Below are 63,933 nucleotides of genomic sequence, written 5' to 3' on the forward strand. Positions count from 1 at the left end.
CCATCAGGCTAACCGTGGGAGGTTTTTGTGGTCGTCCTCTCCATGTAACGCTAATGCGGGTCAGTTCCATCGGAAAGTCCTTCACGAAGGCAAATTTCTCCCAATACTCTATCCAGGAGTCCCCTTGTCCTCTTGATTGGGTTCAAAATTACAAGGCAATGGAGTTGAACATTAGTAGTCGTAAACCCGAAAAATTGAGCCTGCTGTTCAACGACGGTTATAAAATAAAAATAAAGCACAGAAGAAACACATAGAACACAGAGATTAAGAGAAAGTTACATCCATACCTACCGTGGGATTCGAACTCACAACCACTGGCCCCGTAGTCAGGGCCCGACTTAGCCCGATTGGGGCCCGGGGCAAAAACTTCTTTGGGGGTCCCCCTCTGCTTCACTCATTACTTCAGAAATAAAGAATTGAACTTTACGGAGGTATTTAAAATTTTCACCTCGTTACACATTTATAACGAGAACTTCGACTAGAACCTAAAATAGGTAAAAAGTCCCCTCCCCTCCAATGGTCAGAACGTTCCATCCATTTTTATTGATTTTCTGACAATTCAAATACTTACTGACATTAGGGCGGAATTCAGCTCAATTTTCGCAATTACGATGGCTCGATTAAGCCAATCAGAATCCTGTATTTTTGTAAACATAACGCATTTTGCGATGTGTAAAAATACAGGCTTTTGATTGGCCAAATTTGTCCACCGTAATTGCGAAATTTTAGCTGAGTTCTGCCCTAGAAAGTCATGGATTTACGAAACATAGATTGTGTTCATACGATAGATTAATGAAGAAGCCAACATAAAACTGACGGATTTTACACCTCACTCATATTTTGTTTTAAAAAAAAGCTCATTAAAAAAAAGAAACTTAAAATAAACTTTCGATTGGATTTGGGAAGGGGGCCTCGGGCAACTGCCCCGTATGTCTTTGTCTTAGTCAGGCTCTGGGTAACCACTAGACCAGTGATCGGCAGAAAAATAACATAACGTCATTTATTTACTTTTCAATGTCTAACGAATCGACTCAATAAATATAGTCAACATATTAGTTGATGGAGGTAAAGAATCAAACTTTTTAACTGTTATTGCGGTCCCGCAGTGGACTGATCGTTAAGACACGGTTCCCAGCAGATCACCGAAGTCAAGCATCACTGGCTACGGTCAGTGTGCGGGTGGGTGACCACTTGGATCAGCCTGCGTAGGGACCGAGGGTGTGCGGTATGGGTCCTCGTTAAACGGCTCTACCGTAAAGTGCTCGACTTCGCGTGCAGGTCGTCGGGCTACCGAAGCGGGGGTTCCATCCCCTCTGCAGAGGATCAAAATTGTGATGGTATGTCTTCGGATCATCCTCAGGGATGCTTCCGAGACCGTCGCCAATAGCCCATTGTGCAGCTCTAGTGTGACGTAAATGAACAACAACAACTGTTATTGCGCACATTATTAACATAAATTGTGTAGAACTCTTGATTCCGCACTTTAAGGGATTATTCTAGTTAATGTGCGGATTAACAAAAAATCGTATTTAATAATAAAAGATATATAATTTTTTGAAATCGAAACATTTGTTCAAAAATAACATTTGCAATAAAATCATCGATTAATCACTTAATCATCAGGTGATACTATGCAGTTTTATTGTTTTTACGTGACTGAAACCGGTTTGCACTTGTTTACGTTCGTGTATCAATCGGTTAAATGAGACGATATATAATATAAATTAGACTATTGGATAAATTAGACGATTTATTATATAAATATAGAATATTTATTATATCAAGCATTATATTAGTATATTATAATAATTAGATCAAATTATTAGATGCGCTGTAGTTTTTTTAATAATGACATGATTTGCAAGAGTTTATAGGCAATACTTTTATATTTAAACATACATGTCATGGGTATATTTTCTATTTGTATTTATTTTTAATGTATTGCATTGTACTGTTAACCATTGGATGCAGGAGGGCAAACAAATGAAAACCGGTTTAAATCGAGTACAAACAATAAAGCTGTATAATATATCACCTGATAATTAAGATTTTACATAGAATCTTATAGTGCGTCTGATAATATGTCCAGAGACTTTAAAAACTTCGCATTTTGCTGGAATTTCTTAAACTACCTAAGAATAAAAATATGTAATATTTAGAAACCGAAGCATTTGCTCAAAAGTAAAATTTGTAATGATTAACGCGTAAACGAATTAAAAACTTTGCTTTTCATGTTAATGATAAAAATATTCGGTGACATAAAATAATAAAATAAAACACTGTCAGCTTCCTTAATTTCTGTCGCTTATAAGAAAATGAAAAAGAAAATTGTCAGAGAATATTGAAACGTCAAGATTGAAATTTCTAATTATCTTTTTTTTTTAAAAGGAAGGAATTTTAATTTAATTGTAGAATACGGGCTTTTAAATAAGTATTATTGAAGTCATCTTTTTATATCACTCCCTTCCCCCCTCTCCACCGAATGGGCTGTCACTCGATGTCAAGTTCTTTCGATATTACGATCGTCACTTCTTGAACTAAACATTCGATCGGGATTCTTTGAATTCTCTGATAATTCTATTTTTTTTATTAACGATTGAAAATTTGAACACGATATAGGGAGAGTGTGAATTAATAGTAAGAATTGAAAAAAAGTACACCAATTTGAACAAAAAAAAGTAATAATAATAGCAAATCTATTTTGCTCAGTTGAAAAATTTATCCAAAATACACTGGTTATCATAAATTAAGGAAAATTCACAAAAATCGCGATAACTCAAGAAATTACACATGGAATTTTATGAAACTTACCCACAATATACAACACATAGTAAGGTATTAAACAACATAAAAAGAAATTATCAGACATTAATAGTAGTATAGAAATTAGCACATGTATAAAATAAACAAATTGGAAGTATCGGTTTGCAATAGAAAAAGTACCTTTAATATGGAATATGATTGCCTCTAGAAGCAATACAGCACAAACAGCGATGTGTGATGCTTTCAATTATGCGGTCTATCAGTTCAATAGGAAGTGAGAGCCATTGCTCTTGTAAAGCAGTTGCAAGCGTGGCAAGGGTCTGAGGGGGCGGATTGATGGCAGATACACGCCTCCCTAGAGCATCCCAAACGTGCTCGATAGGATTCAAGTCCGGGGATCGAGCTGGCCACTCCATGCGAGTAATTGTTTCCTGTTGAAGATAATCATCAACAATGCGAGCTCTGTGTGGTCTTGCATTATCGTCCTGTAACAGGAAGCAATCACCAATTGCCCCGGCATATGGGCGCACATAAGCATCAAGGATGTTGTCTCGATAAACCTGAGCATTCACGGTTCCCCTTGGAAAGACATGGAGGTATGTGCGCCCTCCTAAGGATATGCCTCCCCAAACACAGACACTGCCTCTTCCGTATGCATCTCTTTCACGGATGTTTGATGGATGATAACGGGTCCCAGGTTCTCTCCATATCAAATAACGTCTACTGTCACTTTCTAGACTAAACCTGGACTCATCCGTAAAGAGAACAGGCCTCCATTGATCTGACGTCCAGTGGACATGTTGTCGGGCCCACTGCAAACGGTCTCTCCTATGGCGTGATGTGAGCGGCACGCAAATGGCTGGTCGTCTCGCATACAGACCACCTTCGTGGAGCCTTCTGCGCACAGTTGACGTTGACACCAACCTTCCGGTGGCTGCAGCAAGAGAGGATCTAAGATGTGTCGGAGTAGCGGTTCTATTCCTGCGTGCACTTAATGTCAAATATCGGTCATCGGCACTGGTCGTAACAGTTGGCCGTCCTTGACTGAACCTCCTAGATGCCGAATCTGTGGTTTGAAATTGCCTCCAAAGTCTATGAACCACAGATGGACTCACATTTAGCCATCTGGCCACTTCTGATTGACTCTGCCCTGCCTCTAGTCTCCCGATGGCTCTCCATCGTAGTTCTTCAGGCAAATGATGCCTAGAGGTCATTATTACGAATTGGCTATCTCAGATTTTCAATGTCGCAATCACAGTAAAATTTGTGTGCTTTCTCTCAAACTTGGACTTTTATGCTCCAGGCAGATGACGTAAGCCGAGTGCAGCGCCACTAATTTGCATATTGCAATTTTACTCAGCTACTCTTAGTGGACAACATATGCAAATTTTGCACGGTTTGGCTTACTTTTGAAAGAGTTATCGCTATTTTTGTGATTTTTCCTTAATTTATGATAACCAGTGTATATGCAAATGAATTCGAAGTATATCATATTTATAATAGTTTTATAGTTCCAGTTCAGAGTCTTCCAAGTCACACGATGTTCATAAATGTGCAAAATTGATTGAAGGGATATTGATAGCTAAAAATCGTTTCTTTTCTTATTCTTTTCTAACAATTGTATTACATAGTTTCAATACTTTGGACAAATAAATATAATTTTTTTTTTTATCATTATCTATTCTTACAACTACAGAGGTGTAAGAAATTAAGAGTAATTTGCAGACTGGGTCGATTATCTCTAGAAAAACTGAACCTGTTTTAATGAAATTTGATACGTACACGCTGTTGTTGACGTATGCCTGTTTCAGGCTGAGGGGTGCGATTGTTCTTGTTTTCCAGTGGCGCCATCTATGGCCAAGAATTCGACTTCTGCCGTCACGCCTGTTTATAGGTCGGACTCATTCATACATCCACAGATCGTAATTTTTGACCTGAATCAGAGAACAATCAATCTCCAATCCAGTACCCCAAGAGGTATTGATTTGTTATGGGAACATGGAGGACCTTGCGACCCGACAGATTTAAAGTGCATCAGTCACCATTTACAACGCGGGGGAGTCTTCGACCGGCGGGGTTCAAACCCACGAACTCTTGGCCATGGGCCCAGTGCCCAGGCTATCCCGGCCCTGATCTATACATACATTGATACGATGCAAAACAAATAACCATTCAACAATTGTAATACACACTCGTGATCATGCGTAAGACTCGTTGGAGTCGGAAGGTATGAAACAGTGGTTGCAGAATAAACAACAAAAATGGGTTAATAGGGGGTAGTGTCCCCTCTTACAGGTATACAGGCCTTGCAGCTTGATTTCATGCTTGAAATAAGGCAGTTTATCATTTCCTGTGGAAAATTGGCCTGAATTGTCTCGTGGCAATTTCATACCTTCCTACTCCGACGAGTGTTACGAATGATCATGCGTGTTCATTACAATTGTTGAATGGTTATTTGTTTTGTATTGTATCAATGCATGCACACATCAAATTTCATTTAAAATCGGTCCAGTAGTTCTAGAGATAATCGACCCAGTCTGCAAATTCTCTTAATTTCTTACTCCAGTGTATTATGCTCCAATATGAAAAAGTAATTTTAAATAAAAAACGCCTTTAACTCAAATCGTACACACACACGCACGAAAACATACCATTTGAAATAGTTAGAACTCAAAGAGTTGGTAATTAGCAAATTATCTAGATAATTTTATTTCATTTTATATGTGTCATCGAACAGCCGATTCAATTTTGAGCCTACGACTACTAATGTTCAACTCCGTAGCCTTGTAATTTTAAACCAATCCAGTAGACAACAGTTCCCCCAGACGTATGATTTGTTATAAGAACATGGAGGACTTTGAGACGCGACTGATTTAGCGTGCATATGTCGCAATTTACTACTTCAGCCGGTGGTGATCGAACTCTTGGACATGAGCTCAGTGCCCTACCAACCAGGATATCCCGGCCCTATCTAGATAATTTGGAGAAATTTTCAGAAATGAAACAAGTTTTGGCAGATCACTCTAGTTATTCGACATATTAGTTAGATAATCAGTATCCTGCGCAGCGATGGCTCAGGGGATAGAGCGCTGCCTTCCAATGAGGTGAACCGAGTGCGAATCCCAGCGATGGCTGGTCGATATGAATTCCGCATCCGTCTTGCACCGACCACAGTGCTGACGTGAAATATCCTCAGCGGTAGACGGATCATGGGTTAGAGTCCCCTTGCCGTCAGGCTAACCGTGGAAGGTCTCGTAGTCTTCCTCGCCTGGCAACGCAAATGCGGGTTAGTTCCATCAGAAAAGTCCTCCATGAGGGCAAAATTTCTCCCAATACTTGATCCAGGAGTTCCCTTGTCTTCTGGATTGGGTTTAAAAAATTAAAAGGCTACGGAGTTGAACATTAGTAACCGCGAACGCAAAAATTGGGTCGGCTGTTCAACGACGGTTGTAAAATATTAAACAAAAATTATAAATAATAAAATAAAACTTGTATTCTGATTTCTACACCTTCATGGTAACATATATACTTTTTTCTCATCATTTTCGGGCATTCATTTCGGCATTCATTCAGGGCATTCATTACGGAGCACTTTGTTTATTATTGGTCAAATATGTTTAATCTATTTTTAAATTTAAAAAAAAAAAATTTGGATAAAAACTAAATTGCGCTTACTTTTCGTCGGCGTGAAGAAAATGTTGATTTGTTGGGGATGCTTCCTCAATCTAATATTTCGATTTATTGTAGTAAGAGAGTAAGAGGCATTATTTTTATAGACACATTTATTCCTCAAAAAGAGGCAATAAACGCTGTGGGGAGTCGCTTTTATCGATCTCTGTGTATTATAGCACCATTCTCCGTTTTCATATTTATAAAAGAGATATTGCTCTCTGTTGTGCACTTTATATATCACATTTCTAAAAAGGTTAAAATTACGATTTTTACGATGATAATGTTGCAAATTCGAAACAATTCTCTTCTTGCAGCTCAAAATAATGGCATTGTTGCCATCTCGCAAACAAATTTATCCAATTGCTGTAAAATTTTTAACGCTATATTTTACAGAATGACTAAAAAATATAAACAAAGCTAAAAAGCTTTGATTTAATGATCGGATTTATCATGAACTGGGATTCAATGTTATTGGTTCTAATCTAAAATATTCTACTTCATAGATGCAGACGATATTTTAAATTGTGAAATCAGGTATGAAAATATAATTTTTCAGAATAAAACATGCCAGACAGATTTGGATTCTAGATCCTCAAAATAAAAGGATATGGCTTCTGTACTCAAAATTTCAATCCAAAAGAAACGAACTGTTTTTTTTTTTTTTTTTTTTTTTTTGTATGGTTAACATCATTCAAATTTTTGTCAATTCAAATCACTGCAATGATCGGCAAAAAATGATGGGGCAATGAATTGTGTGTATGGTGGGAGTGGTAATACTTCCCTTATCAATTCTTTACTTTTTCCAAGTCCTGTCTAAACTTCCCGACTGATCAATATGCAAAGTCGGGAAGATCAAAATTACCGGATTGAAATTAAGAAAATCACCCGTGACATTTACAAACATTCAGACATACATTTACTTAGACAAACATTGCGAATGTTTTTGGGATTAACTGCTGTTTGACTCTTGTAAAACATGGAAAACATACAAGCACATATACCTCTATACATATACATATATGTAGCTGTTTTGCAGCAGGTTGACCATATGTTGTTTGGAAAAAAAAGAAGAAGAAAAAGCAGACTTCTTTATTTAGAGTCTGATTAAAAATGGAAAAGTTATAAAGAAAACCACTTCGTTTAAATTCTCTATTAATCGAGGTTGATCAACAAGACATTGCTCAAGCCTCAAAATAATAGGAGTAAAACATTTTAATCTTTTTTTTTTCATTTTATCTAAGTAAAAAAAATGATATTATCATTAAAGTTTTGAAACAGTATTTCTTAATTCACTTTTGAATTTGAAAACAGAAACCTTCGACCGAAATTATTATCTCTAAATGAAATACTAAACCTCAAATTTTTAAATTACTTTCACGAAAATGACTTTATATTTGACTAATTTCTTTTACGACAAATGAATTTGATAGTTGATAAAATACTTTCATGACAAAAGCTATATAACTGCAATGAGACACTTTCATAGCTCTATTTTCGTAATTCATATGAATATCAACTGAAGTTATAAACGTATATGATACGGAAGAAACCAGAAAATTGGTAAATCCTACATTTTTCTATTATTATATCTACGTTTACTATACCTACGTTTTACTATAACTAATATTTATAAACTAATATTATCTAGCGTTCGCCGTAATACTATTTTGCATTAGCTTTGATGCTGTACAATATTAGATTTAGTATTTCCTGATATTATTTTGCATTGCTTTTTATTTTTTGGAGTAAGCAAGAGGAAGGACTTTGATGGTAGTAGAATAATTCGGCGATATAATTTTATTTAATTTTCTGTGCTGCTGTGAAGCAGTAAAACATAGAACAATAGTTTTATAATGTCATTCCATGCATTATTTACTTATCAATACAGAAATGCTAAATAAAATTATATTTTCGGATTCTGCTACAATCCATTTTCCTCCCTCTTACTCCAAAGTATATCTTATGTTCAGCTGATATTTTTTTTTAATATTTCAAATTTATTTAAGAATTATAATATTTCACAACTTTTATTGATATTTTTTTTTCTTCATACAATGGGTTTTCTGTCGAATTTTATGTCATTAATAATTTTCAAGTCTGTAATTTTAAAATATATTCATATTTTTTTTTTTTTTTTTTTTTTTTTTTNTTTTTTTTTTTTTTTTTTAGAAATGAGCCTATTTTATCAAAATCTCAATTAAATTTGTTAGTTTGTAAAACATGCTTTAAAAGAGTCGTAGCTCAAGCAATTTGTGATTTCAGAATTATTTATATTCTGAAATTATGTAATAAACACCACACTACATAATTACAAAGTTAAATTCGCATTTGAATCGAGTTGAAATTTTACCTTTAAAAAGCATTTTCCCACTTAAAATGTAACTAGATGTCATTCACTTCCAAAAAGATTAAAATAAAATTACATCTGGAATTTTTAAATTTTTATTATTTGTAATAATTGAGATAATAAAGAAAATTTCAAAATATTCAAATTACTCACTTGCATAAATTTTTACACTTTTTTTTTCAGTGAAATTAAATGGAAGAATACTTACGTAAATTTATCCTTTAAGAATTTGAAATTTTACTTATAAAACATTTTAAACAAAACCCAAAGGCACCTGCTGAAATATTTTCAGAGAGTGAAACCAGCGAAGTCTTTATGAACTTTAATTAAAAAAATTGCCAATAATTTTTTGTAATGCAAAAATAATTTTGCATCGGCACATCAGAAACTTTTAACGATTCAATAATTAGTTAAAGGTACTATGTACTAACCAACAATTTTAGCAGAAAAATTTAGATAACATTCAAATTTCGAAACCAAAAAAAGAGTGGAAAATATTTTATTTTATCAAAATCAAATTTCCACAAACATTTAATTACACACAAGAATTAGACGAAAAAATATAAATTCTTTTATTACTAAAAGTTGCCTTTAGTATTAATGATCCAAATTTGACTACCATCAGTTATTTTTTGAGAATGCTTCTATCACAAAATATTTGTTTAAAATCAATCAATTCTATTACCTGTATTCCGCTGATAAGAGATAATGCATTACGAACATAGTAAAAACAAACATGACATTATGGGGTAAGCGTCTTGAAAGGGACTTTTTAAAAAAAGAAGATGCAATCGCACAACATGTTTTCTCAAAGAATATACAAGACCTTTTAGATGAAAGCTTAAACAATATTCTTTTCTACTTTGATTGGGAATTTTTATCATTATGTAAATGCTATTCAGCTTAAAGTCAAAGAAATTTTTACAATTATAATTATTCTGCAAAACTTTTAATTCATTGTCTTACACTATTTTGAACCTGACATTTTAATACGGTATCAATATTGTTGGTATTAAACTTTAAACGATGCAATGGTTTTAACTATGTAAAGGTTTTATCTACAATGTAATGGTTTTAACTGAGCTAAAAGTAGCAGATTATTAATTTTTTGAATTGTTTTAACGTGGCAAATTTGTGAACAGACAAATTTTTTTTGTCTTTTTCATTGTTGCAGAAAAATTCTGTCACAGGTGAATCGAACGTTGTTTTACAAGCACATACTGAGCTAATTAAAGTACTTGTTATTTATAGTTAGACAATACGTTTTAACAGAGAAGTCAACTACTACACGCGAACTACTCATTGTCAATAATGATCACAATTCATAATATTTACTGACTTTATTAGATATATGGTCATTAAATTAATTGTTAAATGTTTTGATTAAGCGGTCAAGATTATAAGTATACTGAATGTTTCTACAACATCATTTTCTCTAACATTTCGTGCTTTATATTACTTTTCTATCTGATTTTTAACTAAAGGAAAAACACTAAAGGAAAAATATTACTGTAATGTTTTATGTAACTATCATTAAAATTTATAAAGTCTACTAAAAATTACCAAATTATAAATACGTCAAGTAGTTGAAACGATTCATTCTTTAAGCTGCGACCACGAACAATATGGCGATGTAGTAAACAATCTAAAAAAAGTTACAACTCAACAGTTGAAAAAGTTTTTCCAGTTTTATATCGTTCGCGAACAAAATTTACTTCCACTAATATTTTCTTGCGTTTTCTGGCATAAAATTGCATTAGCTAAGAATGATATATTTAATTTAAGTATATTTAATTTAGTAATATTTCATTTAATGTTTACTTTCATAGATAAATGATTAGTTATTAATAATATGGCATAGCCTTTCACAAAAAAATCCACAAAAACCTAGTACGGTTAGCCTGACGGCAAGGGAACTCTAACCCATGATCCGTCCACTACTGAGAATATTTTACGTCAGCACTGTGGTCGGTGCGAGCCGGGTGTAGAATTCGTATCGACCAGCCATCTCTAGGATGTGAACCCGGGACACCTCATTGGAAAGCGAACTCTCTAATCTCTGAGCCACCACAGCTCAATAAGACTTAAGTGGAAAAAAATTCAAATAAAATCCTAAAGATTGTTTTCGATTGCCATTTAAAAATTTCTAAAGATTAAGGAAAGTATACTTCCCACGGCCTAATGAAGTGTTAAAGAAATTTAAGTAATGGTGCAGTATTTTTTATTTCTAAAAATATTTCAAAGACCACCAGTTGAGATCGATTGATTCAAAATTATTCATTTAAAATGGCATTGACATTTGCCAATTTGATTCCAAAAAATGAAAACAAATTCTGATTTTATGATAGAAACGAATTCAATCTGTTGAACAAAAAAAAAATTTGACTTCTGCTTGGTAGCTTTATTCTCTGAAAAAAAGAAAAGAAGCAAACGTGACTGCTTTAGGAGAAAAACGTTTTAGGAATATAAAATTAAATAATAATTTTTTTCTTTACGATGCTCGGAAAATCTCTTGTTGTCATAGAAACTAAAATCAAAGTCATTTTCTCAACGAAGTTCTTCATTTCATTTATCTGTATAAAAAGTTCTTGCTTTAGAAGCCTTTTTTCCTTATTTTAAAGATACTTCCGAAAATTTCGGTTGAAATAGATTTGATGGATGATGAATTGGACTTTTTGAAAAGTCTAGAGTCGATTCCAGTTAGAGCAACCATCAGAAATAAGTAAAGAAATGCTATTTCTTATCCAGGGACAAAGGCTTCTTATCCGGAGAAGTTTTCCTAATGGTTTAAAAATAGGTTTCACTATTTGAACTGGATGAGAGAGAACTTTTACGAACTCAAAAAGCAAAATAGTAACTTTTATCTTATAAAAAAAAAATCCAAATTTATGTTCCTATTTCCATTTTAAAAGTCATGTGCAGCATTATTTAAATTACACTAATAATAGTTGGTTTTAAAAGGCGAAAGAATAAACTAGAAGAAAATTTTTGAATGCAAATCAAAATTATTAAAAAGCAATTTGAAAAATTTTTACTGCAACTCACTTGAAAAAAAATATATTCCTTATCTATTGTTAAAAACACATATTAAAGTCAAGTTGTTTAGAATGGAAATTTTTTGTGCTATCGGTTAAGTAAAAAATGATTGACGCATTGCTTAGGCATTGACTGAAAAACTGGTATTTCATACCTCTTAATCTGTATGATTAGGATTTATATTTTATTTTATTTTATAACCGCCATTGAACAACCGACCCAATTTCGGATCTACGACTACCAATGTTCAACTCCAAAGCCATGTCATTTTGAACCCAATCCAGAAGACAAGGGAACTCCTGGATCAAGTGTTAGGAGAAATTTGCCATCATGCATGACTTTTTCGATGGAACTAACCCGCCTTTGCGTTTCACGGAGAGAGAAACCACGAAAACCTTCAACGGTCAGCCTGGCTGCAAGGGAATTCAAACCCATGATCGGTCTACCACTGAGGATATTTTACGTCAGCACTGTGTGCGATGCAAGCCGAGAGCGGAATTCGTATCGACCAGCCATCACTGGGATTCAAACCTGGCTCACCTCATTGGAAGGCGAAAGCTCTATCCCTTGGGCCACCGCGGCTTGATTAGGATTTATAAGCTTTAATTTTAAAAAAATTTCTTAGTGAAACAAGAAATTGTTATATCTTTTCATAAAGGAGAAATCGCCCTGTTTTATTAATAATATCCGAATTAAAATGTGGATAATACTGAGGTTCCTTTTTAAGGTAAAAAGATATATTTCTGTATTCCCGACACTGATGATGTCTTGATAAAAAAAGAGGTAATTGCCCGATATTCCCTACACTGATGTTTTCTTAAGGTCTACAGAAGATTTGTTGCGATAACTGATCTTTTTAATTTTAAAAGGCCATTGCCCTGTTTTTCCAGCCCTGGTGTTTTTTCTAATCGAGTGTTACTAATTAACCGAACAAGTTGGATAAGTAAAATTTATGTTTCATAAAAAATTTCTTTATGAAGAAATGAAAATGCTTTTTTTCTTTGGTTGTCAATTCCGTAATATTTTCCTTTTAAAAAAGAAATCTAAGAAAAAATAATTTTTTTTTCTTTCCTCATGATTTACATTCGCCAAACTGCACTATCAAACACTGCTTGAAGAGCATTTGTATTTGTATACAACGTCTTGGCATTGTATACAATGCTTAGTAAAATATATAATGATTCTCATGCTTTGCCTCAAAACGCCCTACTATTATATAAAATAAACAAAACAGGTAACAAAACCAATTCGATATATTTTTATCTCCTTCACAAGTGTTGCTTGTTAGCGATTCAAATTTGATTGTAATTTTTTGTTGGAATAATTGAATTCAAACCTTTCTAACTCGAATCTAACGTCGATTTCTATATGTGTATTTGAAGCAAAACTTACGACGACATGTAATACAAAGTAATAATACGATATATAATTTAATAGTTGAGGTTATAAATTGATTGTTACAAACTTAAAAGATTCCCAATTTTTTTAATTGTATATTAACAAGGTTTAGTTTACAATTCCACACTGGTGTAAAAAATTAAGAGAATTTTCAGACTGGGTCGATTATCTCTAGAACTACTGGACCGATTTTAATTAAATTTGATGTGTATATGTAGTGTTACAATACAGAACAAATAACCATTCAGCAATTGTAATGCACACGCATGATCGTGCGCAACACACGTTGGAGTCGGAAGGTATGAAATTGCCACAGGACAATTGCCACAGGAAACTATAAACTGCTTTACTTCAAGTATGAAGTCACACTGCAAGGCCTGCATATCTGCAAGAGGGGACCATACCCCCAATATTTCATACCTTCCGCCTCCAACGAGTGTAACGCACGCTCATGAGTGTGTATTACAAATGTTGAATGGTTATTTGTTTTGTATTGTAACAATGTATGTACATATCAAATTTCATTAAAATCGATCCAGTAGTTCTAGAGATAATCGACCAAGTCTGCATATTTTCTTAATTTCTTACACCAGTATATTAAGATGAACCTAATTAATTCAAAATGCTTGTAGGCATTTTATTTCCCAAAATTAATTTCATTAATTACCTAAAAGTTTGCTTCAAAGCACGTAACATCGTTTTAAAAATAAGTAATTAATGTTTTTCAAGTTTTTATAACTAGGAGAGAAAAATATGCTTTTTCTTTTACAATCATTGCGAATCAAAATCACTTTGAATAAAGGAATTCTTACTTTATGTGACAAGAATATTTGATTTTATTAAATTTCTTAAAAAACATGCTGTAAAATCTGCTCAACAATTAATTCTGGTGCATTTTTTTAGCGTATTTTAAATACGAAAGTATTTTTGTCAGCCTGATTTGTAGTTAAAATTCAGAATGGAACTAATTGGCAATGCCGACATTTAGAGCATTTTCCACAAGTGATTGTTGTTAGTTTAACACATAAAGCATTACACTGAAATAAAAGGAAATAGTGAAGAGATAAGCTTCTGCATCAAGTTACAAATGGAACCATACCGTCCTGAATCGCGAGGGATTGTAAAATGTCAGTTCCAAATCCAAAGGAGTGAAAAATGAGATTTGCCAACATGCCATTTCGTCTCTTCGTCATAAATAATAAATCTTTAACTCACGCTGATGAGCTTGACGTACTAGCTGAGGGTGTTGCCATTGTTGACGATGAAATATTGTTTCGAATTTGTCCCTCCAAAAATGAAAATAGATGATTTTTTATTTCACTAGCATAAAAATTCCTGTTAATGAAAAGTCATTGTTTTCATAGAATTCATGGTAAAAACAAGCTCATTTACTGAATAGAAAATTCTCTTAATGCATATTAATATGTTTATGTATTTTGAAAATATATATTAAATAATATGTATAGAACATATATTAATTAATTGCAATATATATTAATTAATTATTTGTAATATATATTTTGTATATATATTAATGTATTTTGTAATCTTCTAAATGGAATTTAATAACTGTACAAGGCGAAGAACGAAAAAACGGAATATTTGAATTGGATATCTATTGATTGGATTTTAACACACTAACATGCCATCTTATCGTTTCAATGGATAGACTTATAATAACTAATTTATTGGAAACACAAAAGCGTAATTTTGACGTATAGATATATGTTTTTTCGGATTGATTTGGGTTTTTAATCGAAATTGATTGGTGGCACATTTTTTTATAACTGTCGTTGAACAGCCAACCCAATTTTTTGGATTAACGACCACTAATGTTCAACTCCGTTGCTTTGTAATTTTGAACCCAGTCCAGAAGACAAGGAAACTCCTGGGTCAGTACCTCTAGAGGTATGATTTGTTATGAAAACATGGGGGATTTTGAGACCTGACAGTTTTTAACGTACATCAGTCACCATTTCGGTCAGCGGTGATCGAACCCACGATTTCTTGAACATGAGCCCAGTTCCCTACCAACCAGGCTATCCCGGCCCTTGGTGGCACTTTTTATAAAATAGAGTCCAAATGGTTTAAAATGGAGAGAGACCTAAAATTTTATTTTTAGTTTTTAATTTTATTTTATTTTTAGCATCCGACCTATTCTGAGTTTACCACTTCATAGTCTTGTAATTTTGAACCCAACCCAAAAGACAAACGAACTCCTGGATCAACCATTGGGACAAATGAGCTTTTTTATTTTAACTAACCCATATTTGCGTTGCACAGAGAGGAAATTCTCCCACGATTAGCCGATAGCAACAGGATTCTAACCCATGATCTCACAAGTTTTTTTAATTTCACTTTACAACCGGCATTGAACAGCCAACCCAGCTATATTATGACTACGAATGCTCAACGAAGCATAGTAATTTTGAAACCTACCCAGAAGACAAAGGAATTTCCGAATCAACCTTTGGGAGAAAGTAGCTTTTTGATGGCACTAACTCACATATGCGTTACAAGGAAATGAAATTCACGAAAACCTTCCACAGTTAGCCTAACGCAGGGGGACTCTAATCCATGATCCGTCTACCACTAAAGATACTTTTCGCCAACACTGTGGTAGGTGCAAGCCGGGTGCGGAATTCGCATTGACCAGCCATAAAAACACTAGTCAAATGGCGGGCCGCAACTTTATGAACAATTTATATAGGACTCTTTAATGTTTGAAGGAACATTAAATATTACTGTCAGATTTTTATCTAGTTGTACAAAACAAAAGAATTGAACTATAAATGATAATAAATATGTTCTTGGGTGCAAAACCTGAGAAAAATATTTTTTTGCACCATTAGTGTGTTAAATTTCACAGAAACGAAGAAATTAGTTTTTTTTTTTAGCGAAAGAAAAGTATTTTAAACACATATAGATTTTTTGCGAAAATTGCAGCAAACAATGACAGTTAATATATTTTAGTTCGAGGGCCATAAAAAAAAAAGGCTTCGCGGGGGCCGCCAATTGGTAACCACTGCCCTATCCCCTGAGCTATCACGGCTACCTAATGTATTAAATTAAAAGCAATGTTTTGCTTGTGCGTTTTTTGCTATGTCTGTGGGGCTATAGGTAATGTAAAAAACTACCTTTAATCTAATAAAACGCGAAAAAAATATTTCTGTTTAATATTTTATTTATTTTTAAAGTAATCGAAACGTGTTTGAATGGTGGTATACGAGTTTTTAAACTAACCCTTGATCCGAGTTAATTGCACACCTAACTTAAAAAAAATTTATTTTTGAATTTTTATTTCTTGATAATTATTTGACCAATGTATACTTAAATAATGAAATTTTTTTTTGTCTCATTTTTTTGGTCAGCATTTTAAAAATTTGTACACTTTATAAAGCAAAACTTTCACTATTTTTCGTAAATTAAACAAAGAACAATTATAAAAATTTTTTTTACATGGAATTAATTAAAATGCTATGTTTTTTTTAAAAAAATAATTAACAGCATTTAAAAAAAATACTCGTTTAAATAATTTGGTCGATAAGTTGAAATATGTAAAATAGATAATTAATATTAAAGAGCTTTAACCACTCACTTGAATAAATTATACGAACCCTATTTTAAGGTCCAAAAATTCAAACTCGTCGGAGAAAAGGGTTATATTTATTGAGAGAAAGTGTTTATTTTTTTGTCCGATTTCGTCACATAGTTTCTGGGTAAAATTGTAGGATAACAAAGGGTTAACACGTTTACCCATCATTTAGAACAGATCAAAAATATATTCAGGGCATTTCGCGTTTCATTTTACACATGGTACATAAATAAAAATATATTCTGCAAGTTTCCGTTGCTTTAATGGTAACAATACATATTTTTATATGACCTTTCACTAAATTTTCATTATAGTATACCACAGAATCAGTATTTTAATGCCCTCAAACTTGAGTTTATTTGAAAATCATATTAAATTCATCATTAAGTATTTTCTTTAAGCCAAATATTCTCCTGTTTAATTTCGTATAGCAGATTTAAAGCTTTAGAAAGTTGTAAGTATTCTGCTTTATCGATTCCAGTTATAACAGGATATTAAAAATGGAAGGAAAATAGCTTAAAAGCCAACTGACTGTTATTTTATAATTGGCGATTAATTATGAAATCCTTTTTTTCTCAAGATTTTACTTATACGGTTATTGTTTGAAGAAAATAAGTCGAAATTACAATTTTCTGTAATGGTAAAATTTGAATATTTTTTCTAAAGGCAATTTTATCTTAGTTGTCGATTAGATGCCCACTGACTGGATGTCCGAGGTTGTTGTCCCCTCTTCTGTGCGCATTCCTTTCATCTTAATTCCACATTCAATGGCATTTGAGAGCGAAAAAAAGCACTTAAGCTACAGCCCGTTGAGGGTCAGGGTATAATGGGTTTAAGACTCCACGCTATCGTGATTAACAGCTTCACAATGTAATTGACAGTTGCGAATATTTCAACAGGTTGCGTAGTCAAAACTTTCAACAAAAATAAGCACCTTTTCAGTACTTTTTAAGCACTCAAAAAATATTTGTAAGCACTATAAACATTAACAAAATGCAAAATAATTTTCAAAGACTTTAGATGATCACGATAAAATAACTAGTTTCTGACAAAGAACTCGTTCCTTGATTATATTAGCCACCCTAAAAAGATCGAGAGATTTTTCGGTTCGATTCCAGACGGAGGAAAATGATGAAATTAAAAATTGAAAATGCAGCAGAGTTGCACATGAGTGTGCAATATACTCACCGAACCCTGCTCAGTACACACATGCGGACTCAGTACACACATGCAGTATTTCATCAAACATGTAAAACGTTTGGCGCTTTCATACGCTATGGAGCGACGATCAGCCGAAATAGATGGTGGTTGAATGAACTACCTTAATGATGAATTAGAACAACAATGTGAAAATCACGCTTTTGCATACTACGAGGTGAAAATCGACATGGCTAAAGAAAAAAAAAATCTCACTTTCAAAAAGGGAAAATTAATCACTTTTTAAAAACATACAATGAAAAAAACACCTTTAAGGACGTTTAAAAAACGAAAATAAGTATTTTTTAAAAAAGCTACGCACTATGTAAAGCACTGAGCCATCGACACTGATTGGTTAAGTAGACAACGTATTAGATCTTGATAATATACAGTAATAAATAAATACAAGAGAACATGAAACAGATATTTATTTGGCAGGTACTTTGATCACAGAGGTGACTATGTAAATAAATATAAATTTTTAAAATAAGTATTTTAATCTGCACTCTTTATGGGCTTGAGTCTTGGGTGGGGTTTTCCAAAGTACAGCAAGTGGAAAAGAATGAGGAAGTGGCAGAGGTGCAGGAAGCCGCTGCTCAATGCCGTTGAAGGGTAAGTATTCCAACACAACTCCAATATACCCAGTATACACAACCTATCAAGAGAATTATACTAATCAAATGATTTCCAAACCTCAATTACCCGGCATCCTCGACACAAGAAGATCGGGTCATCAGAGGTCCGTTTTCGAAGTATATAAACATTAAGTTATGATTAAACCAGAATAAATAATAGCTATAAAGAAGCTAAAAAATATTTATGTATATTTTTTTTCTCCTCGGGGCTGGAAGTCCAAAATATAAAAATGAAGGACAAAATTGCGTCTAAATTAAGGACAATTTAAGAATGCTGATTCTCGTATGGCAGAATTTTGTAATACCAACATGGATTAGTAGATATACAATTGGTAATAGTTTTAGTAGCACTTAGGTGAAAAAATAAACATTTTTTTTAAAAAATTCTGCATTTTTTTTTAAATATTTATTATTTGTTTAAATTTTTAGTATCTGCTCCCTCTAGAAAATTTAGTTATGCATGTGCAAATTATTCACATCGCTTTGAAACTGAATCTAAATTCACCATCCATTTTTAAGGATTTTTTTTTTTAAATTTTATTTCCAATGCTCGCCTGTTATAACATTAGCCACTCTTTCAGGGTCACCATATTAGGTGGGCTACTGTTGCTCCCACAGGAAGGACAGATAGTACAGAGAATGAAGAATATCCATGCCTTGTCTGGGATTCGAACCCAGAACCTTTCTGATGCAAGGCCAGTTTCCTGACCTTACACAGCCCGGCATTTTTAAGGTTAAAGCTTTATACAGTACAGAACCCGTTATCCGGAAATCAGAAAACCGGAACGAAATTCGCTAAATTTTCTCGCCATTAAAAAAAAAAAAATTTTTTTTTCCTCATAAGATTTTGCGATTTTTCTTTCTTTTTTTAAAGATGTTTACCTTACCATCGATTTGAAAATAATCATTAGTGTATTACTTCATCGTTTTTTTTATTTTTAAGATTATTTCCAATTTTTTTTTTTTTTTAAGTTGGGTTTAACAATAAAAAAAACGGCTTTTTGTAGCAATTCAGAAAACCGGAAAAACCAGTTATCCGGAATAGCGATGGTCCCGACCGTTCCGGATAATCGGTTCCCTACTGTATTAATGTTGGTCTCCGAATTTAATATTTTAAAGTTTTGGTGGATCACTTTCCAAAATTGGTTAATCTTTTCAGCAGAATCTGATTAAAACCCTAAATTAAAATAATAAATAAAGCAGTAAACACATTAAGTATTGAATAAAGCTAAACAACATGTATAAAGCAGATGTAACGGTACAGAAATGGACACACAATAATTTCGGTTCAAACAACAATCTTCTTCAGTGTCTGAACACAAAATCACAGTAGAAAAGTAATAGGGCAGACGCATGCAGAGTGGTTAACTGGTTAAACTACTTTGTAGTTAAACCACATTATTTTGCTTTATTCATACATAGCAAAAAGCATTTCAATTTGCTATGTTAAGCATTTAAAAAGCATTACATAGCAAAAAGCATTTTAAAAAGCAATTTAATTAAAATGCAAAAAGCATTTTAATTAAAAAGCATTTTTTTAGCAAAAAGCATTAATTTAAAGCATTTAATTTTAATTTTTTTTTAAATAGCATTTTAATTTGCGTCAATAGATTAAACAGCGTAATTCAAAATGAATATAGTGATTGCAAACGGCTATAACAATTTAATGAAAAAAAAATTCTCGATAAAATTTACACAGAATGTAGAAGAAACAACAAAATTTTGTATACATGCGTCACAGATTTTCTATGTGACTTCCTCTGGACACGCAGACAATATCTAGGCGGTAGTCCATCTCCCGAAATACATTCTGAAGCATTTGTGCAGTCATTGACGCAAGCACATTACAAATGCGTTCTTTGAGCTCTTTAATTGTTTTGGGTTTAGGCAGGGATAGCCTGGTTGGGAGTCGAAAAGTCCCTCATATTCCCATAACAAATCAATATCCGTGGGGATACTGATTCAGGAATTTCCTTGTTTTCTTGATTGGTTCAAAATTACAAGACCACAGCGTTGAACATTAGTAGTCGTAAACCAAAAATTGGGTCGGCTGTTCAACGACGGATATAAAATAAAATAAAAATTGTTTTGGGCTTGAGCCTCGATGACTCAGGGGTAGAGCGTTCGCCTTTGAATGGGATGAACCGGGTTCAAATCCCAGCCATGGCTCGTTGATACAAATCCCCATCTGGCTTGCACCGACCACAGTGCTGGCGCGAAATATCCTCAGAGGTAGACGGATCATGGGCTAGAGTCCCCTTGCCGTCAGGCTTACCGTGGGAGGTTCTCGTGGTCATCCTCTCCACATAACGCAAATTCAGGTTAGCTCTATCACAAAGTCCTCCACGAAGGCAAATTTCACCTAATACTTGATCCAGGAGTTCCCTTGTCTTCTGGATTGGGTTCAAAATTAGAAGGTTATGAAGTTGAATATTAGCAGTCATAAACCGAAAAATTGGGTCGGCTTTTCAACGACAATTATAAAATTGGTCTGGGGATGGGAAGCACATGTTGTTTCTATTTGGAGGTTCTCGATAGTAACGCTGACGAAATCTTCTCTACGCTGTGATAACAGAATGACAATAATTAAATTCTAACATGCAGCATACTTTTCTCAGGGTGCTTAGCCAGATTTTTCAACAAACAACAAGCACATTTTAAGCACTCAAAAAGTTTTTTTAATCACTTTCAAAACAAAAAAAATCAAAATTTGGATCTGTGCAGTAATAAATAAAAAAAATTCTTCCTATTGTCCTTAATTTACAAACATAAAATCAATAAAATTTTAAATCATTTTCAAAAACATTACATCATCGTGATAAAATAAATAGTTTCTGATAAATAATGCAGAGAAAATTATGAAAATCATGCATTTTCTGTAATTTAGAACGACTGTCAACACAGCAAAGGAAAAATATGTTTTTTAAAGATAGATAATTAAGAACTTTTTAAAAACACCGAATAAAAAAAGCACCTTTAAAGGTTTTTAAAAAACATAAATCAAAAATAAGCACCCTTCAGCACTTTTTAAAAACACTGTGCACCCTGTTTTCTGCACATGACTAGCCATTTTCACTAATGAGCTTGCGCATGCGAATTCATTGATTAAGTGAAGAATTCCATTTTACTGTGCTCTCGCACAGAAAGAAATTTTGAAATTCCACCTACATTCTATGTTAATCTTATCAATAAATTATTTTTCATTAAATAGTTATAGCTGTTTGTAATCGCTGAATTCATTTTGAATTACCTTGTATAGTGTTTTTAAAAATAAAATTTATGAACTCACTTGAAGACGACTGGATAGTTTGTGGACCAAAGGAGGTAAGGGAGGGTAAAAAAGTACCACACATAAAACTGGTAATGAAGAGATCTGGCAAAAACAATTCCAACAAAATTGGAAGTAAACATCACAAACATGAAATCTATCAACATAGTTAAGGATAACTCAAAAAATATTTTTTCACATCTCATAACAAGCAGCATTAAAGTGTAAATTAATGTGGAAACCGGAAGAAATTGGAGGAAATGAAATAAACTGCAAAAAAGTACAATTCAAAGTATTATAAGAACAGCTTCAGTTTAAACAAATTAAATTTAAAACAGCACCAGAAAGTAAAAACTTCTCCACATCTACAAGAAAAAATTTTTAAAAATTTTTTTTCACATCATATTAAAACAAAAATTATAAATCAGAGTCAGTTTAAAAATACACACTTCACGGTATTTGATTAGAAATATTAGTATGCTATTTACAATTGTGAATTGAATGTGTGTTTTTTAATGGTGTGTGATTTTGTTAATTTAATTGCAAAAAAATGTGATTATGTTAATTTTATAAACATATTTTTCCAACTGTTGCATTACATTCACTTAATAATAATAGATTAAATAACTCGAAAATTAATATTATTATTTAAACTAGATTGCTATTCCAAACTGTTTAAAAAACTTTCTTTCATTTGATATTCCTTTAAAAAAAAGTTTTCTCCATGTCTTTTACTTGGGTACAATTAAAACTTTTTCTTAAAAGGTGTTTTTTTTTTCCACTGAGGAAATTTGTCTTCCCTGTTCAGAATTGATTTAAAACAAAAAAAATTCGCATATTTTTAGAAATGAAGGGATTTTAAAATAAAATTAGCATTTACTCAGAAAAGTTTACTTTTCATAAAAATAATTAAATAAAGCGTGTTTATTGAATGCTTATTAAATTGTCAAATTTTCCATAATTTTATTGATCCAAAATAAATAATTTAATTCCTAAAAAAAAACAAGTTCCCTCATATTTATTAATAGTGTGATTAATGAACTTAATAAATTTATTGAATTTTAGCTCAAATGCTCTTAATGCAAATTTTTTTTCTGTGAGTGATAAATACTAAAGTCCAAATTGTTGTTTCTTATTACTTATTTAAAAATATTGATACTGATTGTTTCCGATATATACAATCATGTTAAACAGGTCAAATTAATGATATGTGAAATAAGCTAAATTACAGAAAATTATATATAATGCTAAGTCTTATGTTTCTCAGTTAGTGTTATAAAGATTTAATGTAATAAAATTTTTTTTCACATGCAAATAAATAAAAATAAACATTTGTTTAAATAAACAAAATAAAAAAAGAGATAGTAAATACAAGAGGTTACATAAAAATAGAAAATATTGTACCATTTAAAAATGATACGGAAATTGAAATTTTCCATCATTTCAAAAATATTTCCCCAAGTCTTAAACAATAACAATTGCCTTTTTTTTATGACGGGTACTTTGGGCCTACTTTCCATTGAAATGCCAGAATTGCTACTCCCTTATTGTTACGCTGTTGCTAAGCCAGGGCGGTGGAGTAGCGTAGCCCACGTCATACAACCACCAACCCGTTTTTAGGGCGGCACAGGAAGCCTAACTAAAAAATCCTGAAAATTTCTTGAGTAAAACCATTAATGATGCATTCAAAAAAAAATTATGTATTTATAAATTCAAGTCATTGATATTTTCAAAACATAAAATTCTAAATAAATTACATGCAGAATAATTTAAATGAATAATTTATTTATAAGTTTACTTTTACCTCTAATCCCATTTATTATTCTACCAGAAAAATATTTACAGCCAAATATGCCAAGTGCAAATTCTAGTTCTAATATTTCTAAATAAAATGTACAAGAATTTTTATGCATAAATGCAATCGATGATTTCTTGAAACTTCTGGACCTTGGACTTCCGTATCGCAATTAGCAAAAAATCCGGATTTTTCCAAGCACAATCATCTCTGGCCTTTTCACGCTATCACATAGAAGAAAGAGCATAGAACAGAGAGAGAGAAAGATACATCCCTGCCAAAGGTGGGATTCGAACACATAACCACTGGTCCCAGGGATGAGAGTAGTCAGAAAGTAAAAAAGAGGAAATCCAAAAAACAAAAAAAAGAAAAGAAAAAAAAATATATATATATATATGTAAACAAAAATTTGACAAAAAGTGCGATTTTTAAACTTGTAAACCATGTGAATATAAATCCCGATATGAGACTTTTAAATCACGTAAATATGAAACTCTACATCGAATTTAAAAAATGCGAAAATACAAATCATGATTTTTTAATTTTTTGATCACGATGCATAATTTTTAAATCGCGCGATATTACAACCACAAAAACGAATCACGATATTGGATTTTAAGCTCACGTGAATACGAATTGCTACATAGGGCTTTAAAAGCTCGTAAATACAAATCGCGATATTGATTTTTTAAATCTCGTAAGTAAGAATCGCACTGTACAATATTTAAATCGCCTGAATAAGAATCGCAACGTTCAACTTTTAAATCAGGTAAATACGAAAATCGAGATTTGATAATAAAATCGAGATTTTAAAAATGCATAAATACAAAACACGATATTGGATTTTTAAATGTCGTAAATAAGAATCATAATATACGATATTTAAATAGCGTAAATAAGAATCGCAATGTGCAACTTTTAAATCAGGTAAATACGAAAATCGATGATTGATATTAAAATCGCGTGAATAAAAATCGAGATCTGAATTACGAAAATACGAGCTATCCAGCCGACGGATAAAAAATACGGAAAATCTTATTTTCTGTGCGTGAAATCGGAGAAAATAGCTAAAATAAGTAAAAATGCGGAAGGGTTAGCAGCTAGGGCGTAGATTGAATTTTCTGTTTATCTTTGAAAATCGTAAATAAATATAATTATTTTACTTCAATGACTGAATTTAAAAAAAACGGGATATTTATTTAAAAAAACGAAACTTTTAGAGAATCGGAGTTTTTGATAAAAAGGCTGAAATTCGAGAGACAAAAAAAATCTCATCCCTGTATAAAGGTCAACCAGTTTTATCCCAAGGAAATGATTTTTAGAGAAACTTCAGAGGGAGGAAAAGGGACTTCAACAATTTCCCTCCGCGGAAAATTAAATTCCTCATAAAACATTTTAACTTGGGCAAAAAAAATTTCAGCGGAAATTAGCGGGAAAAATGGAAAAATCTGAAAAAAAGCGGAAATCCGCGAATCCGCGGAAGAATCTCATCCCTGTGGTCCAGTTGCCTTAAAAAGTGTTTTTTTGGCAGTGATATCAACTACTTTGTTATTGTTATCTTTTATTATTTGAGAAAGGATACTATCAATTTGTAAACTATCTTCTTGGTCAGAATGCAAAGCTCCTGTGCCGAAATTTCTAAAAATATAAATAAAATAAGATTAGCAATTAGCTATAAAATATAATTACTAAATTTGAAAAAATGGTATTAATATTTAGCAAAAAATTATTAAGCATGCAAAGAAAATTAATTATATTTTTTTAAAGAAAAAAGTTAATATTTAACTGCTTCATGGCAATTTTTTAAGAAAAAGGACTACATGTATTCAGTATGAAAAATGAAATTATTTTGACAAAACTGAAATATTTAATTTCCTTACTCATAGAATGTGTATTGGAAGTATACATTTTAAGAGCTTTTAATTTTAAAAATTCCCTGAATACAAGATAAAATAAAAAATATAAATATATTTATACATAAAAATATATCTCATAACAAACATTTTGCCAGATTTGAAACTAAATGAAACACATTTTCAAATAAAAGTATATTTTTTTATCAAGAATGTATTTTCTATCATAATTTAAAAATAAGACATTTATAATTTTGAATAAAACTTTTGTGTAAAACATTTAGCAGTTTTTCTTCAAAGTAGGAACATCTTTGATTACTTCATATGATGATTTATAGTCTTTAGTTTATTTCTTTATTTACCATTTAAATCAAGAAACACAGCACTGAAAATATGATAATTTGGAGGAATGAAGAGGTTTTCCCTTTTTTTTGAGCCTGTTGAGCAACAAATGGGAGGGGGGAAAAAAAGGCTGTTTTATGAACTAAATTAGGATGTTTCGCCTGAATTTCAAAGACTAGAAAATCCAGTATCATAGGGTATTCCTATGATATCCAGAATCAAAAATTTAAATGCTTTATTAGTCATGAATAAAGACAAACATACCATAGTTAAGGTTCTGTAAACAAGAATCTTCCTCAGTGTGAACAGAATGACAGAAGAAAAAAAAAAGGCACAAACAATTTGCAACAAGGAAAAAAGAGGTTCAACCAACAGTAAAAGGAAGGTATCTTGAACATGATAATAAATTAAAGCCTGACACGAAACAGGTGTCTGGGAAGAAGCATGATGAGAACCTCAAATGTGCAAGAATTTTATTTGATTATCTTGTTCAAGCTAGCCTCTCTCCTCCTATTAAACAATTTTTTTCCATGTAACAACCTGTTTGTCTCTTGTTCTCTTTATTCATTCTTTGTTTTGACACTGAGAAAAGCTCTAGTTAATAAAACCGAAACTATAGTGCATAGATAGGATGGATAGGAAAAAATCAGTAATTTTACAAAATAATAATAATTGCATATACTAAATATTTTAAATACAGGGTATTTTAGAGATTTTTTAGACATCAAAATACAAAAACTTCATTAAACTTATAACTGTAAAAGGTCTGCATTTATTTCCAGTTAAAATTGTCTTTAATGAAATTGAAATGTTATTTATTATGATTACTCATAATTTTGAATATTAATAGGTATTTAATTCCTGAAGAAAATTTTAAAAAAATTTAAATTAATTTAAAAAGGTAATTCTGAATAAAAATAAAATGAGCATTTTAGAACACCAAAAAAAGTTTTAAACTGATTTCTATAAAAGAGGCTTGCTTCATTATGCATTAGTAATACTTATTTAAGTATTCAAGCAAAGGAATAAATTTTGCAAAAATTCTATTTTAATAAGGAATTTTTTAGATAACTTATGCAGTTTTAGGAAATTTAATAAAGAATACAAAATCCAGGAGAAACTTGCAAAATACAGTAGAGTTGGCAGTGGATCTGTTTTTATGCAATTATTTTATTCATCTTGTTTTACTTTATTCTTATGAAACACAAAGTATACTCTACCTTTATTTGGATTACACTTACTTTGTCCACTTTATGGCAAAGACAACAAGGACAATGAGGTGACAGAGGAGGAGAGGGAGATGAAAGTATGGACTGACAAAAATATGTTCCGGAATGAAACGCCAATTCACTGTCCAGACATGCAGGAAAACTCTTCCGAAGTCAAAAGAGCGGGAAATGTAACTAAAAGGGTGAGTGGCTAGAAATGGAAGTCCCAGCAAAACCTGAAGAAATAAAATAATAAAAAATTATTAACACAATTTTTTACCAAAAAAAATGGAACATAAAGAAAATAAATTAAAATTAGAAACTTTCTTGTCATCCTAAAACTTTTGAAGGATCAATCAGTTGTGGTCCTTTAATGTTTGATACATTAAAACTTCCTCAATGTTAAAAAAAAAAGTAAGTTAATGTAACCCATATACATGATATCTTTATGCTGAACACATAATGGAAATATTCCCATAGGGTAGTTTATTCCCAAGTAACTTATTAATATCATTATAATAAGCTACTAGGGTAATGCTAAGTAAGAAATAGCTAATGCTAAATAAAAAATAAAAAGGATACTAAAAGAGAATTTTGAACTTAAATATTGTCTTCTTTCAGTCAACTCCCCCCCCCCCTACAAAATCAACTCTAAAGTATAAAAACACAACGGTAAAAAACATACAACTTAGAGCAAGATTTAATTTTAAGAGTATATTTAACATATAAGATGTACTTTAAAAATAATCCTGAATATATATTTCCAATATCCTTAGAAAAAATTAGGACAATAAGTATACACACAAATTTTTAAGTAAAGAATAAATCACTATCGAAATCTATAAATCACAAAACATCAGAGCTTATTTGACTGCACGAGAAAACAAAGAGGACTTGAAAAGTGATTATTAAAAATGCCATTAAGTTACTACTGATAAAGAAACAGGTCAAAAGAAAAAAAAATCAGGCCATCATTTTTAGGAATAGTATACATACACCAAACTACTTTATAAAAAAAAAGCAAACTAAAAACAGATGTTAAATTTGCTCTTCTTATACATAATAAAAGCAAATCTTATAGAAGAATAAAATATACTATTTTTGGCTTCAGAATTATTTCATTTGGAACAAAAAGTTTTTTTACATTTTTCCAGCATAATTTTATGAATGGATCACTGAACAGCTCATAACAGTTTGAGATCAATCATTAAAAAATTTCACTAGTACTGTCGCATTAAAAAAAAATAGCCAGTATCAATTAGTTAATATTCCCTCATATCAATAGTTAATTAAAATTTGTAATTGAATTCAAGGCTTCCTTAATTAAAAAATTTAAAAGTAGGCTTTCAATATTTTTGAAATTAAAACATTGTTAATTTGTGTAATGGAAGATGCGGCTGTTGGTTTTGATTTGATAAATTTTACTATAAAGATAGGGCATGGGTGATGAATCCCCCACGACCAGCCTCACCAAAAACCAAATTAGTTCATTTAATAGTTTAACAGATTTAACATGCATCAGTCACGATTTACTACACAGGGAGTCTTGGCTGGCCTATATATATATAGAGTGAAAAGTAATTACTCAAATTCAAAATTCATGTATCGTAATATTGTATTAAAATTTTTATTTTTATTTTTAAATGAAGCAAAATTTCATAGTAATAACCCTTGAACAGGAGGTCAAGAAACAAAATAGACTTTTAATGGAATCTGTGCAAATTTAGTGCATTTAAAAGTGATGACTCAAACTTGAAATTCAACAATTTAATGATTTAACATTTTTTACTTTTTAAGAAAAAAATCATTGTGCTCAGAAGCTATTGCGGGCTGCAGGTTGTCAACCCCATTAATACTAAAAAACATCGCTATGAGTGTAAAAAAGTATCCTAATAGTCTCCTTTTCTTGAAAATAGTTGCTTTTCTAGCCTTTTCAGGCAAGAAAAGTTGCCTCAAGCTGAAAATAGTTGCAAATAGTCGCCTGTAACAATCATGACACAGGTGAAAAGGGTATAAAATAATACAGAGCAAATGTTAATACAAATACACATAAACAATTGATCCATACCTGAGTAAAGCCACAAATCATAATATATTTGCATGTGTCTTTCAATCCAACAGAATGCAGTAAAACAAAGAGCAATCCAGGTGCAAAAAGTAAGATGTTCATCTTAACAGAAACTGCTAAACTAAAAGCAAAATAAAATGAGCATTATTCATTGCTGTCAACTTGAATGTCAGTCAAGAAAAAAAAAATCTTTGCAATAGCAGAGGTGACTACATTCTAAACTAGTTATCAGTATTCAGAAGTATAATATAGAATTATATTTTGAGACACTTAGATCAATGTATGAATATAATACAGAGTGCATAGCCAGATTTTTCAACAAAAAATAAGCACCTTTTAAGTACTCTTTAGGCACTCAAAAAATATTTGTAATCACCAAAAAAAATAATAACATAATTAGGATCTGTGCTGTAATAAAAAAAAATTTTCTTCTATTGTTTAAAGCTCTTGATTTATAAACATAAAATCAATCAAATTCGAAAATTTTACATAATCATGATAAAATAACTAGTTGCAAATAATATATTGAAGAGAAAATTGTGAAAAATCACATATTTTTTATAATTTACAATGCAATCGATACGACAAAGAAAAAAATATATCTTTTTTATAAGAGAGAAAATTAAGCACTTTTTTACAAATAACCCCAATAAAAAAATGGCTTTTAAAACACATAAATCAAAAATAAGCACCCTTATGCACTTTTTAAAAAGTCTATGCACCCTGTAATATTAAAAAAATGTAAATGAATTTACTATTAAATATAAAAAAGTAACACTTAGATCAAAGTAACAGAATAAAAATGATACCACACCGAAATTTTATACTTCAATACAAAATAATTTCATTTACTTGAAATCCTGAAATTAAAAAATATAGGAAATTGAAAATTTTAATGCTATACTAATTAGAAATGAGTATAGCTTTAAAATTTTCGATTTCCAACATAAAATTGGTTTTATTGCAACAAATCCATTAAAATTTTAATAGCATGGAAAATAATAATGCTAATACAACTGAAATAGTTTTGTAGACTAAGCACCTTAAATTTGAAGTTTTTACGCTTGTTGTATATTGTGGGTTCAAGGCCCAACACCATACCTGCTGATAGAAAAAATAAAATAACGGAGATTTTACTAATCGACTTAATTTTGGGTTTATGACCACTGATGCTCAACTCCGTAGCCTTGTAATTTTGAACACAATCCAGAACACAAGGGAATTCCTGGATCAAGTATTGGAAGAAATTTGTCTTCATGGAGGACTTTTTGATGGAAATAATTGGCATTTGAGTTACATGGAGAGGAAAATGATGAAAATCTCCCATGGTTAGCCTGACAACAAAGAGACTCTAAACCGTGAAATATACTCAGTCTACCACTGAGTATATTTTCCGCCAGCACTGTGGTCGGTGCAAGCCGGATGCGGAATTCGTATTGACCAGTCATCGCTGGGACTTGAACCTGGGTTCACCTTATTGGAAGGCAAATGCTGTATACCCTAAGTTACCTTGGCTCGACCTAAATAATTAACACTCAACATACTGCAGTACTGGCAATAGCACCATCTGTTGAGGAATAAGATAATTATTTTTGCCATCAGAGGATATTTTATCAACATATTTTTTTTTTTAAATTTCTTCCACAAATACGGAGAAATTTGAGTAGGTAAACAGGAGATTGTAGTAAAATACAGGAGTCTTTGTTAAAAAACAGGAGACTTGGCAGGTATGCAACACTGTATACACTCAGAACAATATTGAATACTAATTTGAATAAAAATTGAATGTCATGAATACCTGTAAAGTATGCATCCCTTGAACCATTGTTGGTCAAACAAGTAATTCAGGGAGACAAAAAGCAGGAAGATTGCAACTGGATCGTTAAATAATCTGAGAACAAATATGGCGTGCACTCTGTAGGAGGTACAGCACATGAAAATCAGAGCATAAGGTGGGACCTGTAAAGCATTATTTACACCGTAATTAACTAATTTACATAGTAATTAACTAATTTACATAATAATTAACTAATTTACATGGTGATTAACTAATTTACATAGTAATTAACTAATTTACATGGAGATTCACCAATTTACATGGTAATTAACAAAGAAAGTAACAGTATAGAGAATGATAAAACTAAAAAGGAAAAGCAAGCATGTAAAACAGGGTTGCCACTCATATGAGTAAAAAAAATTCCCTGTGTTTCCCTGCACATATTATACACAATATATTAAGAGGGAATGTACATTTACCGAGCTCTTGTGTGCTATACCAGGATAATGATGCTAGTTTCAGTTGCTGGAAAAACTTAGAGAAATAAGGAACAGCTTAAAACAAATAATGCTATAATAAATTGAGTAATATAACATCACTGAACTATCATCTTTAAACATCCCATAGATTGAGCTTTTGTCTTTTAAAAATTGTGTCTGCATTTTTTTAAAGACAAATATAAGAAATAAAATTCCCTGTTTTTTTCCCCCCAGTTTGAAAGGGAAAATTCAAAACTCCCTGTTATTTTAAATGATTTTTTTTTTTTTAAATTCCCCGCATTTTTCAGATTTTATCTATTCTCCCTGAGAAGTGGCAACCCTGTAAAAAATAATAAAAATTTTACGAACACAAGGTTGCAAATGTTAACTGAAGCCACTAAAGGGAAACAATGCTAAAAAGCAAAATTCATTGTAGTAATGGATATAGAGAACTGATAAAAAGAAATATAACACAAAGAGCGCAAAATGCAATCGTTTTTTTTTATAAACAATAGATCTATAACATGAGAAACAAAACTAAAATAATAACTTACATATTGAGATCTTGTGTAGAGCTTGAAAACATAATACAAAGTTGCGAGATATAAAAATGCAAATATGTGTTGAGCAAGGAAAATGTTTTCTCCTTTTTGAGTAATTGCATATAAAATAGAATATACATAAACAAAGCCAGCAGGATATCTATAAGCAGAAGAAAAAAATTTTTAATAACATATTCGATTTGCTACAGATTAACTAGGTAATCAAATAATCTAGGTAGCAAATATTTTTTCAAAATTATGAATCTGCATGTCATTGATATAGCAATCTCAATCAGGGCACCATTTTTCTCAGCAAAGAGATGCAATTTATTTAATTTTTGTTTGAAAGCGCCCACAACGAGTGAATTTCATATAAATTTATAATAACTTTAGTTTACCTTAATGCTGGGAGCAAAATTTCCGCTTGCCATTTGTGAGTGAATATTTATCGCTGGCGAGTAAGTTTTGTTTTGAAAAAATTGTTGTTAAAATGCTTAAGCCATATTCTAATAATTATCATAAGAAAAAAATTACTCTTTATAATGCATCCATATTGTTAAAAACTAAATTGAAAATGAGATTGTGATAAAAGAAAGCAAAAAACAAATATACCGACGTGGAGTAAAAGTTAAAATGTCTTCAAAATAGATATACTAAACTAACAGTTAACAAAAATTCTTTAAGAAGAGAAAATGGACATAAAACAGTTTAAAAATTATATATATATATATATATATATATATATACATACATNCGCTAGCTATAAAAATATTATGCGCGCAATCACATATATATATATATATATATAATATACAAAGGTTAAATTTAGTATTTAAAACATTAAATCTAAGACTATACAAATGAATAATAAGATGAAATTGTGAAATAGTTTGAGTTCAGATTAAAACAGAAAAAAATAAAAAAAAAATTTCTTTTTGGATAGAGGTACTCAGAGTGTACGCGATACTACTTGTGTGCTAGATAGGAAAATTTTTTAAAAAAGTTTATTTTGAAAAAATTAAATAAGTGTATGCCTTTCCACCAAAATAAATAAATAAAATACTTTTTATTCAATATATTTACAGATACTAATAAATTGCCCAGATAAATTAATACTTTTTGAAATGAGTGATTACTTTTATATTTTTATAAATGTCTGCAATTAAAAACTACTTGAAATTTTTAACAAGCAGCCAATAATTTCAACATTACGATTATTTTTATATCTTTTTTTATGCACCTTTCCTTAAAAAATAATGTATAGATAAAACTATTTAAAATGATATTTAATATAATGTTACTGTATTTTGTGATCTGGGTAGCTTCGAATCAAGTTTTGAAAAATAAAGAGTCACCAGAAACCATATAATCATAAAAAAAAGTTATGTGGCACACAATACTTACACTAATGGTCCTGTGTCACCTTTCAACTCTAAATAATCTAGCGTGCCATTGAGCACTCCTTCTACTTCCTGCATGTACGCTTTCCAATCTATCTCTGTATCTGAAAAAGATGAGAGAGAAATAAAAAAACAGCATCATTAGGAAAAAAATAGTTTCTATCAGAAAGAAATTAACATTTAATTAAAAGTTTTAAAATATTATCTTTATTAGAAATATTCATGTTGATTTAAAAATGATGAAACCCTGTTATCCAAAAGAAAAAAAAAGTTTTCAGTTTGTTTAAATACATATTTGAAAGCAAAGGTTAGTATTTTATTTAGAAGAAGCCCATATCTTTAAAACACTAGAGAAAACTGAAAAATATTTAAGAAACTGCTCAAAATGGAAGAAACTGACAACAAATAGAAGAAAATTTATGAAATGGAAGAAAATAAAAATCTTCAAAATGAATGTTTAGAATGTAATTTGTTAATTTAGTATTATTAATAAAATTTGACTATGATAATTTAACAGTTCTTCATATAATTATAAAACAAGGTTTCATTATACTCATATACATAAAATATTGCAAAATTACTTATTTTAATTTCTAAAAAAATTCATTCGATTTCTAATTGTTGCTTTTCAGTTTTGGATTATTTAAGAATTATGTATTAAGTAACTAGGAAATTAATACAACTATTGAACCTAGTTTGCAATTAAAAACTGTAAAAAAAATTAAAAAAAGCTTTACTGATTGATATTTCTTTAGATGGCAAGTTTCTTTCACAAAAGAAAATTTCTTTTTTTTCACTGTGGAAGAAATTTTCCATACCTATTAAAATTGCATTAAAAAAAACGCATAGCAAGAAATTTTTCATTCTGAAGGAGGCATTATCAGAAGCTAATAGATTTTTTTTAAACAAGGATTCAAAATCAACTAATTAGTATTAAAAAAATACTTTATAATTTTAAAAAAAATTCACCATAAATACAAACTCAATATGAATTCAAATTATCTTTTACTTATCATGTACCAAACGAATTTTTGATGAATACTTTTGATTACATGACAAAAGGTTTAATTTTTGGTGCTATAAATCTAAATAAGTTATTAAAATTTCTAAAAATGAGAGCAAGTTGGTAGTTACTATCTCTTGACCAGTTAGAAAGTTCTTATGATAAAAGTTATACAGAACGAAAAATCTACTGATTGCTATTCACATCACCAGTGTTATAGGCTTTACAAGGTATTCACATAACCCATGGTCAAGCACGTGTAACACATCCTACATTTGATTAGCTCTAGTCATTGTTGGCGCTGCTGCCATGTATACTTAAAAATATGACTTTCTTATACAGTACATCGGGTAGTGTAGACAGGCATAACAGGCAGTGGTACTTAGTCTTATAAAAACATCAGAGTGAGAAATATTGGACAGTGGAACTACGCAGAGCGGCCCTTCATATTGATCCTTTGCAGGTTTTCTTTTCATTTTTAGTGCTGTTGGGGATGCTGTCAAGTAGCATCTAAGCAATCCTTCTAATTACACGAACTGAAGGATTTTGAGCATGCTGATTGGATCTTTTGTCTTTGTCATCTGTTAAGTACAACTATTTCATTCTGCAATACTTGCTATGTTTAGTATAGAACAAGTTTGTATAACAGCTTTTTTTTTAAATTAGAAATGTCAATTTTCTTTTGCATCAGAAAAACTACACTGTCCACTTAAAAACGAAATTATTTCTTCCAACATTATTTTCCTTCAAAGCAGACAAGCAGTTTATGAAATTTAGAAGAATGCAACAAATGAGTAAAAAAATTTGGATGACTAACAAATAAATAATGGAGTCTTTTAAAATCTAAACCTTGCAGACAGAGATTTGTTTGTTTCAAAGTATCTATTTTGGTTATTAAAACCAAAATATTTTTTGGAAATGTTTCATTTGTTAAATATAATAATTATTCTATAAATCAGCCTTTGCAAAGTCAATATTCTAATTTTTTGAATAACATTGAATCACAGCCTAATTGCCTGGATCAATTCTTAGATTAGCCAAGGAACAAAAAAAGAATATTTTTTAACTGATATTTATCAAATTAAATTATTATTTTATTTATTCTTCTAAGCTTACTTGAATTGAATTCAAAAGTATTAAGAGCACTATTTCACAAGCCTCTCGACCTATTTCAATATAAACCAAACTAAAAAATCAGCACAATGTTCAATCTACCTACTAATAACTTATTTTAACTGATTATTCATGCTAGTTGCAGGTTTGTTTTTTATGCATATATGAATGCATCACTTGCCTTATCGATCAACTCCATTAAACAAGAAATTGAGAAAAATTATTAAGCAGTATAAATATACATTTTTAAAATTCTTAGATTAAAAATTCAAAAATATAATGCAGATTGTATAACTGCATATTCATCTTTTATCTAACATCCGATTGAAAGTATAAGATAGACTAACTTTAGAGCCGGCCAGGTGGCCGAGCTTTTAGCGTGCCTAACTGGGAAGCCAATAGCTCCGGGTTCGAATCATGCTCAGGGCATGGAGAAAGTAGTTTCTCACTGTATGTTGCCCTTTGTTGTGTTTGATGCCTTAATGTGGTCGACCCTCTAAACAGGCCTCTGTGGCAGTGTGGTGTGGGTAATGCTGCTCACCCTCATGAGTGAGGTTCATAGGTGCCCACTGGGTAATGTTAAATGAGTAACACTTCCAAGGTTAAGAGCGAAAGTTCAGTACCTGCCATTAAGAAGAAAAAAAAGAATGTCTTTAGACAATTGTTATCATTAGTAACATCTTTTTGTTCTCAAGGGAGTTAATCGCTTTGGCAAGTGAAAGAAAATTATTAATCCAAATTCAGTCACAGAGCAATTTTTTTTATCTCAAAAAAGTTAAAGTACTCTATTATAGATTTTATCAAAAATAACGAGTATATGTTCCATTATTGATACATAATATAATAAGCAATACTTTAACTTGATTCCTCATCCATATAAATGTTTATCTCATTAGCTTTTATGAGCTCCCTTCATGCCGACTTATCCTTAAAGTTTTATAAAACTCTTGTTAAACAGGAGGAATGAATTTCAACAAGACCATCATATGTTTCCTCTTTTCTTTACTCACATTTCTGCAAGTCTGATGCAATAAAGGCATTTTATTTGAATAATTCTTATAAAAATTTTCCATTTAAAAATTATAACAGTTCAATTTTTGTTCCTTAAAATAACGGTACACACTGAAATCAAAATTTATGAGTTCGAGTTTCCTTAACAATTCAAAAGTAACTGATTTATATTTCTCATACTTTGTTTGTGTGCGATAACAGCTCTCGTCTAACAAAGAGAGTGAAATTATATGAACGACTATCAGATTCGCAGGTGGATCATATACCAATGATACTTTTTCAATAACAGTTGACGAATTTTATTCTTGTCATAGCAGCAATAAAACTATATTTTTGTAGCAGAGGAAAAAGAGCGCAGTGGGTTAATTGAATCTTTAATATGATTTAATTTTAAAACATTTTAAGGACAAAACATGCTTAAAAAATTTTTACATTTTTGTTGCAATTTAAAATTATTATTTTTATTAATTTCTCTGCTTTACTGTTTTATCAAATTCTTATTAAATTTTATTAATATAGAAATAGCAAATTTTATTACGTCATGCAAAATCTGAATGTTTAAGAAAATGAGTTATTTTTAGTCTTTCACACAAATTTATTTAATGTGTCCCCCTCTTTTATTTTCGAATTAAATGAAAAAAATCTGTAAATAGTTCAATCTTGAAATTTACAGCAAATGTTTCCTTATACCAGTTAAATGCTCCTTCATTGCAATAATTCAATTTTTATGAAAGTGTAAAAGTATATCCCCGAACGGAATCACAATACATAAATCATCCCAAATAAAATATAGTTAAAATATAAACAACGCATTTCTTTATAATAAAATTGCTTGCATAACATTACGGTACGCATTTTTCTAATATCAATATTTTTAAACGTGATATTCACACTTACAAGGCACTTTATAAATTATGTATAGAGTTAAAAATAATTCAAACACTAAAAGTCCTAAAGCAATTAACCAATTGTATGTAGGATTCTGAAGTATAATTTTAATATCCGACAAAGTAAAATAATTTGTTATATTTTTAATTCCCCGCCTACCACGCGGTCGTCTCTCAGTGGCAGGGGCCATGGTTTTGATTGGTATCGGTTTATTGTTTATTTTTATTTTATGGTGAAGCAGAGTTGAGATGTTTCCCTCGGTGAATAAATAGCTAAAGCAATAAAATTTCCTATGAAAGCTATACGCTTTTGCATTCCAGATGTCTTCAAAAATGAAAACAGTTCTGCTATAGATTTGTGGTATTTGCTACAAATCTGAGAATTGTTATTGTATTAAATTTTATTTTCTTTCATTAATTATATATACTGTATTGAAATTTTATTAAATAAATGTTCGACTGAGAATTTTAATGGAATGATTGACTTTTATCCTAAGGAATTTAATTTGTGAAATGGCTCAAGCGGATTTCGGAACTGGAAAAACTCTTGCTGTGTTAGCGATTGTTCTCGGATGTTTTGCGATATTATGGCCGAAAATATTTTATCCAATGTGGCAGGCCGCATTTGCTTTATCAAGCTCCAAAGTGGATAGTGATGGAAGTGAGTTTAAATTTACTGTTAACTTAGTATTGCATTTAAAATATTTATTTATACAATATTTGGTAAAAATTATTGATTGGGTGCCTCTCTTAATTTGACTCTATTTATGTTCTAACAATAATGATCTCATAATAAAAAATTGAGGTAGAAATTCTAAGGGAATGGAAGATTTAAATTATTAATTGTGTTCTCTGAATAATGTTCATATACTAATTTGAGATAAAAGTATTAGGAAAATGAAAGGATTTCTTTACAGTAAAAGTTTCATGATTAGTTGCCCAATTCCGATTCTACACCAAACCAACATTAATATTTTCTTATGTAACATTATTGAAGCATTACAAAATTTGTTATTAGTTTATAAATTTTTAATTAAAAAGAAAGTTCGTTTTATGAATTTTTGTTAAATAAAATTAAAAAGATAATTATTAAATATCCTTCCTATGTATAGGCTAGGAAGGATGTGTATAAAGTAACTACAAATTTAGTTTTTTCTTAGCCAATAGAAAACTGTAAAAATTGCCATCAACTTTATATAATTTTTAATCATATTCTCATTGTCTTTAACTTTTATATAAAAAGTCATATTTTGTTTGCAATAATCTTTCAAGTATAAGCCAAAGCTTCACTGGAAAACAAGACCTTTATGACAAAAATGCTAGTAATTGGTGCAAACAACTGCTGATACATAAATATTTCCTTAAAATTTAAAAACACCTAAACCGTGGGGTTATTTCTGTATAGTGATCTGGCGCCAACTATAATCACCAGGAATACCAAATAGATTTTAAACTTGCAACTTTTTTCAGAAAAGTATGTAGATGTTTGTCCTGGGATGTCTATGAGTTTTACTTTTTGAGTTGGTCCCTTTCTGTGAAGTTTTCTTTTTTAGTTTCTCGCGGGCCCTTGCCCGGAAGTTGCCAAGATTTGGCAATTATTCTGCCACAGATCACGATATGGAAATCTCTCCTTACTGGTGATTTCTGTTATAAATTTATTTGTTTCATATAATATGCATGAATAATGGTTACTAAGACTTTGGTTACTAAGACTACTAAGACTAAGAAATTGGAAGTTCTCTATAGAAAAATCACTATACATTTATAAAAACTTTATTTCAAGTGTAAGGTAGTGCCTTGGTTACTGCAATCAATAAAATCTCCTATGCTTGGTATCAACAGAATGTATATTATAAGATCCTCTATCATAAATCAAATGTGTTTTGGTCAAAGTTATGGAAAACTATCAGAAAATATGAATTAATTATGATTATAGAAATCAAACAATTAATAGTAAAATTGTCATTTAATTGCAAAATTTACTTAGATACTAAAATCATTGTAAAAATTTATTTGGAAGGGCTTTAGTTGTTTTGATAGAAGGAAAAATGAAGAAGGCTGACTCTAATGATGATAATGATTAGGCTTTTGATTCAAGCATAATGTTATTAAAAACTCTTTTCTCCTATGCAAATTGGGATATGTTTAAAAAAAAATTTCAAAAATTTAAATATTACTTCTAAAAAACTGACCATTATTGTTAAAAAAAAAGAATAAAGAGTATAGATTTTATACAATAGATTGCTACAACAAACACTAATTAGTATTTAGCCAATTTTCTTTGTAGTGTTTGTAATACTGCTTGTTGTAGGAATTCGCAAAAAAAGGAAGGGAAATTTTTTTATTAGAAACAATAAAATAACTTTATTTGTAAAATTTTAAATTATATTTTTTAACTTATATCCAGTTAATATTGTGAGATCATTTTGTATTATCTTACAAATTTTGATTTATTATGATTATATTTTTTGCCCCAGTATGGCCTATGGATCTCTATAAGAATCTATAGGTATTTGAAACGCTTCAACTTTGGCACTATTTTTGTGGTTTAGTTGGAAAAACAAGGAATAACTTCGTTCATAAGACTTGAAATTTTAAGAAAATAATTCTTATAATCAAGTATAATCAAGAAAATAATTCTTTGTCAAAAACTATTTATTTTATCTTGATCATGTAAAGTCTTTGAAAATTATTTTGCATTTTACTAATATATGTAGTACATAAAAATATTTTTTGAGTGCTTATTAAATACTTAAAAAGTGCTTTTTTTGTTAAAAGATTTGGCTACGCACCTTCGTAGAGATTATTGTTAGATGTGCATTGTTAAAAATATTTATTATGATACTGGTTATGAGAATATTTGTACCACATCTCTATTTAATTATTTCTATTTAAATTACTTATAGTACTTATATACTAAAAAAAATTTTTTTAAGGTATAAAATGTATATAATAAAATTAGATGTCTTTAAGGATATTTTGAAATCTTCTTATTACTGTTCTAATATGCTTATTTTTGTCTGTAGGATATAAGGAGACTGATCGTCCTCCCCATTTGCATCCTGGATCAATCAATCCTCGCATGAGAGGAAGTGTGACTCCTGAGAATGTCCATGAAAAATTTATGATGAGAGATGGAAGAGTATATATTTAAATTTTTATTTTATAATTTTTTTATACTGCACGGCCAATCATGGATAATTTTAAGCTTCTTTAATTCATAACTCCTCTAATATTATTAACTTAATTATTTCTATATTTTTTCCATGCTATTCCTATCCTTATCTACTAATTACTTTTAAATTATGACTGTAAAATTCCAGTTTTTAAAATACTTTTTATTAGAAGATAAGATAACTAGAGTTAATGTTTTAAATAAAAGTAATTGTCAAAATTAAAAAGACTTTGTTACTTGTAATTTGATTAAAATCTATTTATTGGTTGTAATGCTGTTATATTTCTTCTTTTATGGATGGTTGACTGTGTGAAACTAAACGTAGATGGCGGTAGGGGTTAAAAGTTGCGGTAAGACTTCCCAGTTACTACTTCCGACTGATTTTTACACCTAAGCTTGGAAAAATTATCCATCCAATATTATTATGCTTGTAGTGTTTACAATATAACGCATTTTCCTAATCTAACTTCCAACGTAGCAAACAGCAAATAAATTCGAAGATTCTGCAGGCTTGCTATGTTGCTATCCAAAAAATAGCAACGATGTTATTTTACGATGTAAGTAAGGAATAACACTCAAAACATGGCTAAGCTTACGCTTTATTTTTGCTGTAATATTAATTTCGTCACATTTTTGTAGGCTAATGACCTGTTAGAATTTGTAAATTACAAAATGAACGGTGAAATAACTCTTTGGAATGTAAAAACTATGCCGAAATTTAAACACAAATCACAATAATAAAACTTCGTAGGGCAGGGATCGCGAACCAATAGCACGAGTGCCATTTATGGCACGCAACACAATATTCTGGGCACGCCACCGATCACAAGTTCACTATGAAGCATGTTAACAATTACATTAAAATTAACAAAAAAAAATTTACAATTAATTCCAATAAAACAATAACTATAAAAAATGAGCTAACAATAAATAACAAGCAAAAAAGAAATTAACAGTCCTGCTTAAACTAACATCTTACAACTTTAATGTAAGTTATTTGTCATCTAATCTGCAATAACAGAAGTCACACTAATGTTACTTTAAGTTGAATTACACGTATAACTGTTGCCCGTATAAAAACATTGCAATTTTTTTTTCATAGTAAATAAAGAGTTTTGAGTTGATAGTATTTAGTATTATTATTTTCTCAATAATCACGAAGTCAAAATTATTTGACAGCACGTCTATTACCTCATTAAACAATATTTTGAAAAAATAGCACATTGGTGCATAAAGGTTCGCCACCCCTGTCCTAGAGTATTAAGCCTGTTCACACATTATCTCGTAAGTATAACATAAGCAGAGGGATACACCAGAAGTTTTCTAATTTCCTTCCGGTTTTAGGGAGCTTGTTATTGTTTCAATCAATCAACATTCAATCAACCATCCATAGTTATTTAAATCTTGTACTCATTGTAACAATGTTCCTATACACACTTTAACATGTTGATCTCTCTTTCAGCCATTTCCTCATCCTCAATCCAGGCAGCCTGTCAAGTCTCAACCGAAGTCTGGTGGTGCCATGAGTATAATCATGCCAATTTATACTGTTGGGATCATAGTCTTCTTTATATACACTGTCCTCAAGGTAATATGCCTTCTTCAAGTTTGCAACCTATATCATTAATTTAATCAAATTTTCATACTACAGGGCAGATGGCAAACAGAACCGAGCAGTTCTAAAAGCTTTCTTTAAAAAATAAATCTTTGTCATTTACACCTACTCTAATTTTTTGGTAGCTTTTATTTGCTTAAATTTTCTTTAAATTTAAAAACTGGTGTTTCTCATGTCACATAATACCGTGGCAAAATCACGACATTGTCGCAGAATGTTACAGAGTTCTTGCAATAAGATTTTTTTTATGAAAAATTGTAAAAAATTACTTTTTTTTTCTACAGAAATTTTTACTTAATATTTTAATCATGCATTTAGATAATCACTTTTTGACTCGCTCAATTTAGGCCGATAATTATTGTTGATAATTGTCGATTAATGTAATGTATTGATTGTATCATTAGTAGTTATTCAAATTAATTTTCACATGAATTTTAAATATCCCGATATATTTCAAACAATATGGAAATTTCGAATCGTGCTTTTGAGCATTTACTTTTCAAGGCAATAATTCTATTGAATGGTTTAGTTTTTAAACCCAATGGCATAGTTTTTAAACCCAATATTATTTGTTACAACAACCTAATCTCAAAACAAAACAACCATTTGAGGAGTCTGATTTGCATGATTTCGTTGATCCTTTTTTGGCAATTACTTCTACAGATTTCATGAATTTAAATTTTTTTTATGACGATTATTTACGAAATGCGGAAAAGAAAATAATTTGTGCATTCCCCTCTCCAACAAAATGCGAGAATATCACCCATAATATTAGAGTAAAAGATTATTCCATGTCCAATTAAAAAAATAATTATATAGTTTTTTTTGTAACCACAGCACTGTTATTATATTAAATTAGTAATATATATGTTTTTTATTATTAAAAGTATCTCGCAGAAAGGTTTGTCGCTGATAGCTCGAAAAAAGTTTACCTCAGGACGCGCAATATAATTTTTCATTTTTTTAAGAAGAAAAAACTTTCTAAAACTTGTAAATGACATCAAGACTTATTTTCAGAGAAATTATTAGATATACTCAGATTTTAACTGAGTAATAAACTTTTAAAATCAGCAAATGAGACATTCATAAACGGTGGAATCACCCTATAGTAAAATTTTGAAAACTTGAAAGGCAGTTATCATAAGTTGAAAAAGATGAGTTTGTTGAAAACTTGATTAATAGAACATTCAATAGGTGTGTCCAAACATGAGTCAATCCATGTAGAAAATACAATACTTCTTTAAAATCTACCGTAAATTCAAGATCTGTATATAAGTCAATTAGTAAAATTAATAAGTAAATTTGAGAGACACTTTTTTGTAGATAACTTACAATTTCCCTTTTTCCTAATCAGACGTATTTTTTAGTTTACCTTCATTCAAAATCAGTTATAATCCTGCCAATTCTTTATATACATTATAACAAAACAAAAAATTTCAAATTGCAATTTTTTTCAACAAAAATTCAATCAGTTTTATTGTATGGGAGATAAAAAAAAATATGTTTTCATCTTCAAAAAGAAAAGAAGAAGAAAAATTGAGTTATTGAAAAATATTAAAAATTAAAGCTTTTTCTGGTATTATAAAAGTTAAAAAATTGTTTTTTGTAATAAAAAGTTTCAGATGGTATGATTATGAGAAAGTTAGATCCTGTGCAGAATACTGATTTGAGGACCCTCAAAATTTCAGAGTTTTAAATCGTTTTTAAAGAAAAAAAATTACATATAAAGTAAAAAATAATAGTAAAAGTTCTAAACTATTTATTGCAAGATAGTCCCATGAATGAATATAAATAAGCAACAATTCAATTAGTAAGATTTTTATTATTGCTATTTTGATAAATAAAAAAAATTTGAAAAAAACAACAAAAAAAACATTATATCAATCTTTAAGAAGCTTTTAGTTTCTTAATAAAGGAAAATATTGTTGTAAAAAGAAAAGCATTACTTTTGATTTAATGTCAATAATATAGAGTTGATTTAATTTCATTTAACTAGTACAGTATAAATTTTCATAAAGCAGTTGATAAAATACTGATAATCTCTTACTGAAAAAGAATAAAAATATTAAAGGTAAAAATACTTTAAAATGTAAAATTTTGTGCAGTGACATTTGTGGACCTTAAACTTTATAATGTTTGGGCAAGTGTGCCATTTGCCTCTGCAAAATAATTCTTGTTATAGACATTCAATTTGTAGAAGTTGGAGTGTAATATAGAACAAATATTGTGTAAATTGAAAGATGTGTTAGTTTACAAAAAATTATTTTGGTTTTGGACATATTATAATCAGGGTTGGCATTTTATCCGGGAGAAACCTATTTCTTCTAGGATACAGGAAGAAACCTTTTTCTTCCAATACACGGGAAGAACCTAAAAATGGTAAAAACGGTTCTTCAGCAATAAGTTTTTAAAAAATGGTAAATTTGAACAAAAATTTTATGCAGTACCAGTGAATTGAAAGTTTTTAACAAATACTTTTTCTTTTAAAGGAAAGTAACTATTTTCATATTATTTATTTTAGTTTTATATAGAATTTTAAAATCTGTTTATTACATTATCTTTAGTCTACTACTAGCATTAATTAGTAATTGTGAATTCAATATGTGATTTGTAGTAGTGTATATGTTGAAAATATGATTTGTTAATTAAGATTTATCATACTATTTGTTAATTAAGTTTCCCATTAACATAAAACATCGGAGAACTCCAGTTATTTTAACTTCATGAGCAATTCGTTAAATTTATTTCTCTTTCCAGTTGTTTAGTTTAGTTATACTTATTTAAGAATGATATATTAAATAGCTTAAATATTAATACTATTATTTAAACTAGATTGCAATAATAAACTGTTTAAAACATTATTTTAATATTAGATATGCCTTTTTCAATCAAGTCTCTTCCAATTTTTCCAATTGGGTTGGAAGAAACTTGCCATCCCTGGTGACAGATGTGGATATAAAGTTAAATGTTCATTCTTTATTTAGCTTGTTTTTAAAAAGAACCCTGAAGAACAGAAGAAGCCTCTGATCAAAGATTTTCACATGGATCCTGAATATCGTAAATTTATCTGCCAGGAGACGGATGAAATTATAAAGACACCTCCACCACCTCCCAAAACTACTACCAAACGAGGAGGCAAGAAAAAGAGTGTTGCAGCATGCAAAACCGCAATTCCTGAAAGCGAAGAGGAAGGACAAGGTACTACTAAACTCATAGTTATATATTATTAAATTATAATAAGCTTCAATTTTTTTTAATCATAACTGATAATTAAAAGTCCCAAGCCCTCTCCTTTTTTTTTAATTTTAGATTATTTTATTGTTACAGAGCTCCCATGGGTCAGGGAAAATTTTGGAATTGTCAGGGAATTTTAGTTTTACTCTAAAAATCAGGGGATAAACAGGATTATTTTTTTTACAAAAACCTGTAAAATACCTACCTAGGAAATAATCAGTCTCAAAATTGTTGGTAACAGTAATCAGTTATTGAGATTCAAGTTAAATAATTCTAAAAATTTTTGTAATTATTTGTTGCAAAAGTTACAGTGAAACTTTTCCTTGTTTTTATGATATTTCCTGACAAATTCTAATATTTGACATTTTTTTTTGCTAAATAAATTTAAAAAATTCAAAGTTTTCCAATGAAAAATTGTATGGTATAGCTAAAATGTGATCTGGATTTACATTTAAATTTTCCTGAAGAGCAGGGAGATGTCAGGGAATTTTTTTTCTTTCTGAAATGAAGTGGGCACTTGTATTAGTATTGTTGCTTTGCATTAGTTTTAATATTGACTCGCACATTGATTTTATTTTAACATTATATGTAAATAAAAAAATTCATAGTTACAGTACGTTTTTATAGCCTTAAAGATTTTATAATTTAGAAAATTATTAAATATTTTATTAATTACATACTGATATTTAATAAGACTTTTTTTTATTAAACTGTCTGTTTAGTTTATTTTACTAAACATAACTATAGAGATATCTCAGTAGTACTGAATTTTATTATCTTACTTATTTTTTGTAGTAAATATTAGGGATGTTACGAATATTCGGCCTCTATTCGGTATTTGGACTTTTTTACCAAATATTCGACAAAGTATTTTTCAACAAAATTTTTTCCCTATCCTTTGGAATTAGAATAGATTTAGTAAGGAATAATCTGAAATCGCGATACATTATTAGAAATAAGTTTCACATTTATTTGTTAAGTTCCAAAATTTGTAATTTATGTTCTGAACGACAAATGGAGAAGCAAAATTTAAAGCATTAAAACTATATTACTTTATAATGAAACATGAGTTATGTATTCGGTCAATTTTGTTGTTTTTCTACATTTTTTTGTTTTTAGAATCGAAAACTTTTTTTCCGTTTTTGCTGTTGTTCTTTTTGAATTATAGTGCAGCATTTTCAATTTTTTTATTGTCACTTTTGAATATTTTTTTAATTAGTACAATAAAATGGTTAACCACTGACATAGAAAACTATGATTCTCAACGTTAAAGTTATATTCTAGAACTATGAAGAAAAGAAAAAAATTTCTCTTTTAAATTTTTATATTAACTTTTCTTCTTATCAGTGTTTTTTAAAGAGCATTTCTTATGAAAGTTATTATTTATGGTCACTTTTTAAAAAATTCAACTATGTGAAAAAGTTTAATTGTGATTTTTAGCTTTAAATTTTTAGTTTACCCCATACCAGTAATATAGGCTAGATTTGCTTATTTTTCTTTAATGACTGAACTTATTTATGTATTAAAAATATTTATGAATGATTTCTTTTTAAGCAAAATGTTGCTATTCGGCAGATTTTTGTTTGCCAAATCATTATTTCTTGCATCCCTAGCAAATTATTGTTACTGATTCTATTTTTTTATTAATCAAAATTATTATTTTTAATAATGTTTCAGCTGAGAGGAAAGAGACTAAATAAAAATAGTGTATATAAATCGAATACAATGTTTAAAAGTAACATCTTATTTATTAAGGAAGAAAAAAATTTCTTTCTTTGTGTTTTTCCTTTCATTTCATGTGTTTCCTTACTTTACTTAGTAATTTTTATTGAAAGTATCAGAAATTTATTTACAATTTTCTCATTTTTATTTTATTCATAGCTGCTGAATTGGATGCAAGTAAGAATAATTATTTTTCTTCTATACTTATACCCCCTTCTTTTTTCTTTAATAACACATTCTATATTTTATTAGAAAGTTATAAAACTCATGAATTTTATAGAATAGATTTCATGCATTCTCTGTAATATTTTTTAAAGTTATAAAAATGCTACATAAAAAATTCAAGTTTTAAACAAAAGTGAAGGCATTGAAAAGATAAAACTTTATACACTTTGTTGACAATTTCCATTTAATATTATAAGGGTGGATATTTCATAAACTTATGATAAAATGAAACATTTAATCAAAGATGATGCTTGACATCCGGTGTTATACTGATTTATTATTTATATAAGTACACATTGCAACATATGACATTAGCCCTCTATCAAGGAGATAAAATTGATTTATAAATGCTTTTTCGCGTTGCAATTTTATTTATAATTTTATTAAAAAAATTTTAATACAAATTTTGTTAAATTTTTATTTGAATAAAATTTTTCGTAAATTTACCTGGAAAAGTCAGGGGAAAAAAATATTTTTATTTTATTTATTTATTTTAGTGTGAACCTTGTTTTATAGGNTCCATTTAATATTATAAGGGTGGATATTTCATAAACTTATGATAAAATGAAACATTTAATCAAAGATGATGCTTGACATCCGGTGTTATACTGATTTATTATTTATATAAGTACATATTGCAACATATGACATTAGCCCTCTATTAAGGAGATAAAATTAATTTATTAATTCTTCGCATTGCAATTTTATTTATAATTTTATTAACATTTTTTTAATACAAATTTTGTTACATTTTTATTTGACTAAAATTTATCGTAAATTTACCTGGAAAAGTCGGGGGGAAAAAAATTTTATTATTTTTTTTATTTTATTTATTTATTTATTTATTTTAGTGTGAACCTTCTTTTATAGGATTATAGAATTTATAAATTGACAAAGTTTCTTTTACATTGAAAATGCCTTCTGTTTTAAATCGAATTCCGATTGACATTTATTAATTTATGTGAGTTAATATTTTGTTTAACTGTAGCTTTTATTGTCCACAGGATTATAATGTCTATAAATTGAAGAAGTTTTTTACATTGAAAATACATAACCGTACAATTAATGGAAGACAATCTTTCAGTTTCAGACATATTTTTAAATTTCTCAAGAAATATTGTGAGGAATCTTTTAGAGCTTTAAGGGACCACCAAAGAATTATAAACGAAAACAAGTATTTTTTGACAGTTTATGCCCGAAAATATAGCAATAAGCTGGTAACTTCCATAGATTACTTTGGTTGTTATTTGCAATTATTGCATGAAATTTAGCTGAAATTTTTATGGACATTTTTATTTTAAAAAAATATTTTTTGGCCTATTTTTTGTAATAATGTTTAAAAAATATTCAATGAAATTAAACAAATTTTTGGGGCAATTTTTAATTGATAACAAAATATTATGTAAAATTGAATAAGTTATAAGCATTTGAAATCGTTCTTTGATACTGTGCATGTGTGTAAAAGATGCGAGAAGGTTTTTTCGTAATTTTGTAGTGAATTGTATTAGATAACTCATGAAAAAATCCAATTTGAATATCTTGAAAATTTAAAAAGTTTCTAACAGTTTTCTAATTTTTCAAAAAAAGCTCTAAATGATAAGAGGGTTTCCTCAAATTTCATTTTGCATTATAAAACAAAATTTCATTACAAATGATAATAGCTTACAATAATGCAAGTTACAAACTTATTGCTGTATATTGTAGCACAGGTGATTAATAATGTTTGTTGTTGTTTTCAATGTAATACCAGTCCCTTAAAGTTCTGAAAGCTTTAAAAATGATTGATAAGTATGAGAAATAGCATGACTTTCATTATAAAATGCTTCTTTTAGTATTTTTTGAAAAATATGAAAAAATTAGTGTAGAAGCATTTCCATCATTTTGTCCACCAATTATATATAAATTAAATTTAATTTGCTTACAATTGATAAATTTTTAACTGCTTCTATTTATATATTTTTAACCCTTTTAATACGGCAAAAAATCCGTCCGATTCCACCCCATTGCCGGGATCTGTTATTTCTCCTCCAAGCAGTTATTAGATTAGATAAGTTTCATGCCTGAAAGGTTGATGGTCTTGGAAACGCATAAACGTCCCCATAACAGCGCGCCACCTGCAACAATGATTTCATAAGCTTTATTGATGGGACAGGGTATGTCCCGGTCAGAATTCTAGAGTCAATAACTCATTTTTATTGACATTTTACTTAACATTTTGATGATTATTTTAGGCAATGTTTTTTTTTTATTAACATTTTCATGTACATTTTCGTTAACATTTTTACTACCATGTTTATTTATAAACACTTTTCAGAATTAACAGTTATAAAATAAGAATGGTGAAAAAATTTTAAAACATTGAAAGTAATGGAGGAACAACAGTACCTAAAGTCTGGGTTTCTTGAGGGTGTGGTAGGGTTGGAAACAGTTCTTGCACAGTGCTACGTTGCAAGAGGTGATTTTCGAGCATGCCTCTTTCTTCATTTTTGCGCACTGTGCACATCTTCTGTGCGTTTTTCCCTCAATCGGGAAATGGTTTCCAACATTGAAAAGTCTTGCTGTTGATGATGACGATGATATAGTTTTGGAGGAAGAGGGCCTTTGCTTATTGACTTCCTTGTTTTTATTTCTAAATGTTGGGAGACTTTCAGCAACAGCTTCGAGGAATGGTAATAAGGGACGTCTTTGTTCAGTAACATCTTGACATGGGCATCAACAATCGAGGTCATCAGTAATCTGTAGAATACCTTTTTCCACCACTTGTTGGATTTACGATCCACCTTGTAGCATGTTCCCAGTTGGTCAGAGAAGTCAACTCCACCCATGAACCTGTTGTAAAATCTTACCATTGACGGGCAGGGGAACTCCTTCTTAGATCCATGTTTTAGAGTTCTAATCGAAGTAGTTAATTCATTGCTATGGCAATTCAACGTGACAAAAACTTCCTTCGTGCCCATCCATTTGACAGCAATTATTCTCTCTCTTGTAGTTTGGAAAACCGAATCACCTCGCTGTACTTCTTGTCTTCTCGCAGTCAGAAATGTTGGTGTATTTTTTCGTTCTTTCATGTAGGTGCCAACACATCCATGGGGCAGGGTGTGCATCAGATTGACATAAGTGAAAAATTAGTCGAAACATAGAACGATTTGGGGAATCTTCACTGTAGAAATAAGCATTTTTACACGTTCTCCCAGAAATCCTTCAGTCACTGAAGATTCTTTCCCCCGTGTAAATGTTGAAGTCCTATACATATCCAGTCTTAGAATCGCAGCACTCCCAAGCTTTGATACCTCTCTTTACTGGTTTCATGGGTTGGTACTGTTTCAGACTGTTCCTCCCCTTGAATTTGACCATTGACTCGTCTATTGACTGCCTTGTGCTGCCAGTAAAACTCTTCAAAAAAGTACACTTCAAGCAGGAAACTAATTCTTCAATATAATATAATTTCGAAGTATCTGCAGGTTTCTAAATTGAAATATAATTTTACAATAAAAAAAAGAAATCGGTCCCTGCTCATCTCCTTTTGAATAGCTGCATTTCCCAGCGAACAATTGAGTGACCAATAGTGAGCCATTTGAAGTACCCGGTTGTAGCTTATGATCAGCAATATCCCAACTACTGTCATGATTTCGAATTTGTCGGTCATGTGATGCATTTTGTCTGTAGCGTATTGACTGTCTGATGCTGAACTTGCTTCCCTTTCCTTAAATGCTTTATTCTCCATTTCTATTCCTTCGTTCGTACATTGGGCAATGTAAATCAATAAGCTTTTGGGAAATATCTTGAAGAAAAAATTCACTTCGGTGGCTTCGTTGCAAATAGAGAGATTTGTTTGTCCCTTGATGTAAATAACTGGTATGTAAGTGCAGGTCGTCAGGCTACTAAAGTGGGGGTGCTATCCCCTCTATAGAGGATCAAAATTTTGATGGCATGTCTTAGGATCATCCTCAGGAATGTTTCCCAGACAGTTGCCATTAGCCCATTGTGCAGCTCTAGTGTGACGTAAATGAACAACAACCCTTATTGTAGGGTATTGTACCTTCTGTTGTCTAAAACTGAATTCTGATTGATATTTATTACTTTATCTGAGTTAATAATTTGTGCAAAGGATTGCGAAATCTATAAATTAAAGTTTTATTACAGTGAAATAACTTCTATTATTTAAAATTGAATTTTGATTGATTATTTAATTTTATGCTAGTTAATATTTTGTTTAAATGTAGCTTTTATATTGTGCAGAGGATTATGAAATCTATAAATTGAAGAAAAAGTTGGAAGAAACAGAGCAGGCCATGGAACGAATAATCCAGCATATGGGCGCTGTGAATGATACTCTCAACAAAAGATCGGTAGTTGACGACCAAGTTATTCAGAAAAGTGATGTAAAAATCAGGGTAAGTCCATTCAACCTATTAAAAAAAAGCATATCTTTTTGCTGGTATTTTATGGCCTCTTCCATTCTTTATACAGGGTATCTGCGCACCTGGAAAGTCATGGATTTCGGTATTGAACAAAATTTGTCATGAAATGATTTTAAATAATTTTTTTTTTCAAATCATGGATTTAGGTCTCAAGAAAATCTCATTCTTAAAATGGAATTTNAAAAATCTAATTTTTAAAATGGAATTTCCCCCCAGTTTCATAGTGTTCCGAATACCTGAATTTGTAACAAAATCCCCACTCACAGTCGCATTTTATTAAAATATAAAATGTTCTTTCAAAATTATGGTGTTCTTTCAAAAAATGAAAGAAAGAACATCATTTCTAGAGCAAATTATATTTTAACTTCAGTGATTTCAGAATTTTTTTATTTATTATTTATTTTAATATTTTATTTTATAAATTTAAAATTATAACTGAAGCAAGCCATTCATTGGTGAATTCCCAAATGAGAACAGAAAAATCAGGAGCATTTCTTTCTTTACTGATGAGCAAGAAAAGTATCTTTAGAGTATAATTCTGCAGGAAAAAAAAAGAAAGAAAAACTTCCTAAAAAAATTCTTTTGAAAAGAAAACCAAAATTTTTAACTTTCCAAAAGAAAATTGCTTTTGCCTTTCTGCAAGAACTCAATTGCATTCTGCGACAATGTCGCCGTGTTTGCCCACGGTTCTGCCTCAGGGCTTTGAGCGTGGCCAGCAATAATATCCAGTGTTTAAAGGCTGCTGCGTGCTTAAGCAGATAAAGAAAAGTTATTAAATATATTGTTGTGTTTTTGTGGGAGAAAATAGTAACTTCAGTAAGTCATGAAAAATTCTTGGAATTAGTCATAAAAAGTCATGGATTTGAAAATCCAAAATGTAGCAAATACCCTGTTTACAGCATTCAATTAGTAAATAGCAATTATTCAATCAATAAAATGGAACATTTAAACATTCACTTTTGTACTGTAAAAATGGGATATCAATTTGGCATTCATGCAAAATGTTTCACCCAATAGAAACAGCAATGTCAAACAACAAATAAGTACAAATCAAATTTGCAATGTCACATGTGCAAATAAGTACAAGGTGCACTATTAAATTTGTTACAAATCAAAAAATAGAACTTTTTGTGCATAAAGCCATTGACATACCTGAAGTCTCCTGTTTTTTTTTTTTTTTTTAGCGAAGACTCCTGTATTTTACGACTATTTCCTGTTTGCCCTTATATTCTCAAATTTCTCCATATTTGAAAAAAGAAATTTAAAAAAGAAATTTTGCCCATAAAATATTTGCTGAGGGCAAAAATATTTATCTTATTCTTCAGCAGATGATGCTATTGCCAGTACTGCAGTGTGTCGAGTGTTTATAGTTTAAGTAATTATAAATGATAGTTCAAAAAAGCCTTCTTTAGATTAAGATTTATATGCATATTTTTTACTTCGTGCTATATTATTTCCAATTGTAAATGTAAGTGCTTATATTATTTCCAATTTTAAATTTCTCTTTTTGACTTACATGATTATGCATGATGTATTCAAACTTCACTCGTAGCCTAAAAAGTTTTGCTAGTAAAATCTCCGTTATTTTATTTCTCCAATGTTGGCAGGTTTGCATTGAGACAGGACTAATAATTTCTGAATTATTAGTCCTGTCTCAAACTTAGTGTTATTTGATTCAGAGTTAAAAAATATATGCTGGAGATAATACCTCATTGTCTAGATAACCCAAAGTCCAAATTAGAGCAACTTTTTATCTGCTACTAGGAAGAGATTACAATTTGTCCGAGAAGAATGTTTTTTTTTTTATAGATTTTCACGTTATTTTTATTGTAATACTTAGATCGATAGACTTAGACGTCGGGCAGCTCCGAGGAGCAAGGCACATCGACCAGAGGTCTATTGTACCCAAGGATTAACGGAAAAGCTTGATAGCTGAAACAAAGCTCAGCAAACTCCTGACTGGAATATCCCGTAATTCACAGGCCTTAATGCAATGTTAACCTCGTATGCTCGAATCTTAGAGCAGAATAGACCTCACAATCACTAAGTATATGTCTTGAGACTCGGGGGGACTTCTGTGGGTCATAAACTTATGTTTCTACATAATTTCCTTGGAGAAAAAGTACAAATCAAAATCTATAAAGTGTCTCTTTTCAGAAATGTTTGCTGACATTGTGTCCTTCTGTTTCAGAACCGCAAAAATAAAAATGTGTCCAGGCAGATGGTGGAGGAGATGAGTGAGACCTCCAAGAAGTGTCATGACGTCGTTCCAGATGATGATGAGGAGGAAAACGAAGACACCCTGGAGGAAGATCTCACTGAGCTTTATAAGATGTGCCAGGAAACGGGAGCCTCCATGAAGAGTCTTGGATCAGACCTTCCCAGCGATCCTATTGAGGAGGATATCGAAGGATCTGAAGATGAAGGATCCAGTGAAGGAGGAAAGAGCGACGAGGAGGAGAAGGACAGTCTTCTGGAAGATATGATCAAAAGCGAAAATAAAAGGAAGCCTTTGTTGACATAGGATATACTTCGTTTGAAAGTATAGTTTGTCTAAAGTAAGAACTTTCCTAACCATTTATCTGTAATGAGATATAACTATTTCAAGTAGGGGTGTGGGGTCATTGTTTAGGACTGGCTTTTGCTTGGGTGGACGAGAGAAACCGAATTTGTTTTCTCTGTCTATTGTGTTAGCCCTAGATTGAAGAGAAGCTACCCTCCCTGAAATGCACTATTCTCATTTCCATAGTAGCAGGCGGCCTCAAACTTTGTGGCAGGGGAGTTCTTACTGTAGACAAACTATACAATCGTGAGTTATTTACTGGTATGGTACCTACAAATAAATGTGCAATTGTAATATTTACAAATTAATCATTCCCTTGCAGAATACATTTGTTTCATATCCAACTAGGTCAGAGATGGCGAACCTGTGGCATGTATGTTACTAGAGGGCATGTATATCTCTTGGTGGCATGTGACATATACTTAATTGCCACAAAGGAAAGCTCTATTAAATTGCTTATTAATTACTGAAATTTCTTTAGTTACTTAAATTATATTGAGTTATAAATTTAGAAATCAAACTAAATTACGAGTTTCAATAATATTGTGAATTCTGTACAATGGATTATGAGAAAACGCCTTGCTTTAGATTTAAAGCAAGTTAATAACCAAAAAGCCAATATAGTTATGCATTGTGATTATATGGTTTAAAGCCAAAGCAGTAGCTTTCAAATAATTTATTTTTTTAAAAAAAATCTGACAAGTGACACATTGGACTCCTGAAAGTAATTAACTGTAATTGAAATGACACAAACTGAGTCAAAAAGGCTTGCAGTCTCTGAACGATGTTCTTTGCCTGATAAGCAAGGTCTTATCATGATAAATATGAGAACGAGGCCTATCCAGTTTTCTGGGCCTACTTAATTTACTAAATATTTCGAAATTTACCTTATTAGTCTTAATTAAAAAAAATTGTCTCTATTGACTGGCCCCTAGTATATTTTTGATCTAATAATTTTTCACATAATTTTTTATTTGAAACAAAAATTCCTAGAAAATTTTAAAACATTAGAAAACATGGACCTTAGCGCTATTGTTAGAAACATTTAAAGAAAAGTCTCCGATATTCAAAATACTTACTATTATCTTTTATCCACTTTTTTGGGCCTACTTAATTCACTAAATATTTCGAAATTAACCTAATTAGTCTTAATAAAAAAAATATCCCTATTGACTGGCCCGTAGTATATTTTTGATCTAATAATTTTTCCCAAAATTTTTTATTTCAAGCAAAAATTTCTAGAAAATTTTAAAACATTAGAAATCATGGACCTTAGCGCTATTGTTAGAAACATTTAAAGAAAAGACTCCGATATTCAAAATACTTACTATTATCATTTATCAACTTTTCTGGGCCTACTTAATTTGCTAAATATTTCGAAATTAACCTATCCTATTAACCTAATTAGTCTTAATAAAAAAGCATCCCTATTGACTGGCTCTTAGTATATTTTTTCATCTAATAATTTTGCACAAAATTTTCTATTTGAAGCAAAAATTCTTAGAAAACTTTAAAACAGATAGTAACAGTTGAAGACTATTTTTCCCAATTACATGTTTAAAGTTTTTTTTGCTCTGATCTGATTTTTTAAAAAAGTAAAAATCTTGTTGAGTTTTTACTAATTTTTCAGATCCCTATTTGAAATAATGAACCTAAGCGCTATTGTTAGAAACATTTAAAGTCTCTAATATTCAAAATACTTACTATTACCATTTTATGGATTAAAAAACAAAAGTTCTTGCACGTTATGTTTAAATTGTAAATATGACATATAATGTTTAGCTTTGGATATTATACTTGCAAATAACGGTATCTTGAAGAACTAAGCATCGCCATTGCATTCAGTAGTGCTGTAGAAAAGATTTTAATCTTCTAAACTCTTTCTTTCAAATATGTTCTTTGTTAACTTTGTTGTGAAACAATTAATTTTATGTTTCATCCCCATTTCAAAACGTTCTTGATTGACTCATATGCTTCTTTCAGATGTGAATTGTAGGATTAATTATGTATATAAATTTTCTTCTTTAAATTTAGAATCATATCTTATTTAGTGTTATAGAGAAATAATTGTTTTGTAAATTGTAGGATTAATTATTTTACCATTTGTATAATATAACTAATAATTTTGTATATAAATTTTCTTCTTTAAAAATTTAGATTCATATCTCATTTAGTGTTATAGAGAAATATTTGTTTTTGAAAAATGCTACATCATTTTGATCAAAAAATATATTTAAGTTAAATTAAGTATTGTTTAAATAATGTCTTAACTTTGTTGAAACATGTTTAAGTGAGGTTTAAAGTAATTTGTAAAAAAAAATTTAATATGTGTTTTTGAATTTGATTGATTATATATTTTAAAAAAAAAACATTTATGAATGAATAATTTATATTCATTTTCAGTTATTAATTATATGTTTCCAAGTTAAATAATTCCATTTAAATGATTTCAAATAAATATAATTAAATTCAGTGAAATATTTTGCTAAATATGGATTCTGATAAAATAACAGATTGAATAACAAAAATCAGAATCTGATTTCTATAGATAACTTTAGCATTTCCTGTATTTATTTATTTTTTTAAATTTAGTGATGATATTAAAAGAATTGCAAATGAACTTCTAACAAAATTTTTCCTTGTACAAGTATTTTAAGTAATCCATTGATGCTTGTAAAAATTTAATGAAATTCTATGCATTTTGCTTTCTTTGTTAGATCTAATTCTCAAACCATCAAAGAATTATAAAATTAAGTGGGGAATTAGTTTTACATTCCCTGCGTATTTTTGTAATTGGGTGATGAAATAAAAAGGAGCAATGTTGAATTTGCGGATAAATATCTAAATCCTATACCTCTAACAGATTTTTTCCTTGTATAAATATTTTAAGTAATCTATCAATACTTGTAAAAATTACATGAAATTCTATACCTTTTAACTTTCTTGTTAGATCTAATTCTTATTTATCCAAGACAACCACATAAAACTTAATTAAATTTTTACACGCTAACTACTTTGATTATTTGTTGTGCAAAAGATGGTTATTTAAGACTTAATCATTTGCTTAAAAACATGATTTTGTGAGAAACATAAAATTTTTTTCTCCAACAAAAATAATATACTATTTTGAAAAATTAATACAATCAAACACGTTCTGCCAGATTTATAACATTGTTTTGTATTCATATTTTTATAAAATTTTGTTTTCAGTTTTCCCAATATTTTAAATTATTTGCATATGTACTTAATTAGATAAGACTAATTAGAAGACAACTATTGTTTGTAGTGTACTTATTAGTTTCATCAAAAATATGTATTATCTTTATAATATAGGGGCACTTCTCTTAAAGTGGGAACAACAATGTTAACTACAGCTAATTTGGATTTCCTTTGATACGTTGCACTTAATCTTCATTACTTGTGCAAAATACCTTAGATAAAATTAACACTAAAAATTTTTTATATTAAACAATGAATTTAAGGCAATAACTATTGGTGTTGCTATCGCTATGCGATTTGGACTATCTGCTAAATATTATTTTTATTATTGATGGATATTTTTGGCCCAAGATCCATGGTTTGGCTATACTGCTCCCAAGACTAGTTTAAAATTATGGTAACTTTGGTTAAAATCAGAACAATTAGGTTAAAATTATAAACGTCTCCAAAATCAAAATGACTAGTTTAAAATTTATCAACTTGAAAATCATGTTTAAGAAAATGGCATTTTATAGCAAAAATATTTCCTAAAAGTATTAAAAAATACTTTAAAATATTTTTTAAAAAATATTTCAAAGGTAGATAAATTAGTTTAATTGCTTTATATTTACCCATATTTACTTTTATTTTTATCTATAAGATAGTGATCTATTTTTTGTTAAAATAATAGCTGTTTAGATCTTTATACTGAACATACACTGAAAGGTTGGATTACTTTTTTCTAAAAATATTTTACACAGTAAAATATAATCTGTGCTGCCATTTGTTAATGTTATCAAGTAATCATCCAATTGAGAGAAAAAATTTTAAACGACCGAGAACAGAACAATTAAAAAAAAATTTGTGTTACATTGGCTCAGTGTTCAGCTCGAATGCTTCTTCCAGTCAAAAAAATAATAGTAATAAAAGGTTTATTGGAAACATTCGCAATAGTTTATGTTAATTCTTGTTATAATATTACTCTGAAAATATTAAGGGGAACTAAATTTAATGGTTAAAGGAGCTTAATGTTAACCCTCTGGGTATTACTCCCAGTTTAAAGCTACAAGCTTTCCTACCATTCAAAAAAAAACCTCCCATGTTATTCAATGGAAGAGTAGTAGGGCCGGGATAGCCTGGCTGATAGAGCACTGGGCCCATGTCCAAGAGGCCGTGGGTTCGATCCCCGCCGGCTGAAGACTCCCTGTGTAGTGAATAGTGACTGATGCATGTTAAATGTTTCAAGTCACAAAATCCTCCATGATCCCATGATAAATCATACCTCTGGGGGTACTGATCCAGGAGTTTCCTTGTCTTCTAGATTGGTTCAAAATTACAAGGCTACGGAGATGAACATTAGTAGTCGTAAACCCAAAATTGGGTTTGCTGTTCAGCGATGGATATTTAAAACATAGAAGAGTAGTGTAGCAAGGAAATTTCCGTACAGTTTTACCCGCGGGCTCAACTTTTGAAGGGCTAAGATCTGTGTTATGCTCCCACCTTTTTGAGAATTGCCCATCATTTCCTTATACTTCCATAGCTGCCAACTCTACTGGATTTTGCCAGTTTCTCTTGGTCTACTGGTTTAATAAAAACTCTCCTGGTTTTTGTACATTTTGCGAAATTCCCTAAAATTGAGTAAGTTTCCTTGAAAAATCCCTATTGAAATAGAGTTTTTCCGCAGATTATTGCTTGCTTAAATATTTAAACAGGTGTTACTGATACATAATGAAGCAAGCCTCATTCATAAATATTAGTCCAAAAAAAATTTTCTAGTTCTAAAATGTGGAGTTTATTTTATATTCAGAACTCCTTTTTTTAAATTCATAAAAATATATTTTAACTATCTTTGATGAATCAGGGGTAATTATGAGCGCAACTCAAAAATCCCGAACATTTCTTGAGTAAAATCATTAATGATGCATTTAAAAAAATTAATGTCTTTATAAATTTAAATCTGTTATTTTCAAAACATGAAATTCCAAATAAATTATATGCAGCATAATTTAAATTAATAGTTATGTATAAGTTTACTTGTATCTCTAATCACATTTATTATTCTACTAGAAAAAATATTTACAAATGAGAGAGATGCCAAGTTCTAATATTTTCAAGTAAAATATACAAGAATTTTTATACATAAATGTGATCGATGATTTCTTGAAACTTCTGGTCCTTGGATTTCCGGAAACTTCCAGATGGCAATTAGCAAAAAATCAGGAAATCCGGATTTTTTCCAGAGCACAATCATCTCTGATGAATTAAATGCCTACTATTATTCAAAGTTATGAGTAAACATAATACATAACATTTCAAGTTCATTTAATGTCAATCATGACTGGAAAATATTGCAGTTTTTTTATTTTGATATTATAAAAATCCCTAAAATTCCGTATGTGTAAAATGTTGATTACATTTTGCAACAATTATCATGAAATTTTATGTTTTATTTCGTAAAATCTGCATGGATATTTCCCTCTCCATGTTGGCAGCTATGTATTTCAATAAGTCTTTTTTTGCTTTCTGACGTCACTTAGTAAACTTGAAGTAAAAATATTTTGTGTTTTGTCTGCACTGCACATGTGAATTTTTGGCACTTTAAATGCTTTTTTTTTAGTGTTAAGTTGAGAGCTTATTTTCTTGTGTTGCTTGTTATGCTAGTCCTTTAGCTCATATGTTTAAGCTGATCTTTTACAATCAGCAATTTTAAATCTCTTTCATTTTTGCCAAAGATTTTGACTTTTTTTTTTCAAATTTGAATTTTGATGTTTTGACAAATAAATATTTGTTTGAAAATTCTTTGAAGTTGACTCATTTATTATCTTGATCAATAATAATAAAACAGGGGTAATTGTGACTCAAAGACAAAAACCCTGAAAATTGTATGTGCAAAAAATCAATATCAATTTACTATACATGTTTCGTATTTAACATAATTTTTTTAAATAATATTTGTAATTAAATTACCTACCAATGACGGATATCGCACTCTTATAGTAACTAATTCAAGAAAAAACGTACTTCTTACAAGAATCTGTGATATTGGATATTTAAAATCGCGTTAATATGAATCCTGATGTTGGATTTTTAAATCGCTTGAATACGAATCACAGCTTGTAACTTTGAACTTAGGCAAATACGAAAATCGGTTCCCAGCACATCACCGAAGTCAAGCATCACTGGCTACGGTCAGTGTGCGGGTGGGTTACCACTTGGATCAGTCTGCGTAGGGACCGAGGGTGTACGGTATGGGTCCTCGTTTAACTGTTCCACCCTAAAGTGCTCGACTTCGCGTGCAGATCGTCAGGCTACCGAAGCGGGGGTGCCATCCCCTCTGCAGAGGATTAAAATTGTGATGACATGTCTTCGGATCATCCTCCGGGATATTTCCCAGACCGTCGCCAATAGCCCATTGTGCAGCTCTAGTGCGACGTAAAATTAACTACAACAACAACGAAAATAGATGTTTGATATTCAAAGTGCGTAAATAGGAATTGCGATATTAGAGAGTTCTGTTGTATTTCCAAAAATTCAAAATGGCGAAAATCGACCAAACCGAAAGAATCACGTGTTTGTAAGCGTCCCGTTAGCAAAAGTTTTAGATTGAGGAATTCCATGAAAAGTTCGTCAGATTATAAGTTTCTGATTAATTAAAGTCCGAGAACGAATGTTCTTGGGACCCGAAATTCCGCTGTATTCAGAGAAAAATCGTATGCCCTGCTCGTAATTTTTAGACCTAGAAGGATGATACGAAAAACCCGGAATACAATCACCCCTGATAAAAGCACATTATCAGACTTAATTCCCTGATTAGGTTATTTAATAATTTGAGCTAAATTATATAGTACATATGGAGTGTAATACATTAAGTATATAGTGTACATAAGTGTGTGGTTGTCCTTATGGCACTATTTCTTACTAAGATTTTTTTTTGATTGGTCTGATAATGGTATTGTATAAGTCTACTATGATTTTTTTTTTCTTAAATTTATTTTAAATAGACTGAATTTTCAAATTACATTTTATTTTCTACATTTTGTTAAACGCCTTGTCTTTCGGAAGACTATTCAACAATTTAAATCAACTTTATGTAGCAATACTGAATTGCGCAATAGTTAAAATCAACCGAGAGATCAGTACTTTTTAACTAATGTTATAGTAGAGATTATTTTTTGTGAATAATTAGGAATATATTGGTTTCAGTTTTTCTTGAACCAAGATACAAATCGTCAGTAAGCTTTTTATTCTAGGCACAGCTCAAAATATGAGTTTAAGAGAATGGACAAATCTAAAACAGGTATTTAAGAAATAAACTCAAATCTGGATGGAAAAAAAAATTCCCTGTATATATTATACACAATATATTAAGAGGAAACACACAATCATTGTGCTCTTCTGTGTGAGCTATATTAGGCTAAGTAAACTAGTTTTAATTGCTGGAAAAGCTTATGTTGTTGTTGTTGTTAATTTACGTCGCACTAGAGCTGCAAATTGGGCTATTAGCGACGGTCTGGGAAACATCCCGGAGGATGATCCGGAGACATGCCATCACAATTTTGATCCTCTGCGGAGGGGATGGCACCCCCGCTTCGGTAGCCCGACGACCTGCGCGCGAAGTCGAGCACTTTACGGTAGCACAGTTTAACGAGGACCAATACCGCACACCCTCGGTCCCTACGCAGACTGATCCAAGTGGTCACCCACCCGCACACTGACCGTAGCCAGTGATGCTTGACTTCGGTGTTCTGCTGGGAGCTGGAAGAGCTTAAGAAACATCTTAGTATACTTAAAACGAATAATGCTATAGTAAATGAAATAATTTAATATAGGTAAAATATCCCATAGATTGTACTTTAAGTGGTTACCATTTTTTAAAAAGACTATAAGAAACAAAATTCCCAGTTTCTAAAGAAAAACTCAAAATTCTCTGCATTTCTCCTGCTATTTTAGGTGTTTTTTTTTTTAATTTCCAGGTTTTCCCTGTTCTTTCTGTGGAGTGGCAACCCTGTTTGATTTTATTTTTAAAAAATAACAGACAGAAATGGACTTGTAATATCTTTCAGTTACAGATCCTTCAGACCAGTGACTAAATTTTCTTGACTTTTTATTTCAATAAATCTTCTTATACTAAAAAAAAAGTTACTGGCGCAATCACCACTGCCTCTCGGAAATTCTTGCAGATTGTGCTTCTCATTTTTCACTGTCATCATTCAAAAACTATTTAATTTAAATTTTTACATTTCTAGAGAAATGTTTCAGTATAATAGTTTAGTGTAGTTGAAATATCCTTAAATATCCCATAGATAAAGTCACTACTTTTAAAAGACGAAAATAATAAAAAAGTGGTTAGCATAAACAATTAAAAGTGGCTTTAATACGTGGTAAAGAAAAAAAATCTCATTCTCGAAAAGGGAAAATTAAGCACTGTTTAAAAACAACGTAAGAGCTTTTACAAACGCTACACACCATGCTAAAAAAAAAAACTTAAGTTTCATTTCATTATTTTGTCATTTTTGGATTGATTAGTCTAATTGACAGTAAAGCTAAACACATTTTTACACAGTTGGAAGTCTCAAATTTGGTCCATGTATTCTGTATGCGGTAATAAGAAGGAAAAAAAAATGGAATTAATGGTGTGTTAAGTCTAATAGACAGTCATGCTAACAAACATATTTTTACCAAGGGAGACACAAAGCAGTGAGTATGTTTAGTCCGACTAGTGGTCGCCTCAGGAGGATTTGAGATTAGATTAAGTTCAAAACTATGGAAAGCTAAGTTTTTAAATATTCAATTCAAAAAAAATTTTAAACTATTTAAATGTTTTTACAAAAATAAAATATCTTAAATACCAAACTTGTTTTGAATTTATTTTTATTATTTTAATTTATGAAACAAAAACTTTCTGTCACAAATAATTAGTATCTAGCAAATTCAATTAATCATCAAATAAGTAGGAAAAAAAATTTTCAGTTCCAGATCCTGGATAGCATAAGTAAAAACAAGCTTTTTGCTGTCTACTCAGGGAAAATACGTAATCAAATGTCAGTTTCAAAATGTGCACTATTTTGACAACTCTGTCAGCATGACAAATTAAATTTATCATCTTAAATGCCGCGAAGTCTTGCTGCATAATTATACATCCAAATCCCGTTTAAATTAAATCTAAAATAGCGAAAATTTCAATGTAACGAATATTTTCCAAATCCCCGAATAAATCTCCATAGAAACACAATGGATTAAAAATACCGATATGATGAAATTGGTAATCCTATTTAACGAAGGTGAAAAATAAGTGACAATTCTTATTTAATAAATAACCTGATAAATAAGATTTTACATAGAATCTTAAGAGTGTCTCTAATAATTTGGCCAGGGACTCTGGCTCGCACCT

The 63,933-nt window shown here is 30.3% G+C and overlaps 2 protein-coding genes across 4 annotated transcripts; one reads left to right on the plus strand and one right to left on the minus strand.

The window, feature by feature from the left end:
- Nucleotides 1-18,419: 18,419 nt before the first annotated feature.
- On the minus strand, nt 18,420-37,736 carry LOC107456683 (Alg3, alpha-1,3- mannosyltransferase). 2 transcript variants are annotated; one of them, XM_016074616.4, is made up of 9 exons: nt 37,400-37,736; nt 33,380-33,479; nt 31,988-32,135; nt 30,976-31,136; nt 29,178-29,298; nt 27,143-27,345; nt 25,289-25,344; nt 21,933-22,068; nt 18,420-18,663 (listed from the first exon to the last, which is right to left on the minus strand). In XM_016074616.4, the coding sequence occupies exons 1-9, from the start codon at nt 37,578-37,580 to the stop codon at nt 18,504-18,506; spliced, it is 1,266 nt and encodes a 421-aa protein (XP_015930102.1). In that variant the 5' UTR covers nt 37,581-37,736; the 3' UTR covers nt 18,420-18,503. The 2 variants fall into 2 exon arrangements, with proteins under 2 accessions (XP_015930102.1, XP_071042894.1); XM_071186793.1 differs by lacking the exon at nt 37,400-37,736 and adding an exon at nt 35,839-36,114.
- Nucleotides 37,719-55,579, plus strand: LOC107456684 (resistance to inhibitors of cholinesterase protein 3). Of its 2 annotated transcripts, XM_016074618.4 has the most exons (7): nt 37,719-38,050; nt 40,416-40,531; nt 42,027-42,152; nt 45,164-45,377; nt 47,295-47,312; nt 51,600-51,754; nt 53,973-55,579. In XM_016074618.4, the coding sequence occupies exons 1-7, from the start codon at nt 37,903-37,905 to the stop codon at nt 54,303-54,305; spliced, it is 1,110 nt and encodes a 369-aa protein (XP_015930104.2). In that variant the 5' UTR covers nt 37,719-37,902; the 3' UTR covers nt 54,306-55,579. The 2 variants fall into 2 exon arrangements, with proteins under 2 accessions (XP_015930104.2, XP_015930106.2); XM_016074620.4 differs by lacking the exon at nt 47,295-47,312.
- The last annotated feature ends 8,354 nt before the right edge of the window (nt 55,580-63,933 follow it).

The sequence above is a fragment of the Parasteatoda tepidariorum genome, chromosome 10 (genome assembly GCF_043381705.1).
Source record: "Parasteatoda tepidariorum isolate YZ-2023 chromosome 10, CAS_Ptep_4.0, whole genome shotgun sequence".
In the NCBI taxonomy this organism is placed as follows: domain Eukaryota; kingdom Metazoa; phylum Arthropoda; class Arachnida; order Araneae; family Theridiidae; genus Parasteatoda; species Parasteatoda tepidariorum.

Excerpts from the sequence above, each read along its gene's own strand:
- LOC107456683 (XM_016074616.4), bottom strand. The coding sequence starts at position 37,580 with ATGGCCCCTGCCACTGAGAGACGACCGCGTGGTAGGCGGGGAATTAAA. Across the intron at positions 33,480-37,399 it reads CATAATTTATAAAGTGCCTT|ATACAGAGATAGATTGGAAA; the intron begins GTAAGTGTGAAT and ends CATCTTTTTCAG. Across the intron at positions 25,345-27,142 it reads TTTGCCATAAAGTGGACAAA|AAATTTCGGCACAGGAGCTT; the intron begins GTAAGTGTAATC and ends TTATATTTTTAG.
- LOC107456684 (XM_016074618.4), top strand. The coding sequence starts at position 37,903 with ATGGCTCAAGCGGATTTCGGAACTGGAAAAACTCTTGCTGTGTTAGCG. Across the intron at positions 38,051-40,415 it reads CAAAGTGGATAGTGATGGAA|GATATAAGGAGACTGATCGT; the intron begins GTGAGTTTAAAT and ends TTTTGTCTGTAG. Across the intron at positions 40,532-42,026 it reads TTATGATGAGAGATGGAAGA|CCATTTCCTCATCCTCAATC; the intron begins GTATATATTTAA and ends TCTCTCTTTCAG.